The sequence below is a fragment of the Canis lupus genome, chromosome 3, assembly GCF_003254725.2.
Source record: "Canis lupus dingo isolate Sandy chromosome 3, ASM325472v2, whole genome shotgun sequence".
NCBI classification, from domain to species: Eukaryota; Metazoa; Chordata; class Mammalia; order Carnivora; family Canidae; genus Canis; species Canis lupus.
In genome coordinates this window covers 82701784-82773872 of record NC_064245.1, presented here as the reverse complement: position 1 = coordinate 82773872, position 72089 = coordinate 82701784, and the positions used below count along the sequence as shown (strand labels likewise).

The window sequence follows — 72089 nt, the reverse complement described above, 5'->3', positions numbered from 1 at the left end:
TGGGTGGCTCAGTGGTTGAGCATCTGCCTTTGGCTCAGGGTGTGATCCTGGGGTCCTGGGATCAATTCCCACATCAGGATCCCCACCAGGAGCCTCTTCTCCCTCTGCCTGTGTCTCTGCCTCTCTCTCCCTGTGTTTCTCATGAATAAATCAATGGAGTCTAAAAAAAAATTATGTTTTGAAAAACAAAATTAGTGGTTGCTCTTGAGTTTTAAATATACATTTACAACTATTCTAACTCAAAGTAGTGACTTGGAATTTTGGTTTATATAGAATCTTCAACAAAGAACAATAAATTTGTAGAGAAATGACATGAGAGTTTTAGGCTTCCAAGGGCAACAAATTATGGGAAAGTAACTATAAGGCAGAAAACTAATGGAACAAGGTGTTTGTAGTTTCCTCTGGTGCCATGTCTAGGCTGTTAAGAGCATGTCTCCACTAAAAGGAGATTTTATATCATGCCTTTAGGTAGAAAAAGGAAGTGTAGAGATAACTTTTCTTCTGTTTGTTGCTTCTTAATGGCTTTGGGCTCAAAATAATTTTATGTCAGAAAGGCATATTTTGATTTGACATAGTATGGTCTCCTCCAGTGCCTTCTCTGATGCCCTTTCTTTATGCAAATCCAAATTTATGAGCTGGATCACTTTCCTTCTCCCTGATGAACTTCTTTTAACATTTCTTGGAGAACCATTTTTCCAGTGGTGAATTTCTTTAGATGTTCTTCATCTAAGAAAGTCTTTATTTCTCCTTTACATTTTAAAAAATATTTTATTTATTTATTCATAAAACACACACACACACACACACACACACACACACACAAAGAGGCAGAGACACAGGCAGAGGGAGAAGCAGGCTCCATTCAGGGAGCCTGACGTGGGACTCAATCCCAGGACCCCAGGATCAGGCCCTGGGCCCAAGGCAGTGCTAAACCACTGAGCCCCCCGGGGCTGTCCTCTCCTTTACATTTGAAAGATAATTTCGCTGGATATAGAATTCTAGTTCGTAATTTTCTTTCATCACTCTGAATACTTCACTACACTCTATTTTCATGGTTTCTGACAAGGAGTCCAATATAATTATTATCCTGTTCCCTTATAGATAAGATGTCCTGACACCTTAGCTTGCTTCCCGATTTTCTCTGTTCTTTGGTCATCTGCAGTTTGAATAGGATATGCTTAGTTTGTTTTTGTTGTTGTTTAGAGACGGGAGTAGGGTATTTATTTTGCTTGATATTTTCTGAGCTTCCTTGATCCATGATTTGGGATCTGTCATTAGTTTTAGAATATTCTCAGTGACTATCACTTCAAATATTTCTTCTGCTTTGTTCACAATTTAGTCTCTGTCTGATATTCTAATAATGTATGCTAAAACTTTTGAAATTGTCCCATAGTTTTGGATTTTTTTTTCTTTTTTCTTTTCCTTTTGCCTTTTGGTTTAGAATATTCTATTGACTATCTTACAGCTCAGTAATTTTTCCCTCAACAATGTTCAGTCTAATAATCAAAGGTTGTCTTCATCTTTTTTTCATTTTTTTTTAATATCTAGCATTTCAGTTTGATTTTTCTTAAAGTTTCCTTCTTTTTGTCTACACTGCCCCCCTGTTGTAGTATGATACTTACTTTTTACCATTTGATCCCTTAACATATCCTAGTTGTTTTAAAATTTCTGTGTGATTACTACATTTTTTTTAACATCTCAATCTGGTTTTGATGGTTGCTTCAGACTCTTTTTTTTTGTCATATCTTACAATTTTTTTGATAAAAGGCAGATGTATTGTGTAATAGGAACTAAACTATTTTTTTTTTGAGATTTTATGTATTTATTCATGAGAGACAGAGAGAGCGGCAGAAATACAGGCAGAGGGAGGAGCAGGCTTCCTGTAGGGAACCTGATGTGGGATCATGCCCTGGGCTGCAGGCAGCACTAAACCGCTGAGCCACTGCAGGCTGCCCAGGAACTGAGTTAAATAGACCTTTTAAGTGTGAGGATTTATGTTACTTTGACTGTGAATTGGGATATTTAGTGTTTGTTGTAGCTATAGGGGTGAGATTTTTCAAATGCCTCTAGTCTTTTTGCTCTTGTCTCCTTTTTTGACTTTGGGTATCCCTACCTGCTTCTCATGGAGGTGCTCTGTTTTGTAGCTCCTGTAGCCCAAACTCACAGCATCCTGAAACTCTGCTGGTATAGTGATAAGGCATGGGGGACAGGGTATTCTATAAATAGCTTGATTAAATATCAAACATTATTGGTCTTATGTTTCAGAGTTGTTAGTTTCACAAGTGTTTCACCGATACTGTAGCTTTTTTCTCCCCCCCCCCCATATTCATGCCTGATTCTACCAATTAAATTTATGTCTCTATTGTTCACAATCCTTATTACTACTCCTGCCCCCATCCCCAGATAAAACAGAAAGGTGCTGGATTGGGAGGAAAGTTATTTCCTCTATTAGGATAAGACTCTTGCAAAATGTTTTCCTCTGTAGAGTAGGCCTTTGTTATGAAAAATGCTCTGGGTCCATTTTACAATGATGGCTCCTCCTCCTCTTGCCTTAGCCTAGAGAGATTCAGAGCTGTCTTGCTATGGGCTGCCTCCCCTCCGCCCCCACCCCTATGAGAAAAATCTCTGAGTCACTTCTCTGGGCTCTGGGTAGGGTGGTAGCCTCTGTGCTTTGGGGCTTGCCTTACCTGGTATGGAACATCTGCTCTAGGAGAGATCTGGGGTGAAGGATCAGGTGTTCTCAGCCTCCCACAACTGTGGTAGAGCCTCCCATTGAGTGTGGAGGTGAGTGGAGGAAGGGAGCCTCTCACTTCTATTGTTCTCAGTAAGTCAGCTCTTTCAATTCAGAGTTTGAGAGGATGGGAAATGCTGATGGCCTCCTTCTTGTGGTGAGATAATATAACCCTTGATTGTGAGCTGAGGGGAGATAAAGTTCAGTTTTCTTGGCTATATTGTCCTAGAGTGGAATTTCATTCAAATTGAACTGGAAGCAGAAAGAGTAGAAATAGATCATTGGTCAATGCCAAAAGTGGTATTCTTGCCATACTTTAGATTTTCTTGAATAAATTATTCCTTTACTGTATGTTCTTAGCACAATTCCCAGTCTTTAAATGATTAAAAAAATGATAATTTTCACAATTTTGCTTGTTTTGTTATGAGGTGTTTCCAGGCCCCCTCCCCCCCTCCATGCTACCATACTAGAAGCAAAACACCTGACACTTATTTTTATACCATTCAAATTGGATAGAGTAAGTACTACAGGCAGAAGACTGGTGATAATGTGCCATGGAAAGAGGAACTCTGGCCTTAAGGCTACAAACAGTGGGATGTGCTCTATAACTGATGTTTACTGCCTGAGCGGCCCCAGGGCAAATTGCTATATTAGGTCTAACTTTGCAAACAAGCAGAGACTTTTAAAAGATGTTGTCTATTAGTGTCATTTTAAAATCGTTAAATTATTGGCATCTAGATATCTCTTATTTTCATTTAAACATTTCAAAGCTTTTAATTAAAATAACTAAAATTAAAAACAAAACACTGCTCTACACCATGCTTACCACTTTATAAATTCACTGGCATATAGACTCTTCAACATGAAAATTTGCTTACTAATTAAATAGCACTTGCACACCCAGTAGATCATTTCCTGGGACATGCATTCAAAGGGTGGCTTGAGAGGAAGGAAGAGATGAAGCAGAATGGAATATGATTGCATACCTCCAGAACAGCATTTCCCCCAAACTTTTGCATGCATAACAATCATCTAGGGAGCTTATTAAATAGTAGGTTCTTTTATCCAATCACCAGAGATTTTGACTTAGTAAAGCTAAGATGGTCCCGGTAATTTGAATTTTTAATAAGTATCTCAAGTGATTTTGATGAGGTGCTATATAAGAAACACATTTTGAGAAGTCCAGAAGCATTGGGGTTCTAATCATAGTGACTGAAATGCCAGACAGGATATTGAGAAGGAGCCTGAGGGATTTCATACAAGAGCTGAAAATAGAACAGGTATATCTGGTCATGATGGTTCAGTAATACCCTGCTCAAAACATTTCTACTGCCTAAAACTCATGTTGAATGCCTCTGCCTTACAGTGGTTGTACCACATTCTGCCTTATAGTGGTTGTACCACATTCTGCATTTAGAAATTGTAATATATAATGGTTTGATTTGCTTAGTAAGAGTAGAAAAGTGGTGGAGGAAAGGGGTAGAGAATGGTTCTGCATTCACTTTCAATATCCCATGCATAAAAACAAAGATGAAATGAAGCAAAATAAAGTTCAGGGTTAGGTAGTTTTCAAAAATTCAGATATACTCTGTTTGTGATTCAGATGCATAATTTAAGTTTATTAAAGTAGTTTTGCTCTTAAAATGCGTCATTTTGAAGAACATTTTTAATCATAGTTTATTAAAACAATATTCTACTAGATATACTTGATATACTTTATTTCTGGAATTTTATATTTTAATGTGACACATATTAAGCTGTATTATAGTACCAATTATAATAAAACATTCCACATGTGGCATTTTCTTATTTCATTATGTTCTATTGCACGAGATAATTTCTTATATGCTTTATATTTAAAGCAGCATAAGCACAAAATGAATGCTACTCTAAAATTTATAAAAAAGTATGACATCTATTACCATTGATGCCTCTGGTCTCATAGTATTATCTGTGATGACAGAAAAAAGAAATTACATGACAGTTTGATGTTTCATACAATGCATGTGTCTTTAGATTTGAATTTCCCCAATGAGAAACCTCCAGAGAATTGGAATGCAAAAAATATGTTGAACTACATAATTTCCAAGTTGTAGATTCTGTTTTAGGATAAGGGAGAAAAATCAACACACATGCACACATACAGGTATCTGCGAACACACAAACACAACGTGCATACATTGTTGGTGGAACTCTTTGCAAGTCATATGTTTTGCTTTTCAAAGGATTCCTCATTACAATTTAAACACTCAAAAAACTCATCTTTTTTTGGTTGGGTGACATATCATGACAATACAGTAGAATTGGAAACTGAGTTGTGGATTAAACAAAAACAAATTATGAGGAAGGCCTGTAAGATTGAGATGCTATGCATCAATTATTATCCAAAAGGGAAACAGGAATATGGCCTTTCAGGAACAATAAACATACAAAATCTTTTTGGTCTTGCTACTAATTCCTAACTTTTGTTACCTCTGTTTTGATACTAATAATTTTAATAATAACCTTGTAAATTTAATATTTCTTTTTTTATTTTAATTTTTGAGAGAGAGCTAGTGGGTGGGAGGGACAGAAGGAGAGAGAGAGAGAGAGAGAGAGAGAGAACCACAAGTAGCCTCCATGCTCAGCAAAATTGGAACTCTGATCTCCTGACCCTGAAGATCATGACCTGAATCGAAATCAGGAGTCTGACTCTTAACTTACTGAGGCCACGCAGGCACTCCTTCATGTCCCATTTGTACTTGCAAAACATTACTACTGTTTTATATTCTCTTTTGAATTAACTCTCCTCATGGGTCTCTCTCTCATTTTCTCTCTCTCTCTCACAACACCCACACACCCACCACACACACACTATTAGCCTCAGTTGTATTACTTGTACTCATTCTCTGCACTTCAGCTTAGAGCCCTTCTTTTTAGACTGTTTCCATTTCCTGTTGAAGACTGGATGAGTTCCTTAGTGAGGACTTCAGTAGCACTATTATACCCCATCATAGCACATATGTACCTGTGGTTTGGGTTCTCCACTAGATCATTAGAAACTTGCTAGCAGAGTTCATAGCAAGTTGATTGACGTATCATGGTGCTCCATAGTTTGTTTTCATTTCATACAAGGACTATATATATAGTATAGGTTACTTAACATAATCACTGAAACTAAAACATTTTCTCAATGTCACTGAACCAGTAGGTAGTGAAAGAAAGCCCTGAAAACAGAACTGACGGTTTTAAATGATATCTTCCTCACCAGTAAATAAAGAGACTTGTCTACTATCTTTGGAGGAATTTTCAGTTCATTCTCTTTTCATTGATTGAAGATTAATTGATTTTGATTCTTATGTGTCTTTTATGCAAACCAGCTGGTTTACTTTTAAGTTTTATGGAGTTTTAATTTGGCGCGTGCAGGTACTCAGGATTGAGTTCATTATATACATTCAAATTCATGGTTCATTATAATCATTGATTCATATGATACCATTGTTCTTAATTCATGTATTTCCTTCAGTATTCTCTTTTATTTTCCCCCTCATTCCCCATAAATTTAATTAATTGTATTATTAATATGTAATCTGGTTTGTGTTAATATATTGTATATAAATAAATCGTTCATATTATAGGTCTCATGTACCATTTACTTTTTTCACTCATCAAAATGTTTCTGATCTACCCATTTAGTTCAGTATATATCAATTTTTTTCCTTCTAACTGTTGCATAAAATTCTATGGTATAATTCCATAAATTTTACAGCCATCCCCTTCTTTCGCAATTACATTTAACCATGGTTCATGTCAATGTGACATAAGCAAGTTGCCATTATTATGGCCAATAATGCTGCAATTAACACTGTTAAGCATTTATTTATTAGGATTATGTTCTTGCTGGCAGCATTTTTAGATCATAGTTGTGCACATACTAAATTTGACGAAGTAGCAGCCATATTTCTGCTGAGAATGTCTGCGCCACTTTTAATCCCAAGAATAGAGTAACTAAAAAACATGTTGCTATTTGAGAACGAAAGAATGGTAAACTGGTTTACAGAAACTCAGATACTTTGGACAGATGTTATAGAAGCCCTATCACATGGGGAAGGGGAAAGCCTAGTTACATCTTGATTCTCCCTGAAAGAAGCACCCATTCTGTTTATCTCCTGAGCCTGTTGCTTCATTTTCTGTGAAGTTTTCCATATCCACTATCCTACTTAGAGGATATCTGATTAAGGCAATATTTAGGGGCCCGAGGGTCATTTTCAGTTGTATATAGTGGGCACAACTCCTCAACTCTCACAAAATTTTTATGCATAGGGCTTTGGTTTTTTTAGTGGTATAGATCTTATAAATTTAGTTGGTTTCTCTGTATTTGATTTCTGTCAGTTCTAGTTGATTCCTGTCAGCTCTATATGCAAACATCCATATCTACAGTTATTTTCCAGACATTTTTCTTAAACTTGATATGTTCCTTATTCCTTTTTTTTTTATTACCTTCAGGTTTCTGTTTCTCCTAACCAAATCATAAATAACTAGGGCCACTTCGGTTGGAGAACAGCTGCATTCTTATTCTGCTTTTTTCTGAGCTGTTTTGTCTAGCTGGGAGTTCTAATGGATGCAAAGCTCATTAAAGGGTTTTGCTAATGGTTCTAAAATCCCTACTCTGTATTTAATATTTGCTTAAAGACCAATTAGAATTTGCTTTTGATGTGAAAGACCTATTTCATTTTATCTTTTACTGTGTGGGATAAAAAAACAGTTGCCTTTCCAATCTAAAAGATTCCTAAATTCGTGAAGTATACTTTTTTTGTTGCTTGCTGCAAAACAACCAATAGTTTTCTGAGCTCAGTTTCTAATAATACTTCCAACATACAGCCTACAATAAACATCAAATACTTCCTACAATCTGTCCTGGAATGTCTTCCCTCAAAATATAAGTTTATTAAGGTAAGAATTTTACCAAATATTTCCCCAACTTAGAATTTTCATCAGCATCGAAAACTTACAGCTCTCGTAAGTTTTCTTCCTGTCTTCTTCCTGTTCCTTAAACTAATACCAACTATTTTAGTATTTTCATGAGAGCAGTAACCTGATTTTGGTACTAATTACTGTACCAGTCAAAATAGCCTTGATTATGCCCAATAGCCTATCATCAATGGTGGGGGCTTTCAAAACAACAGATGTTTTATTTATTGATTATGTCATATATATCCATAGCAAATGTGCTAGAGGCTGTATCCTTATGTCACATCTGTATCCTTATGTCACATCTCAGATGGAGAGACCAGTCACCACCATTGCTAATGGTGATAGCAGAGGGAGAAACAGTCTGAGGTCTTGTGCCAGCAATTTAATGCTTGGCCTGCAAGTGACACTTCCCATCTGCTCACAATGTGTTGGCTAGAATGAGTTCTATGGGCCCACCTAATCAGAGCACCCGGAAGTACAATTAATCCAGGTGTCCAAAAGGGAGAAAATTATAATGAAATAATTGGTGAAGAGTCTATTACAATTACACAGTAGGTTTCATCTCAACAATGTAAACATGGTTTAGTTGTATAAAAATCCATCAGCATATCAGTCAGGACTTGGTATAGAACACAGAAGTCTTTCTGCTTTCCAAATGAAAAATGTTCTAATGCTGGAAATTGGAAGCTTGTACTGCTATTGGCAAGGCTGATAGAGTTAAGGTCAGAGAATGCTCCACCAAAAGTCACAGCCAACACTACTAGATTAGGTGGTTTTCATGAATTTACTGATGACCAACTATAGCGAATGGAAGGAACTGTTGAGAAACTCTCCCGTTTAACCTAAGATACGTTAAGTAACACTCAAGAATTGCCCCTGAAAGTTGTTTCAAACATCATATGAACATGTGTCTGTCCACAAATACCTAACAGAATAATGGTCTCTCCTCTTGTGCCTTCCAGATCTCCTATGAAATCCTTCCATCGGTGAAAAAAAAAAAAAAAAAAGAAAGAAATCCTTTCATCGTCAGCTTTTAACGCAGAGAAAGCTAGGTGAAGAGAATTCTGGGATTTAAAAGTTTCTAGTTTCTCCTTTGTGAGGCAGGAGAGATCTTAGTGAGGCAGGAGAGATCTTAGAATGGCATGATGGTGCTATGGTAACAAAAAATTCAGCATGTAAATAAAACTGTATGATCCTATCGCTAGATACAGAAAAAGTGTGGATAAATATCAATATCCATTCACAGAGTAAAAGAAAAACCCTTAGTCAATATGGAGAAGAAGAAACCTCAAAAATACAGCTATCCAAAAAAAAAAAATACAGCTATCCATCAGAATTCATAGCAGACGTTATTCTTAACAATGAAAAAGTAGAAACTCTCAAATAAGGAACAAGGAGTATTCACTGTCAAAATAATTCAGCATTTGCCCTGAGGGCTTTAAACATAAATGCCGTCGTGGACCAGTGAGCAAATCTAAATATCTGTGAATTCCAGGAGTTATTGGTCTACTCAACATTTTCACCTGGATGGTTAATGGCTATCTGGTATTTAACATGTGAAAAATAAAACTTTTAATTTTCCCCTAACCCTGTATCTCCCACCGCTCTGGTTCTCTATTTCTGTCTAACAAGTCATGCCAACACTTAGAGGCTTAAAATTACATTTATTTATTTACTTGTTTTCTGATGGCTTTGAGGATTGACTAGGTTCAGATGGATATTTTCACTCAGAAACTTTCATGTGGTTTGAGAAAGATGGTGTCTGAGTAGGAGACATTTGAAGGCTTTTTCATATGTATATTTGTGGCACCTGAGATGGAATAGTTTTCATCCTTGGGCTCTTTCCATATCTTCTCTCTATACGGCTTCCTTATATTAAAGAGGTTTCTGTATAGTGAGGCATCTTACAAGACGACTGGCAACTCCTAAGAGACTTAGGTGGAAACTGCAAGATTTCTTATGATCTCAGCTGAGAATTCCCAAGCACCACTTCCATTACACTTTAACATTCAATCAAGTCCATCAAGAGACTTTCCAAATTCAAGGGAAGGAGGCTTACAATCCATCTCTCAAGAGTAGTGATAACAAAGTATTTGTTTCATATTAAATCTATTTCACCCATCGTCTTTTCCATTTTGATATATAGTGGCTCCAGACAAATCCAGATGTCCTTTGTCATTTTATCCTCATACACTTTACTATTTTTTTTAAATTTCTAGTATCATTAACATACAGTGTTAGATTACTTTCAGGTGTATAATAATGATTCAACAATTCTATACATTGCTCAGTGTTCATCATGGTAAATCATACACTTTACTTTGAACCCACCAATTAAACCTATTGAGTTTACCTTTTTCTTTTTTAAAGATTTTATTTATTTATTCATGAGAGACACAGATAGAGAAGTAGAGACATAGGCAGAGGGGGAAGCAGGCTCCTTACAGGGAGCCGGATGTGGGACTCGATCCTGCGACCTGGGATCCCTCCCTAAGCCGAAGGCAGACACTCCACCACTGAGCTACCCAGGCGTCCCTATTGAGTTTACCTTTGAAATAGACCCATTCCGACCATTTTCAGCTCTTCTAATACCAATACCTTGGTCCTAGCAACCATATTTTGCCCAGATTATAATAGCCTAAACATAAATCATCATTATGTAATCTATGTAGTCCACCCAACAGAGTTATTCTTCCGAAATTTAATTATATCTAATACCTAAATAACTTCTATGGCTTTCCATCTTAGAGAAATGCCGAAGTTCTTAAATAGATATAACATCCCAAATTATCTAGATGCTTGATCGTTTTCTGAACTATCCACTGTTTCCCTTGCCTATGAGGCTCTACCCATATGTACTTTTTTGTATTTCCTAAAGCGCACTAACCCATTCTCAACTTAGAGCCTTTTGCACTTGTCTCTGCCCAAGAGTCTTATTCTAGATGTCTTTACAACTTTCAAGTCTCTATATATTCCTTTACTATACTTTAGTCTTCCTGACTTGTTAATTGGATAAAAAGTCTAATACATACTGAACACTGCATATGTATACACTGAAATCCTTTAATCTGAAAAAAATATTTAAAAAAATATAATAAAAAATATAATTAACTGACCCATACATTTTTTTTCCCAAAGATGTGCTTGCTGAATGACACTGATATGAATAAGACTGTTCTCTTTGTCATACTGAACTTTTAAAACTTGTATTTATACATTTACTTATTTTACAAAAAACTTGATTTCATTTTTGGAACAATAATTATTTCAGAATGTGTTTAAATTCTTATGTGTGAGTTTTAAATTCACTTAAAAATAATACATGGTTTTGGTGCATCTTTTTCCAATATTTGATATATAATATTTACATATATATACAATAGATACTGCTAAAAGTTTTATGGATGCTTGAACAGTTGTAATTTTTAAATATATAACTCAATGTAGGATATAAATATCACTTTAGATGTGCTATTAAAATCAGGATTATCTTGTTACATGATTAGATAAATTTCTGAGCTCTAAGTTTGCTGATCTTATTACAATTGTATTGGCAATTTCATCTACATTTCTAAAAGCATTGTCTTCTGTAATTATCCATAAATGAGTAATCAGTTTGTGATTTGTACTTTCTTCAATACGATAACAATAAAAATATTTCATTCCACTTTGTGCTATATTAATATCATATTTGTATTTCTCTAGTCTCAGGATGATAATTATTTTAGCTTAACATATTCAGAAAGTGAAAATGAATAGACATTTCTTTAACTTGGATTGTTTTTCCTAATAAAATTAATATAAGTTTAAGGCACAATCTGTATAAAATGCAGACATGAGCAGAGAAAGGCATCATCCATAATCACAGCACATGATAATTAAAATATTAAATTTTGGTGTATTTTTTTTCCAGGAGTATGTGCACATACATGTCTCTGTATAGATATATAATTAAAGAAAATTAGGATATGCATTTGATAGTTTCTATTACATATTTTCATTTTCATGAATTTTATACCATTTTTAATATGTAAACACTTGTGAGGAATGCATAATATTGTGTTGTATTACTGGGTTCTCTTATTTTGTAGTAATTTACTAAATTATTCCTCTCATATTAGATGGTGTGCCTGGTCTCAGGATTTTGCTACCATAAATAATGCTGCAATAAACATTCTTATGCATAATTCATTGCTCACTTCTCTGATTATTTCCTTAGGATATATTCCTAAAATGGAATAATTGGGTCAAAGAGTATGGGTGTTTTAATGATTTGGATAAATGTTGCCAAGTTGCCCTCTAGAAAGTTTCCATACATTTGTATTCCCACAAACAGCACATTAGACTACCCATTTGCATTTCTTTAATTATAAGTCATGCTGAATATTTTAATGCATTTATTAACCATTTGTAGTTGTTGAGATTATTTTCATGGGTGGAGTTGTTCAAAGTGATAATTTGCTCATTGCCTATTTTTATTTATTGAGGTAAGAATTTAATTTTCTAGGTCACATAGGTAGCAAATCGTTTTCTAGTTACAATTTGACTATTAATATTATTTATATTTTTAAGTTATATGTAACTTGTAATGTACATATACTAAAATTTTTTCATTTTTTTCTCTTTATTTTCTATGATAATAATTATTTCTATAACATGAGATTACATGTTTGCCTATGTTTTCTTTTGGTTAATTTCCATTGTTATTATTTTTATTTCATCATACTAACAACATATTTATTTTTAAAATTTTCTTTGTAACCTATTATTTATGAGTTCTAATATTTTATTTACAGGATTTATGGAGACGTTAAGAATTTTGATGTGTCTTTACCAGACTATGATATTTTTTTACATTTGTGATTGTGACTGTGGGTTAGGGAGTGAACAGGGGAGGGACAACATGTCTTAAAGAATACCCTTATTAGGTCAAGGATATAACTTACATTGTTAATTCAACAAATATTTCTTAAGTTGAGGCCTCCATTTTTTCCCAGCAAATTATTTGTTGGAAGTTAGACTGAGTATTGTTAACCATTTATAAAGTGTAACCATTCTCTCAGAAGGTGACTGATTTTTCTTGGCAGGTAAAATTGTGTATGACAACAAATGAGTATGGTGAAAATCTCCAAAACAGAAAACAAGCCTTTCAATAACTTAAGTGTAGAATGCCATGATTTTATTCCTTTGTTGGCATTCCTCGTAATGTTCCAACATCTAAATGAAATCATATTGCATTTCTTCTTTTTAAGCAACCATATATTAACCAACAGCTTCCCTTAGAATTTTTCGATGCACAGTCATATAAAAATTCTTTAAATGTGACCAATGCCTAGCAATGGGTTTAATCCACTGTAATAACATAAGATGCTATTGGACAATGAAAATCCAACATAATAGCATGGAATAAATTTTCTGAGATTTAATTGTCCAAGGACAGGTAATGGTAAACTTTAAATTGTCTAATTCAAGATTCCTGACTAGTTCAAATGTTGCCAGATCATGAAAAATGTTGTAAGAACATTTATTTTGCACCGCAGCAGTTAAGAGAGGTTGTATTAGTCATGGGTCTCCAGAGAAACAGAACTGTATATATCTATATCTAATCTATCTATCTCTATCTCTATCTATCTCTATCTATCTCTATCTCTATCATCTCTATCTATCTGTATCTATATCTATATCTATATCATCTATATCTATCTATATCTATTTATATCTATGTATATCTATATCTATCTATATTTATTTATATCAATCATCTATTATATATATATATATATATATATATATATATATATATATATATAATTGGCTACAAAAAATTGGTTTGTGAGATTACAGTGACTGGCAAGACCAAATCTGCAGTGCGGGCCGGCAAGCTCAAGAAATAATTCACTGTAAGGGGTGGAATATTGCTAAGTATGTGAGGGGATGAAGCAGAGTGTGTAGTCTTGGAGGTCTCAACATGACATACCTTGCATATAATCATCTATAGGGCAGAGAAGGATATAGAGAGGAAAGAGGGTAAAACTTTCTTCATCCTTAAAGTAGAATGAATGATTCTGAGGTAATCTTGATTTACAGAGCTTCTTAATTTATGAGTATATGAGAGTCATTGATAAACTTCTGTTTACCTCACAGATAAAATTTTTCCACATTTCACTTCTGTATAGACTGGCCTTGGTAGTCTTTAATTCAAGTGAATGTTACTCCAGAACCTTGAGCTTTAGATTTTGTTTTCATGACTGTGCATCTTCAAAACCTAGAAAAAAATTAAGATGCATTGTACTTGGCACAAACTTAAAATGTGAGCTGAGTAATAATGGCTTATATTCTACTACATAATTCCAAATGAAAGGTTGATCCTCCTTCCACGTTGATAAAGCAATCCATGTTGTAAATATCAAATTTGCCTCAGCATCTAGTGTATCACAACCTTTTGGATAGACTTTAAACATTTCCCCGCATACAGAAGTTAAATCATCATGTAAAAAATGACATAGTTTGGGGCCTCTTTTAAGATACATAATTTGAAAAATATCATCAAGGATTTCATTCCTCATCAATATGTATAATTTGGCAGATAGCTCACTAATGGGTCTTTATAGAGATTATTGTCTTCAAAGCTGCCAGTTGATTGTGCTGTTTCATTCTCAAATTCGTTGGGAATGTCTCATCATATGAAATTACCTGCCAACTTTCAGATAATTTTATCTGAAGCTGACATCTGTCTAAAGCAACCTGGAAACAAATTTCTAATATTTTATGGAGATAATACTCAAAAATTATCATGTTTATTTTTTAATAATTAGCAGAGAAAAAAATTCTGTTTGCCTCTTAGAGACATTATGGAAACAGATTAACTGTAGAAAGACATACCAATCTCAGAAGTTAATGAAACTGTGAACTTTGAAAAGTTCACAAACCTTTATTAATAAATATAAGCTTGTTTAAATCCAGTAGTTACTCTCATTTCATAGGATTTGAAAGATCTATGAATCTCTACAAAAATTTTATGCTTCCATGAGCATGCCGCAAAAATAGATATTTTATGTTGATTATGTTGAAATCTATTTTTCTTGTGGAACATGGTGTCAGAACTATAATTTCATAAACTGCAATAAAGACATCACTGGAGAATATTCATTATCAGCTTTATTGGTCTTATTTCCTCTTTAAAAATCATTAGGTAACAGAAGAGCTACTAACATATGTATTTCACCTTTTTAATGATGTATCTTACTGATTTTAATAGGCATCGCTTATCAAGGCAAATGCAAATAATCTCATGAGGAATAAAAATTGAATATACAGCCAAGAAGCCAAATGTTAGACACAAATAAACCTAGACAAAGAGAGGTTCACCCTCTCATCGAGGCCACCATTTTACTTCTTTATCTTTAAAAGCAGGGACAATAAATCTTCTGAGGAGCTGCTTTACATGAGGGTGAATAAAAATGTTAAGTTTTGATTAAGAAAGAAATGTGACAGCAGTTGGAAGACCCAGAAAAAGAGTATCTGCCTTAAAATATTCTAATGCACAATGAGCAAAATAGCATCCAAGTAAATAGGTCAAATATACACTAAAAATATATTGTGTCTCCCTGAAAAAAAAAAATACAGGCATGTAAAAGAACTTTCACCCAATTTCATGGGGTTCACAGACTCTCATTTATGATCTGCTGAATTCATGAACTCTAGCTTATTACTCTTCCTTTATGTTACTTACCCTTCTTGCATGCTGCACAAGAATTCAAGCTAAACTTAATGCTATTCTAGGGAAACGTGCTGTCTTGAAAGTTATTTTTTCACTATTACAGATTGACCAGAGTAGCAAAATGATGAAAAGAAACCAAGGAATTTGAATAAGGGACAAGAGATGATATAAAAACATAAAAATATTCTAAACAAGAGTGTAAGATCAGCAAAGATATAGACCCGTGGATCACAATAGGAAACTCAAAAACTACCTAACAACATAGGAACAATATATTTACAATGTGTAATATATTCCATATATCCCAGGCTTCCAATTCCATTCATTTCCCATTTGAATAACTATTGGCTAAAACTCTCTTCATTAAATAGTTTTTCTTTTCCTGATGATATACACACCACCTGTTATCTTTCAGATTTCTACATGTGTGTAGATATTTATTTCCCTTCCCTTGGCCAGTTACTCTATCCCTATCCTTATACCAATGTCACACTATGCTACTTTAAGAGTCAACCTGATAACGTGGTAGAGTGCATCTCTGCTTCTTTGGCCTTTTTTCAAACTATCTTAGTAGTATACATTTTAAAAAATAAAATGCATGGCACATTGTGAAACGTCACAAAAATCTCTTTTGGTGATTTTTTTGGGGGTATTTTATTGATCACTTAGGCTGTTTTATGATCACTGGGGGAAAATGATGCTGTTTTATGATCACTGGGGGAAAATGATGCATTAGGTCTTCTGAGGATGAAATATCTCTCCATTTTCTGAGGTCTTCTCTACTGTGCTTTATTACAGTTTCACTATTCATTATGAAAAATTCTTATACATTATTTGCTAAATGTCTTGCCAAATAAAATATTGCTTCTTTGCGACTGTAAATTATATCATATAACCAGTTGTTCATATAGTTGCTGCTCATGTTAAGAAATAAAGTTGGCTTTTTAAGTCATGTCCAGTGAACTTCTAATATTCCCAATTTTTTTTTAAGATTTTATTTATTTATTCATGAGAGACACAGAGAAAGAGGCAGAGACATACGCAGAGGGAGAAACAAGTGCCCTGAGGGGAGCCTGATGCAGGACTCGATCCCAGGATCCTGGGATCATGATCTGAGCCAAAGGCAGATGCTCAACCACTGAGCCACCCAGGTGCCCCTCTCAATTATTTATAATGATTTGTCCTCATATTTTTGTGTGTTTCCTTCTAAGAAAATCATTGATGATGAATAATGACAGTCTTATTTTCCTCTTTCAATTCCCTATGTATTTATATAATTTTATTTTCTTTTTGGAACATGTAAAGCCTTCAGTGCAAAACTGAATAGAAGTGGAGACAGAGGGTATTACTCTCGGTTTTAAAGAAATACTTCTAACATTTACCTATTTGTGTTCAGTAATATTTAATACTTTAAGTTGTACAGGCACTATTCATCAAATTTAAAAGTTTAACTTGTTTGTTCAACAAAAAAGTTAATTGTCTTTTATTTGTGAAGAATTGTCTGAGGTACCTGAGATACATCAATAAAGAGAAAAAGACAAATTCTCTATCTTCATGAAACTTACATTCCAGAGTTTCTAGATCACTGATAGGTTTTATTTGTTTGTGTCTCCTAAATAAGAATACATGTTAAATTTTATAAAAACCTTTTTTTGTATCATTGAGATGATTATATTTTTCTCTTTAATCTTGTAGTGGACTTCATGACATTTAAAAATATAATATTTAAACATCTTTTCATATATAAGAGAATTTCTGTATGGTTAAGTGTTGATTTCAAACTTTTAATACATTGCAAAATTCAGCTTGCTAATACAATGAAGTTAAGAAAATGACACAAGCATATCTGAACAGAGGATCACAGAGGGATCTTCCTGCATCATTTCAGTGTACTCCCAAATTCATTAATACCACATGATAGTTGTTTTGTTTTCAGGTTTAAATGTGTGTGTATTTGTGTGTGCATGTGTGATTCCTGTCATTTAAAAATGGCAAACTCTTGGATTTCCAGGACAATATCTAACACTTCCAAAATGGCCTACACCCAATATTATTGACCTAATTAAAAATCTTGAGCTGGGAAAACTCTAAGAACTAAAAAGCCTAATCTCTATGCCCCTGGTCCTCAAGGTGGGATTGTGTGCCATTTGTGTAGTAAGCCATTTCCTCTTCCTTTTTGTGAAGATAGTTTTAACTTTTTTTTTTTTTTTTTCTTTTAGGATCTTGTTTATTTATCTGAGAGAGAGAAAGAGAGAGCATGAGGCGGGGAGGGCAGAAGGAGAGGGGGAGAAACAGACTTCTTGCTGAACAAGGAAGCACATGAGGGGCTCCATGCGGAGTCTGAAGTGAGGTTCATCCCACGACCCTGGGATCACAACCAGAGCTGAAGGCAGATGCTCAACCACTGAGCCACCCAGATGCCCCTGCAATTTTTTAAATTTCATATTGTGTTGACTTATAATTTTATCTTCATTATTTTTCTTTACATTTATTTTTGGTATTTATCTTATTCATGTGATGCTTCCACTATTCTTCACTCTGTTCCATTAAACAGAAACTCGAAGTTACCTTTGATTCCTCCTCACGACCCCTCCACATGCATGCTTTTATCTAATAAACGTCCCTCAGATCTGTGCACTGCTGCCTTTCACACAAGGAACTTCATAAATGCTGCTTCTTTGTGCTGACTCTTCTCGTTCACTCTGTCAACTCCTAAAGCTCCAAACATTTAAACTATTCCTTCATAGCATTGATCACAATTTCTCATTCTTTTGTGATTTATTTGATCAGAATTTTGTCACTAGACTTACATCTCCGGGGGACAGGAACCCAGTCTGTCTTGGTCACCAAGATAATCCCAGGTCTTAGCAATTAGCAGTTATATTTTTAATTAATAAATAAAACAAAATATGGGCAAATGAACTCAGCTACTGGATAAAATTAAGAAGACTCAATTTTTGACTCTGTAAAATATATTTTAATTCAGATAAACAAAAAAATTACTGCATTTCAGATGTAGTTAATCATTTTGTTGGCAGAAATATTGCAGAGAAGATTCAAGAGCAATAAAGATTACATGGGTTGGCTTATGATTATTCCAATCTGGAAGTACTAGGATTAGCAGTACATAAAAAATAATAATAAATTATAAAAGAAAAAGAAATAGAGGCATTTATAGACTTAAGAGTAGTTCGATTCATTCCATTCAGAGCACTTGATACGGCCTGTATTTTGTCATCTTGTTGATAAAGTAATTATACCCAGTTTACATGTGTCAAATGAAATGTGTAATTCTTTAGAGCAGCCTATTTATTTTACTTTTTTTTCTGATTCAAGCACTGTAATCGTTAGGTAGATGACAAGTGATAAAGTATTGATATGGCCTGTATGGTTTGGCTGTGCATTTTGCAGAATAAAGAAGAAAAAATGCCATTAAAAATATCAAAGTGGATACAACCAGAGAACTAGACACACTCTACTTCATGAAAAGAATATAGTATATATTTATCTTTATTATTACTATTATTAAAATAATATTTATTCTTGAGTGATTTTTAGGATGATTGAAAAATAAAGAGAAAGAGTCATAGTAAAGTACATAACGAATAGTAGGAATGATGGATAACATCTAGAAAATCTCAGGACTTTTGTTTTGGTTTTATACTTTCTGCCACAGACTTCGGGAAGAGTCTTGAAGACTCTCACAGGCATCCTGTTGCAAGTGAAATAAACTCCTGTGCTTTAAAATGTTGTGAATGAAATTTTTAGTCAGGTTGCTTCTCTAAGAAAAATCAATAAACCCTTTTAATAATGTGGGTCAGGCTATTTCCACACTAGGGTTTGAAAAAAATAATGTTACCTTGAAGGCTTATTTTTTTCCTTTTTCTTTTCTCTTTTCTATTCCGAAAGAATTTGAAATAACATATGCTGGTTCTTTTTTTTTTTTTTTTTTAAACATATATTGGTTCTTCAAACATCCAAAGAGCCAAACACTTCTCCATATTAAATGTCTGTCCTTGAACTAGGAGAATTAAAATTTGCTGATATAGCACCAAAATATTTATGAAAAGAAGTGAAGAGTATATTTCAGCCAATCAGATTACATGCAAATATTCAGCCAATTGGCTCATTTAATAACCAATGACACTTTTTTTTTCTTTTTAAGCAGCAGAGAATGTGACTACATCTTGTGAACATGATACAAGTTATATTCCCCAAGTAGAACTTACTCTTTCAACAGCAGAAATTATCATTGCATTTTGGGCCCTAAGTCATGGATGAATCATGATATTTCTATAATTTCATTTAGTGAAACCATCTACTTTCTTGAAGTCCATGCCACAATTGGTAATTCCATGAAACTAATTCCATGGGCCACTGCTCCCAGAGAAAATATGACCCAGAGAGGGGGAGACATGTAAACAATTACAATAAGATTCTTTTCTGAAGAATAGGGAAGGACACTCAACAAAAGATGAATATTGTGAAGATAGAATTGGAAACTATATTGTGGAATAGCTTTGTAAGTGATTGGCTCAAGGGGATAATTAAGATGAGACAAATCTAAAGATATTCTAGATGACTTTCATAGTTTGAGCCTAAATTATATTCTTGGTCTTTTATAACTTAATCAAACTCCCTGGAAAATTATAACTAAATACCAAAAATATATACTTTAAAATGGCTTTAATATTTACTATTTTGTTGGAATGTCAGCTCAGTGGGAGAATAGATGGGGAAATTACAGTTGTTACCACATTTCTTTCACTCATATTTTAAACCAATAAATATTGAATAAAAGAATAAACCTCAAATATCAAGTTTGTTTTTATTTTATTTTATTTATTCGAGAGAGAGAGAGAGTATGGGGAGAAGGGAGCAGATAGAGAAAAAAAGCAGAGAGCCCAACTCAGAGTTTGATCCCAGGACCCTGAGATCATGACCTGAGCTGAAGGCAAGTGCTTAACTGACTAAGCCACCCAGGGGCCCCAGTATCAAATTATCAAAATTCAAACAGAAAAATTACTGATGAAAAAGCCCTAATAAACAAAAATATAAAATTGTTATGACAATTTTGAGTTTATTTCTTTATAAGTCACCCATATATTATTTTGTATATGGTGTAAATCAGCAAATCTATAAATTACAGGAATATTTTGATATCTTCTCACAAACAAAACACACAAAAACACACAAAGAACCCTAACTCAAGAATGTAGTCTTTTTTTTTTTTTTTTTTTACCCCATACATAGGTCAGGAGTTTTTTGTTTTTTTTTTTTTTTAATATTTATTTATTTATTTATTTATTTATTTATTTATTTATTTATGATAGTCACACACAGAGAGAGAGAAGTAGAGACATAGGCAGAGGGAGAAGCAGGCTCCATGCACCAGGAGCCTGACGTGGGATTCGATCTCGGGGCTCCAGGATCGCGCAAAAAGCAGGCGCTAAACCACTGCGCCACCCAGGGTTCCCAAGAATGTAGTCTTTTATAGTTGTTTCAAGAAGTCACCTCCTCTGGTATAATATTGATAAAAAAACAAATTCTATTATAATAAATGTAAATAGTAGTTTACATTTTTGGAGTATTTGTTATGTTTCTAGAATTTTATATCTATCACCCTAATTTAATACTCAAACGGTTATATGATTTGATAATATCATCATCCCCATATTACAGATGAGACAAGTGAGATACAGATGACTTAATTAAATTGTCTATAGGTACCACTATTTAGTCACTGAACTTGGACTTAAACACAGAGTGGTAGTTTCCAAAGTTTGTACTTGGCCTTATTGTGTTAGGTAACCTTTTAATTAAAGTAATGATGATAATGATGATGATCATGATGACAATAGTGATAAGTAGGTTATGTTTACTGAGCATTTGTCTTTTTGTGAGTATTTATGCAAAGTGCTGGGGTTGTCTTTTGCAATTTTAATTTTAATTTGTCAAATTAAAAACTCATAAACATCTTAAAATAGGGTTACTCTTATTATCCCTACTTTACTAATGAAGAAACTGAAATACCATGTGTTTACATTTACACATCTAGTAAATGTTAAACTCAAAAGTTTAATTTGTTATGAAATAATGCCAATGTAATTTCTATTATTAAAAATGTGCTCCTGGGACTTTATTTTTTTTGTTTAATTTTTTTTCTTTTTTTTTTTTTTTTTTTTTTGCTCCTGGGACTTTAAAAGTATTCTTAGAACTGCACAAAAATACTCTATCTTATCCTGCAACTGAGTGCTACACTGGTGAAGGTATTGCTTGGTATGAACATTAAAGTCATAACCCTTTTCAATGGAATGTAGCCAGTGCTCTCTGAGGATGAAAATTCACATTCAGCTCCCTCCTCATACCTGTACATGCACACACAAACACACACACACACACACACAGAGGCACAAACAAACCACAAATGCACACATGTACCAGCACATGCACACACACATACTCATAGGGTGATGAATGCATCTCTAGGTAACATATATATGAAATACACATTTAAAAAATTTATTCCTACTAAAAACAACAGATAGGAGGAAAAAGAAAATATATTCTATATTTTCACTAAAGTTTTGATGCAGTAAGAAAAACTCAATGACGTGCAATTGTGTGGCTCAGTTAAGAATCTACCTTCAGCTCAGGTCCTGATCCTGGGATCCTGGGATCGAACCCACATCAGGTTCCCTGCTCAGTGGAGAGCCTGTTTCTCCCTCTCCCTCCGCTGTTCCCCCTGCATGTGCACTCTCTTTCTGTCAAATAAATAAATAAAATATTTTAAAAAAAGAAAGCAACAGCTCAATGAGTAGATTAAAAAATGAAGGGACAAGACGTAAAACCAAAGAATTTTGTAATTAAGGAAGATCTTAAAAGTATTCTCCTTTTTATGCTCTGATATTTTCATCATCCTTCATCTTTCATTTTTTGCAAGTCAGTCTATTCTATTTTTAAAAGGTTGTAGTTACAAATGTCTTCCATATGATACATTTAAATCTTGATTCCTGGGCAGCCCTGGTGGCCCAGCAGTTTAGCCCTGCCTTCAGCCCAGGGTGTGATCCTGGAGACCCAGGATCGAGTCCCATGTTAGGTTCCCTACATGGAGCCTGCTTCTCCCTCTGCCTTTCTCTCTCTCTCTCTCTCTCTCTGTCACGAATATATAAATAAAATCTTTAAAAATCAGTCAATCAATCAATCAATCAATCAATCTTGATTCCTTATCTTCTGGTCTTTATTACAGTTCTTCCTTTCAGGATAATGTACAATAAGGTTATTCCCTCATATATAACTATCATCTTGAAGCTCAGATTTTCCTGTTGAATGAAACACTCCGAGTTTTTCAGCCATTTTTTTGAGCCTTCACTTTTACTTCTCCTGACTGTAGAGGTTCTATGACTTTTCTAGCCCCAGTATTTTAATTCTACACTGTGGTTACACTCCTGGTCACTAATATAGTTTCACAGGTGAATAATATGTCAAGTGTGGCACAGCTGACCAACAAGACATACCAAAGAGGATAGGGTAGGCAAAGACCCCTGAACTATACCATAAAACTATAATCCCCAGAGTGACATTGTTGAATATATAAAAAAGGTCCATAATTTATTGCAGTTCCTCCATTAAGAGTAGTCTCTTTCTCTCCTTAAGTCATCTCTCCTCTCCTTGAGTCTCCTTAAATTTAGGATGTCCTTGTGACTTGCCTGGACAGCCAAGTCAACATGGTGTGATTTCTAAGCCTGGGTTTAAATGCAAAGGCTTTGCATTTCCATTTTTCCTCTTGGTATCCCTGTCTGGAGTTCAGCTGAGCTGGAGAGAGCTGAATTGAGCTGTCAGATACAGGGCTAGTTGATTAAGACAATAAGCCAAAATGGTGATAAGAGTCCAGCTTGTGATCGCTTCCTGCATTAACATAAGGAAAAGACTAGCTAAATTGGACAAAGTATGGACTCTTCCCATTTCCTTGAAGGAAAGGAGTTTGGGCAGATTTAGCTGGATGGCAGAGATGTTTGGGATCATCTCACTGCTGAAGACCCAAACAAAAGGTCCCTGTAGTTTTTCTGGACCTACAGACAAAGAGAAGGGAAAAGAGGGATAAGCTAAGTCTAGGAAAGTGTTAAGTACTAAGTCAAAGTGGAAAAGATAGCTGCAGAGTGGCCACTTCCAGTCCTCTGGCTTAAGGTGCAGAGACCTCTGTGCATAGGCTCTGTGAAAGAGGCCTCTGAATGAAAGCACCTGGGCTAGGAACACAGCTGGGCATGAGAGCATGGTGGGCCTGCATCCTTGCCTGCAACCCTCTTCAGGTGCAATGCATGAAGTCTAGAGTGAGAAGGAAGCTTTTCCCCTTGAAGCCTGACAGGGAAAACCTTTGGGATTGCCTATGGTGGCACCTGAAAAATGATACATGGATTTTTGACCAGGAGCTGAACTCCTCAAGCCTTGTCACTGATGGTAGTTAAGGAAGTCCAAGACAGTCCAGTAACAGATGAAATAGCCTGTTGAGCATAAAAGCTGCAGACTTAATTAGTGCCTGAGGGAAGCGCAGCTGAAATCAGCAAAGTCTGACCCAAATCAGTAGAACATTACAGATCAGCCCAGCCCAAATTATCAACCCATAAAATAAGTTACATGGATGTGTGTAGTTTTAACCCATTCAGTTTTGGTTTGCATTGCTTTGTTAACATACACACAAAAAGGGACGCCTGGGTGGCTCAGTTGGTTGAGTGTCCAACTCTTGATTTTGGCTTGGGTCATGATCTCAGGGCCATAAGATTGAGTCCCACATTGCACTCCGAACTGGGGGTGAAGCCTCCTTAAGATTCTCTCTCACCCTCTGCCCAAACTCTGCTCATGCTCACTCTCTCTAAAAACAACAAAAAAAATAAAAACCATACATGGAAAAGTTAAGTGACACAGATACCAACTAAAAATCTTTAAATAAAACCCAGTAATACATATGAAACCATCTAATCATACTGTAATCCAGGGCCTTTGGTTTTATATTCCCAAAGGTTTTTTGAAATCAGTGCTACATGCCTGTCATTTAATATTCTCTTGGATTTCAATAGTCATTATTTATTTCAACGTCACTTTAGATACCCCCTTAATTTTGCTGTTGGATTCTCACATTTAATTTTGTAACTTTTCCTGCTCATCCATCACCATGCAATTTTTCTTACTATATTTTGATCTCCATTTCCCAGAGAAAGAAAGAAGCTAAATATTAAAACATCTTATACTATGTATTTCTAAAGTTATAGTGTACTGATCTAAATTTTCACAAATATATAAGTATTTTATACACTAATATGTCACATAATTTTAAAGATGAAAAACTAGCAAAAATCCTAATTCACAGGTTTCTAGAAAAAACAAGTTCTCTTTCTCAGTATGAGAAAACTGAGGTCCAAAAAGAAAAGATAAATGATAAATCCTCAAAACTAGTAAATGGAAAAACTATGACTTAAACCTTAGCTTTCTGAACATAAATCAGCCAAAAAAAGAAGGCCACAATAAATACCAAAGCATTTATTTGGGGTCTCAGTTGCAATTTGGGGACACAACAATGCAAAACTTTACCACTTCCACCATCCCAAGAACAAAAATCATGGAGTTTTAATAAGAGACTGCTTGCCTATTTTTTTTTTTAACTTTTTTTTTTTAAGATTTATTTATTTATGATAGACAGAGAGAGAGAGAGAGAGGCAGAGACACAGGAGGAGGGAGAAGCAGGCTCCATGCAGGGAGCCCGATGTGGGATTCGATCCCAGGTCTCCAGGATTGCGCCCTGGGCCAAAGGCAGGCGCTAAACCGCTGCGCCACCCAGGGATCCCCTTGCCTATGTTTTCTACGAAAAAATATTCAATGGTGTTAGTAGCAGAAAACCAATGTTAGCTGAATACACTTGGTTACTAAGTTTATTACTAAGCAGAGTCTCTTACTGTAGCAAGTTGCAGATGTTTGGGCTCAATCTTTGAATTATTTGCAGTTTGATCCAGTTCAAAAGTTCATGATTTCTCTGGGTGAGGATGTGCATAAAGCTCATCTCCTTAATGACCTCCTGGCTCCCTTTTAAAATCCCTTGACATTGTGACCCCATTTCATTTCACTTTTCACAGATATATCAGCACTCTTTCAGAATTTGTAGTCATGATGGTAGCACATTTACAATGATAAGTTGTCAGGTGTCCTGACACTGGCTATGGGAGAGCTATGATAAAATTGAGATAGGATTCAGTAGAAATGACAATATCATTTATTACTCTATTGATTACCCATTGTTCTGCATCCACTTACTATGAAAATTTGGGGTATTTATAGTATAATCTATAGAAATCTATAGATTTTCTGTGCTTAATCCAAGTTACAATACTCATTTTTAGTGTAATTTTAGTAAGTTCTTTATCTTCTTTCACTCTAGTTATTTTATCTTGTAAACTGGAAGTGAACTTAGTATGGATCTCCTAGGGTCATTGTGATGATTACCTGTGATGAATATTTAGAGAGACAGGCTGTAAGAAGTACTCAGTGTATACTCCATCCTTCCTCTCCGTGAGGAAATCTCACCCTCATGAACCATACAGTCTGGTCTTGACGTTTCTACTTGAATATCAAGTAGGGACTTCCTTTTGTTCAGTTTTAAGTCCGCAGGGCCCCTGTCAAATGTCACATGCTTCATAAATATTTGTAGAAGAAGCAAAGAAGAGAAAGAACTGGGAAGAGAAGAAGGGAAGGGGAGAAGGAAGAAAGTGAAGAAGGAAGAGTGAGAGGGAAGGAGAAAGGATAGAAAAATTGAGACCAGGAGGATTTTATGAGAAACATCAGCATGTTTATTCAAGTGCTTAAACTCTGTAAAAATATTGTAAGCCATTGATGAAATAATTGAAGAGAAAGAGAAAGAGATCCTTATATTGTAGATGCCTATAATGGTTGTAAGCCATCATTTGGAATTTCCGATGTCAGTAAAGAACAGTTGCCACCATCTTCCTAGCTCTTCAGTTTGGGCCTAAGATATAAAGCAGTGTATACCGGAGTGATTTGCTAGAGAAATGGGTGAGTCAGAGGCAGATACGGCCTTTACTCTTCACCAAATTCTTACTTTATTAACTCCGTTTACATCTCATGCTCATCACTAAAATTACTTCTGCCTAAGCAGCAACTAGCTTTCTCAGTTTTGACAGAGATTATTTTATTAATCTTTTCAAGAAATAAAACCTTGGTTTGGGATTCTATTTTTTTATGTTTATTAATTTATGTTATTTATTACTATTTTCTTCATTTTTCTTACAAGTTAATTTGCTATTCTTTTACTAGCTTCTTCCAGTAGATATTGTGACAAGTGATTTTTAGATTTCTTCTCTTTAAATATAGTTTTTTTAAGGCAAATTTTTGTGTATGTTTATGATCGTAACACCTTTCCACAGTTATAGTATATTTTTATTACCTTTCATCCCCAAATACTTACTAGTTCCAATTATGACTGAGCCTCCAATATAATTATAACCTAGTTGGCTGATGGGTTATTTAGAAAAGTATTACTTAGGGATGCCTGGGTGGCTTAGTGTTTGGGTGGCTGCCTTTGGCTCAGGTCATGATCCCAGGATCTTGATCAAGTCCCGCATCGGGCTCCTACAAAGAGCCTGCTTTCCCCTCTGCCTCTCTCTTTGTGTCTCTCATGAATAAATAAATAAATCTTTTAAAAAAAGAAAAGTATTACTTATTTTCCAAATATTTATCAAAGAATTTTCAAACTATGCATTTATTATGGATTTTTTTAGTAAAATCTTCTGGAGTTAGAGGTCATGGACTGATGGTTTCAGTTTTTTAAAAAACGTTTGAGACATTCCTTATGACTCAACATGAGTCAGTTTTTAAAATATCTATGTGCATTCTAAAATAAAACATTTTGGCAGTTATTGGGTACAGTCGTTTAATTCTCCTGCCAAATTAATGAAGGAAATATTATTATAATTATCCTGTTATTCTCATGTTGCAGGAAAGACCATGGAGACAGGCCGGTTAAATTCTGCCCAAATTCATATATAACTTGTAAGCAGTGAAGCTCCTGGGGAATTAGGTCCAGAATATGTCCTCTTAAACCTAAGCTATGTTATTTCATTTGTTATATAATAATAATACAAATATTGCATTGAAGGTTAAAGTACAAATAAAAGAAAACTTTTAGGTTAGGTTATATGAAGACTCAGTGGTAAAATTATATGTAATCATGGGAAGAAGAATTAGATTTCCCCCCTGTGTGACACCAAGCGGTATGTTAGGAGTAATAAAAGGAAGTTGCAAAGAAATAAAAAGAAATCGCACTAAAAAACATTCCAACATAGAGAGCTATCCAGAGAAAATAGAATTCTTTAAGAAACACAAAACTCCTCTAACCTAAGACTTTCAAAATCGCTGAAGGACCAGTAAGTGTAGCAAAGAGAATACGAAGAGCGATTGTGTTTATAGGCCACATGCATTTTAGCCCCTATCAGCAATATCTCCTACAGTCAGGAGATTCTATGACTATCGATACTGGCACATTAGTTAATGTTTCATGCTCTCACTGATCCCTTATATTGCCCTTGAAATATTGGTTTTTCTCAGGAAATAATATTTGAGTTGGTAGCATAATAGTAGATCATCAAACGCTGCATTTTTGTCAAATATTAAGTGCAAGAAATATTGTGTTTATGTGTTCTGCTTCTTAGTCAATATTAGAAGCTATAAAAATGATTAAACCTTAGGAAAAATAGAGTCCCTGAAGAAAGATGAGAAACAACGTATATCTAAGAAAAGACGAAGCTGAGGAAAAGCTTGACAGAAGTACTAAATATTTGCAAATAAAACAAAAACTCAGAAATACTAAAATAATTCCATATTATACCTACCGACCCTTTCCTTTAATTAATAGGTAATTCAGATTGTAACCAGATTTAGAAATAAGGGTTTGGTATCTGAAAAAGTTTGGAAAACATCTGACAAGGGCAAATTCAGGGTGAATTATATTGTACCCCAATGCTGATACTAAGAATATTTAGGGCTTGTAGGAAAACCCAATGAATTTGCCTTGGAATAATGTGAAAAATCATCTATGACAGGTCACAGGTAGCTATGGATTCTATATATAACTCTTACGTCACAGCATCCTGTCTCAAAAGAAAACAGGAAAGACTTCAATATGTTTGTGTTTTGGGACTGAGACCCAAGTTGTGACAAACCACCCTTGACGAATCACAGAGGTACAGAGCTCATCCATGTACCCTGAACCGTTTCCCCTGCTTAGTCTTCTCAGATATGGACAGATTCACCATCACAACTGACCAGGAGTTTCCTGGAATTACCGACACTGATCTCAATACCAGAGCCAGCCACAGGATCTAGTCATTGTCTTAATAAATGGGAGCAAGTGATTATCACCCGGGGGTTCCAAAGTGTACCAAAAACGTGGCTGGCTATGGATAAATCCTATGGTCCCCCACCCAGCGAGTTGTGTAGGCTTGACCTAGCCATTTAAGCCCAGATCAAAACACAAACAAACAAACAAACAAAATCAAAATTAAATCCTCACTTCAGTGACTGAAACTTTGAAGACGCCTTATCAAGTGAGCATAGAGTTGCCCTGTACTAACAGTGTCTTGAAATAGATGTCAGGGGCAGGCTTGTGTGCTTTCATGGCCTTTCCCTCTTTAAATGTACTGTTTTAAAATTTCCTACCCAGACTCCAAGAGAGAGAGAGCAATAACATGGAAAATTACATTGGTCAACAGTTGTACTTTCAGTCTTTTCATTAATATTTTGAGTTCTGGGGTCAAAGCGGTTACTTGATGCGATTCTTGTGATAGGTGAAAAAAAAAGCTAAATGATGATTTTCAATTAATGTTTATATAATTCAAGACTGTGCTAATACAACTACAAAGTGTTGCAAACCCACACTACATTATTCAGATATATTTTCTTGATATATTGAAATACGTCTCCCTAGGGATGCCTGGGTGGCTCAGGGGTTTGGCGACTCCCTTCAGCCCAGGGTGTGATCCTGGAGTCCAGAGATCGAATTCCACACCAGGCCCCCTGCACGTAGCCTGCTTCTCCCTCTGCCTGTGTCTCTGCCTCTCTCTCTCTGTATCTCTCATTAATAAAAAAAAAAAAAAAAAAAAAAAAAAAGAAATATGTCTCCCTATATTTGAGTAATCTTTTTGGTAAAGAGCACTTTATTTTACAGAAGACTTTGACAATCTTAAGAATCTCTAAGAGGTTAATCAGCAAGGGAAAGACTTAAGATACAGTGATTCATAATAAGATACAGTGGAGGAATTTAAGGGAATTTAGCTTAGGAATGTAAAGTGATTTCAAATCACTGAAGTGCCTTTGAACGGAAGAATGACCTTTGTTTTGGTCATTCCTTTGATGGGAAAAGCCTCGATTAGCTGGCAGCTTTTCTGAGGAACTGGATTTTGATTCAAAATAAGGAAGAAGAAAAAAAAAATTAAAAAAAAAAAAGACAAAATAAGGAAGAACTGACTATTAGAAGCTGAAGTTTAATGACGACTTATTAGATGCAGTTATGCTGCTGTGGGTTGTAGGTTGAATCAGTTATTCACTATCATCCTGTTTAATTAACTCCAAATTTTTCTGAGGGATGTTTCATAATGGACTGCAATTAAAGTAGCTAAATCTAATCAAAATATAACTGGGGAGTATAGAAACAGCATTTGGCTTTCCCTGAACTCAATGCACAAGTTAAAAAGAAAAACACAGCTCTGTGGTAGATATGTTAAAAATAAAAAAAGTACTGTATAAAGTCACAAGACTTGTATTTTGCTTTCATAAAATAAAAATAGTGAAATATGAATCTTTCTAAGCCTCATGGGGCTGCAGAAGTTTATAAACCATTTTTTGACAATTAAGTTAATAATGTTAGCATTTGCTCAGTTTATACAAGAGGAACGTAACACTGCATGAGGGGAAAAATCACTGATTTTGTGTGTGTGTGGCGGGGGAGCACTCAACTTGTAGCCATGGTTTTTAAAATGTAAAGGTTAAATTTGCATTTTGAGGGTCCTGTATTACCAGGTAGAGATTAGGATATATTTCTGCAGATAAAGAGATTTTGTGAAGTTACCAAATACCATGGTTGGTTATTCATCAGACATTTCGCTAACTGCACAGGACTGCTCACTTCCTGCCGCCAGGTCAGGTGAAAATAATTGTTCAGTGAGTGATCAGAGCAAATAGAGAACCCAAGGAAATTGTTTAAGGTGCAAACTAATCACAATCCTACAGGTTGTATTTGGGAAAGTTAAGTCACTTAAGTTCCATTTCTTACTTTTAAAAATGCACATGGTAGTAGTCCCTGTCTACTACAAATTATAAATGCCAAAGGAAATAATTCCAATAATCAGGCAGTGCTTATTATCATCACTACTATCAATGTAGCTGCTTTAAATTATTATTTATAAAGTAATTCAATATTGACTCTAACAAAATTTCCCCCACCCTCTTTTATTTATCTATCAGATCTACCTACCAATCATCAAATGATTCTTATTAGAACATAGATAGATTCTATAGATTCTAGATTCATTAGATTCTATAGATTCTATAGATTCTAGATTTCATAGATTCATTAGAACATAGATAAAAATGTGATTCCTGGAATAGAAAACAGCAATCCTTAAATTTACACATTATAGGTCTCTCTCTTTCTTTCTTTCTCTCTCTCTTCCTGTTTGAACCCACCAGAAACAGAACTACAGAAGTCACTTGATAAATATTTATTGAATGAACGTTCAATAAATGAATTCAGTGTTCTTTGTAGCTGTGCTTTAAATAAATAAAACATAGTCGAATCAGGCAAATAATTTGAGGGAAAAAACAACTACATTATACATTTTAAGTCAAATAACTCATTTTAGTTTTCACATAGTTTTATTGTAAACTTTTAGGCCATAACAATTTTCAATACAGTTTTATAGCGTAATCTGTGTCCTATGGCAATAAAAAGGTAAATACAAGGATTTTCTGTTCTATTTTGTTTTATTTTGTGGCTGTTGTTATCATGAGATATTCTTTTATCAACTTTTGCTTAAATAATAATGCCAAAATCTCACTGGCTTACAACAACACACATTCAATTCTCATCCCCAGACCTGTGGATCAGCAACTAAAGCTCTGCTCCAGGCTACAGGTTTGGTTGAGGTCTGTTCATACATCCTCATTTACCCACCCAGGCAGAAGAGGCAGCTTCTTCATGGAGTGTATTTGTCTTCCTGCAGGTGAGAGCGGCCAAGAGCTTAGCAATACTGAACAAGATCCCAGACTAGATATATGCCATGCTCACTTCCATTTAACTTGCTCAAAGCAAGTCACAAGGCCGGAGTACAATATCCATAGGGTGGTAAACATATTCCTCTCATGCAGGTCAGGGAACAGGTGAATATTTGCTTCCCATTAATAACCATCTAACGGAGTCACATTTTACAGGCTCTCTGTACTATCTCAATAATGTAATTGTTCACAAACCTTATGTATGTATGTATGTATTTATTTATTTTAAAGATTTTATTTATTCACGAGAGACAGAGAGAGAGAGAGAGAGAGAGACAGAGAGAGAGAGAGAGGCAGAGACACAGGCAGAGGGAGAAGCAGGCTCCATGAGGGATCTTGTTGTGGGACTCAATCCCGGGATCCCAGGATCACGCCCTGGGCCGAATCAGGCGCTCAACCACTGAGCCACCCAGGCATCCCACTCACAATTTTTAAAACGATGTTTTTAAATGATTGAGGTTGGAAAATAGTAACATCATAGAATTAGTATGTGAATATTGTAATATGATATTTAAATGTTACTTTTCATCTGGAAACCCACAACTCATTTGATGCATAAATTACAACAAAAGCTTTTAATTTTAAAACTTAATTTTTAAAATTTAGACTAAATGGTAATGAGAAATTTTGATCATTAGTTTTAATACTTGGTAGTACTTAATAATTCAGAATCAAAACGTTTTGAGCAGTTGAGTTGCATAAGGCTAAGAGTATTAACTAAGTTCACTTCCAGCTGTGTCATACCATATGCCTCCAAACCACCATGATGAATTCTAAGTGGCATTTGTGCAAAAATAACAGTTAGACTCCAAGAAATAACAGGTAGGGATATTAATTTCAAAGTATTAATAATTTTCTCAGTATTTTTAAGCTTTCAATATCTGGAAACTTATTTAAATAAATATAGAATTATTAGATTTTCAACCCATAACCTGTTTATTGATAGTATGTCCTACATGTAGAGATTTGTTATATTATGCCAGTACCATCTATAACGTTATATTTATATAATTTTAACTATACTCTCTGCTCATAAGCAAGTGATTAAAACTTTTAATAGTTTTTAAATAATTCACAAATAATATTGATTTCTTTCTAATGTTACAAGAATTTAAGTCAATGCCTTTTGGAAATATAAATATTTATGATTTATTGATGTATGAAAGATTTTAGCAATTTCAATTTCAAAGTAATTGAATAATAAAAAATAAAGATGAGAGAGAAAAGGAAATTCTATGAAATAACTTAAGTAAATATTAAAGGAATATTTCAAAATAAGCCTGTCACACTTTAAGGTTTGCTTTAGGGATGGATTTAATGACTTTTAGTATGTCCTCTAATTTAATCCTTTGTTTTAATACTTAATGTGTTGAAAGAGACGTTGGACAGGATTGGTGATATTAGGAGGTACTCATGGACAATACTGCTGTTGGTAAAACTGAATGAATCCTCCTTAAACTCTGATTGACATTTAAGAGATGAGTGTGCATTCAGGGTAATAGTTGTGCTATATAAATAAAAATAGGATTGATATACAAATGCAATTCAAGGCCATGCCTAGAAAACAAAAATAATTGTGCAACAGCTTTGAATGTGCTGCTATTTCTACCATCATAATAGTCCATTTGAATTTCTGTCAAATAATAAGGATTACTTAATAATCAAATAAAGCAATATCACAGTATAAACTATATGTGAATTGACATAACCAACAACTGGATTTGACTTAAATATTTAGGTAAGGCTCCATAACTCTTGATGGCTTGAGAGCATTTATTATGCAGGTTTTTTTCTTTCTTAATGTCAGTATTTGTTGCATGACCTTAGTCTAGATTTTGCTCCAAACTGATTTGTGTTGGCTCAAGAAGTCATTACTGTAGGCATAACTCCTTGATTATGGGCAAGTTTTGCATCACAAATTCAAGAATACCCGAGAAGCACCATTGTCAAAATTATTGTAAAGGTATATTTCACATCAGGAGAATAAGAAAGAGGAAAACATTCAAAAAATGCAATTAAGTACCAAATATAACAGTTCAACATAAGTAAATTCTTACGTTTTTGCTTCTATGTTATCCATTTTTAGATTTTAATTACCCAAAGGGTAGACATATAAGTACCCTATCAATAGTACTGTGTTTCTTATGAGAATACTAGTGTGCAATTTGCTTAGAAACTTTCTTGGTTAAGAAAACATTGTATCTGGATTAAGCTCTATTTTTCTTTCAATGCTAGTTATATTTTAAATTTTTGGGCAGACACTGATTTTCCCTGACATTTCACTACATTGAAGTAGTGACAAAAAAATATTTTCTTTGTGACTTCTCTGTGCCTTTCATAGAAAAGTGGCAATAATGGTGTCAACTAATTTTCTTAAATATTTACCTCTTCCTTCTATTATTAGATTATACTTTTCCACTCCATTGATATAAAATTTGCTCATATAATTTGTTTAGTCATAAGCTGTGAGAAAGACAGCATGTGACTCTTTTTCATGGATGTCTTTAATAGTCCTTATGCTCTCACACATTTCTTTTTTTTTCCATTGGCCATAATAAATACATGGCCCAAAGAGGGGCTGCTTTTCCAGCTTAGATCCCTGTATGAATAAGATCTGCAAAGCTAGACTTTGGCCAATTTATGTACAAGCAAAACATAAACACTTATTATAAATCAGAGAGATTCAGGGATTGTTCGTCACTACAACATAACTTAGTAAAAGAGCATTGATACAGAGGCACAACAGTTTTAGCTACTCTGAGATGTTTAAAATAATTTTAAATCCATCTTCCTCCTAGATATGAGTAGTCAGCAATTTTTAGAAAATTATCAGATTTCATGCCATTTCTAGTCTAAGATGGTGAGTTAGGAGGGCCCTGAACTCATTTATTTCAACTGATATACAGAATCTCCAGCTACACATGAAGCAATTCCCTCTAAAAGATCTCCAGAAACTAGCTGATTGACTTCTATGCACTGGGAGAATGAGAAAACATTCACATTGAAATGGGTGTTGACACAATGTCAACTACTGGGAGCCGGGAACAAAAAAGGAGGCTTGGACAACCACAAACATTTGAGAGACAGCTAAAAGATGCAGCTGAGATAGATGATAAAGTTCATTTTCAAGGCTGGCAGAGGTGGCTGTACTATCTAATGCATAGAAACCAACAACGTGTGTCAAGAAAAATAAATAGAGGAATATATTTCAGATGAAAGAATGAAATAAAACCTGAGAAAAAGATTTTAATGAAATGGAAATCAGTGATTTACTTGATAAAAAAGTGCAATATAGGGATCCCTGGGTAGCTCAGTGGTTTAGCACCTGCCCAGGGTGTGATCCTGGAGACCTGGGTTGAGTCCTGCGTTGGGCTCCCTGCATGGAGCCTGCTGCTCCCTCTGCATGTGTCTCTGCCTCTCTCTCTCTCTCTCTCTCTCTCTCATGAATAAATAAATTAAAAAAAAAAACTTAAAAAAAAAAAAACATTCAAAATAAAGGTCCTAAGGGTGCTCCTGGAAGTTAGGAAAACAAATGAACAGGGTAAGAATTTCAACAAAAAGAAAATATCAGAGTCTCCAAGAGACCTGACAGAGTGGAAAAGTACAATAATTGAACTAAAAAAGTCCAATAGAGGCTGTCAGTATCAATTAGGTCAAACAGAAGAAAAGATCTGCAATCACAAAATTGGGAGATAGGATGGTGGAATTTGCCCAATCAGAGGAGCCAAAAGAAAAAAAAAAAAATGAAAAGAGTATAGGTAGCTTAAGACACTGATCTGTCACCTCCAAGCAGACCAATATTCACATTATAGGAATCTCAGAAGTAGAGGAGAGAAACAAAGGTGCAGAAAGCTTATTCAAAGAAATAATGGCAGAAAAGCTCCCTAATCTGAAGAAAGAAACAAACATCCAGATCCAGAAGGACCAGAGGGTTCTAATAAGATGATTCCAAAGAGAACCACACTGACACACATTATAATTAATTTTCAGAACTTAAAGACAAGGAAAGAATTTAAAAGCAGCAAAAGAAAAAAAAAAAAATTGTGTGCTAGGAAACCGGGCAGCCCGGATGGCTCAGTGGTTTAGCGCCACCTTCAGCCCAGGGCCTGATCCTGGAGACCCAGGATGGAGTCCCACGTGGGGCTCCCTGCATGGAGCCTGCTTCTCCCTCTGCCTGTGTCTCTGCCTCTTTCTCTCTGTCTCTCATGAATAAATGGATAGAATCTTTAAAAACAAGAAAAAAGAAGAAAATTCCTATAAGATAGTCAACAGATTTTTCAGCAGAGACTTGTAGGACAGAAAGAAGTGGATATCTTCAAAGTTTTGAACAACAACATTAAAACAAACAAACAAAAAAACCCACCAATCAAGAATAGTCTACCTGACAAAGTCGTTCTTCAAAATTGAAGGAGAGATGAAGAGTTTTTCAAACAAAAGCTAAAGGAGGGATCCCTGGGTGGTGCGGCGGTTTAGTGCCTGCCTTTGGCCCAGGGCGCGATCCTGGAGACCCGGGATCGAGTCCCACATCGGGCTCCCGGTGCATGGAGCCTGCTTCTCCCTCTGCCTATGTCTCTGCCTCTCTCTCTCTGTGACTATCATAAATAAATAAAAATTAAAAAAAAAAAAGCTGAAGGAATTCCTGATCACTAGACCAGTCTTACAAGAAATGCTAAAGTGACTTATTCAAGATAAAATAAAAGGATGCCAGTCAGTAACAGGTAAGTATATAAAAGTATAAACCTCACCGGTGAAGGTAAATATATGGGTAAATTCAGAACACTCTGAATGTTGTAATGGTAATGGATAAATCACTTATAAATCCAGTATGAAGATTCAAAGAGAAAAATATGAAAAACAGTATACCTGCAATAATTTGCTAATAGGTACACAAGGTAAAAAGATGTAAATTGTGATATAAAAAACATAATGTGCAGAAAGAAGAGTAAAAATGTAGACATTTAGAATGTATTTAAAGTTGTAACATAGTTAAGGTAGACTGTTATGAGGCTTTTATGTGAGCTTCATGGTAACTAATAAGCAAAAACCCATAGTGGATACACAAAAGATAAAAGAATGGTATCTAAGCATACCACCATGCAAAACTATCAAATCACAAAGGGAAATTGTAAGAGAAGAAAAAAACAAATAAATTGCAAAACAGCAAGAAAACACTTAACAAAATGGTAATGCCTAGCAATAATAATTTTAAGTGTAAATGGAATATTCTCCAATCAATAGACACAGTGACTCAGTGGATAAAAAACAAAAACGAAAAAAATAAGACCGAACTTCTTGATGCCTACAGGAGACTCACGTTAGCTTTAAGGACACAGGGATAAAAAGTGAAGAGATTAAGAAAGTCTTTAAAATAAAAAAATGGGCATTTTACAAAATATAAATATAGCCACACAAAATCTCTAAACAAAAATAAGCAGGAAAAATAGACTATTGATATATCAGGATATATATGAAAAAAATATGGTATTAATACATAAAATGATTTAATCAATAGGGAACATAGTAGATTAATAGATCATATAAATTCAAAGCACTTGAATAGACATGAAAAATGAGAAAAAATTAACATATAAAAATATCAATTTCATCAATGACATATGTAAGTATATAATACATATCGAAAATGGCAGCATTTACCTGTCCAATCGATGTCCAATTATTAAAATAACAATACACACATATTTGGAGTCCAGTAAATTGGGCAATTTTATTAAGACATGTTAGGAATATATGAAGATCCTAATTGTAGGAGAGTGATTGAAGATTATGTAGATAAAGCCTTGAAATTATTCACAGTAGTATCTTTTTTTCTTGATTTCATTTCTTGAAGCAGTTTTAAGTTCACAGAAAAATTGAGCACAAAATATAGAGATTTCCCATATGTCTTCCCCCCCAAATTCATAATGTCCCCAATCTTCAGTATGACTTACCAGAGTCTTACCAGAGTGGTGCATTTGTTACAGATGATGAACCTACGTTGACATTCACCCAAAATGGTTCGCATCATAGTTCACTCCTGCAACCACACATTCTATGTATTGGGACCTAAATGTATAATAGCGTGTATCCATCAGAAGTTTCATTACCCTAAACTTCCTCTGTGCTCCATCTATTTATTCCTCCCTCCTAACCCCCAACTCTGGACAACCACTGATCATTTTACTCTATAATTTTGCCTTTTCCAGATGTCATATAGTTGGAATCATATGGCATATAAAGTCTCAGTTGGCTATTTTCACTTAGTAATATGTATGATGGTTTTCTCCAGGTCTTTCTATGGCTTGATAACTCATTTCTTTTTAGTGATGAATAATATTCTATTGTCTGTACCACAAATAATTTACCCACTCCACTACACAATTATTCATAATTGCCCAAACTTGGAAGCAATCAAGAAATCAAACAGTTATAAATGTTCCTGTGCAGGTAATTGTGTAGACGAAAGTTTCCAGCACCTTTGGGCAAATACCAAGGAGCACAATTGCTGGATTATGTGGTAAGAGTATGCATAATTTTATGAGAAACCACCAAACTGCCTTCCGAAGTGGCTGTACCATTTTGCATTCCCATCCACAATAAATGGGAGCTCCTGTTGTTCCACCCACTTGCTGGTAATTGATGTTGTTGATGACCTGGAGTTTGACCTTTCTAATAAATGTGTTGTAATATCTCATTGTTTTAGTTTGCCTTTACTGGGTAGCATTGTTGTTAAGCATCTTTTTTTTTTTTTTATGCTTTTTTACCATCTGTATATCTTGTTTGGTGAGGTGTTTGTGAAAGACGTTGGCTCATTATTTAATTGGGTTATTATTGTTAAACTTTAAGTGCTCTTTATATATTTTGCATAGACATCCTTAATCAGAGTTATCTTACAAATATTTTTGCCCAGTCTGAGGCTTTCCTTCTTATTTTTTTTCACAAAGTAGAAAATTTAAATTTAAGAAAATCCAGTTTATCAATCATAGAATGTACTTGGGTGTTTTATTTCAAAAGTTATCTCCATACCCAAGACCATTTCGGACTTGTCCTGTGTTATTTTCTAGGAATTTTGTAGTTTTACCTTTTGCATTTAGGCCCTCTAATCCATTTTCAATTAATTTTTGTTCAAGGTATAAGATCTGTGAATAGAGTTTGTTTTTTTTTTCCAAGTAGATGTCCAGTTGTTCCAGCACCATTTGTTGAAGAGATATCTTTACTTCACTGCATTGCCTTTGCTCTTTAAGTTCTTTTAGGTGTCCATTTATATTTATTAAGGTCTATTTCTTTGCTTTCTATTCTATCAGTCTATTTGTGTATTTTTTCATCAATACCACATTGTCTTGATTACTATAGCTTTGTAGTAATCCTTGAAGTTGGGTAGTGTCGGTCCTCCAACTTTGGTCTTGTCCTTAAGTATTGTGTTGGATATTCTGAGTCTTTGGCCTCTCCATATAAAATTTAAAATCATTTTTTTGACATCCACAGAGTAACTTGCTGTGATTTTGATTAGAACTGCATTGGACTAATAGATCATTTTGGGAAGAAATGAAAATATTTGAAAATATTGAATACACATTTTTATAAATAGAGAATTTCCATTTATGTAGTTCTTCCTTAATTACATTCATCAAAGTTTCATAGTTTCCCATCCCCTTATAGAGATTTCACATATTTTGTTAGATTTGACCCAAGTATTTCATTTTGGAGGGGGGTGCAAATGTAAAGGGTATTTTGCTTTATATTTAATATTCCACTTCTTCACTGTGGGAAATAGGAAAGCAAATGACTTTTGCATATTAATCTTATATTCTGTAACCATGCTATAACTGCTTATTATAGGAGATATTTTGTCATTTCTTTAGAATTTTCTACATATATGATCATATCATCTGCAAACAGACAGGTTTCTTCCTTCCAAATCTGTATGCCTTTTTTTCATGTCTTATTGTGCTAACACGTCCTTCCAGATTTTTGTATACTTTTTATATAGCTATATGATTTTAGAATTTGAAGACATATGAAATAAGTTGGATCAGTATTTATATCTAAATAAACTAAGCCACAGAGTTGTTAATAGGTTTAACTAAAAGTATCCAGGTGCATCTTACATGTTGGTATGGAACAAATGCATATGAGAATTTTTTTCTAATATATTACTTATATTTTCCTAGAGAGAGGATTAACTATTGTTAGATTTTGATTATGACGATCTTTTCATAAATTCAGACAAAATTCCTATCTTTATGTATTCATAGATTTTATATTGTTATATTTTACTTTCTTCAAGTTTTTATTTAAAAAAAACTCAGAAATTTGATAAATCCATATAATTGCCAAACAAATAGCTCAACTTTAGAAAGTTCCATTATAGTGAAATCAAATCTAGAAAGAGAGATAGTGCAAAGATACAAAATATTATTCTTTGTATTTTTGTTTGTTTTCACCTTTTTTTCCTCTTTTGTAATACAAAACATTAATTCTAGCTTACTGATGCACATAGATGTAATCACAAAGAAGTTACACTCTTTTCTTATTTTGTTTCCATTCTTGAATTTTTCTTCGTAGACAACATAATGTATATATCATAATTTTACACAAACAGGGATATTCATGATTACTGCATTTTCTTCTCTCCTATCTATCACAAAATTGCCTCCTGACATAAAGTTCAATTAAAATAATTTTGTTTTGGGGGTTTGTTGAGAAACCTGAGTTTAATTCCAGCTGTATAACTTTGGAACAGAAAATTAACTTCTGAAATTGTGTTTCCTCATGTATACAAAAACATTATAGTGTTTGTCATATCTTCCTCAAATGTTCAGAGTAAATAAAAGGACTTTAAAAATGTAAGATTGTTAGTACAAACATGTTCAGAATCCAATATTCCAATTGCTAGACATTTTCTAGGAAATAAAATTAATAACTTCTCTCACTCCTTAACAACAGAAAACATATCCAAGGTTATCCCAGGAGCATATTAAAAGCAACATTATCTGAAGTATTTGCCTGGCTTTGCCATGGTTATTAGTTGTATGCAGTAAGCTACTTATGTTAAAGGGTGGATAAGTGCTTTTAAATGAGAATGAAGTAAATGAGACAACAGGGAATTAAAAAAGAAAATCATATCATGATTCGGTTTAAAACATTAAGTAACTAATGGAAGTTAGAGAGATATGTAAATCTCCCAGTTAGTTTCTAGGTAGGTAATGTATAAGAAAGAAACCTCCATGAGATGACAGCAAATAGGTGAGAACCCTTCTTCACAATCTTCTAATCTCCAGTGGTCCCATTTCAATTCTGTTTGTTATATCACTTGTTTAATAGCATTTTTTTTTATTTTTTTAAGTTTGTTTATTTATTTATTTATTTATTTATTTATTTATTTATTTATTCATGAGAAACACAGAAGGAGAGAGAGGCAGAGACACAGGCAGAGGGAGAAACAGGTTCCCTGCAGGGAGCCTGATATGGGACTCGATTCTTGGTCTCCAGGATCATGCCCTGGGCGGAAGGTGGCGCTAAACCACTGAGGGGCTGCCTTAATAGCATATTTAACATGTTTTAAATACAAGACTTTGTATATGCAGAAACCTAAATACAGAAGTACAGACTTAACTTTGATCACTTGAACACCATGTAGCCTGACATACATCGTCCTTCTGGATGAATATCACCACTTCACTTGATCATGCCCTCTAAACTTAGTCCCAGCTGTCTTGTTATTTGTCTTCATATCACTAATTATTAACTTCAATGGCTTATTGTTATATTTACTTGTCTAATATTCAATTTTCTCAATATGTTGTAAATGCTGCAACTAAAGAGCCATGTTGGTTTTCTGTATTATCTTCAGTCCATTGTGTAGGACAATATCTGGAACAAGCAGGCACCAAATAAATATATGTGGAATAATAATTAAAAAAAAAAGAATGGTCTTACAATCCTACTGTTTTGGATATTTTTAGACACTATTCACTCATTCATTTATTAAAGCAAATTTTACTGAACACATATGAGGCAATTGGAATGCATCAATAAATAAGGCAGATAAAAAGCACTGCCTCTTTGTATTTGCATTGCCTAAGGGGAAAGAGACCATAATAATAAGCAATAAATAAATAATTTTATAGTCTGTTAGAAAGCGATAAGTGATTATGGGAAAGAAAGGAAATATAGACTAGCATAGTGTGAATTAGAAATTTTGGACTAGGGCCCAGGGAAGGTTACTGTATTAAAAGATAGAAATGCCAGGTTCATTCCTGGGCTTTGCTACTGACTAGCTTCATGACTTCATTTTTCTAAGGTACTTCTGCATAATTAGATATTCAAAGATCTACTCTGAGGTACTTGCAACTATGATATTCTGTCCAAGCTAAGCAACTTTCCTAAAGAGGATAAATCAATTACATTAATGATTATTACAACCTAAAAATATAAATGGGGGCATCAGATTAAATTTAAAAACAAATTGGCTTTGATAATATACTTATAAAACACATTAACTATTGTTTATGATTCAGTACTCATTTTATTCATTACCCAGAATCTCTGCATATGAAAATGTAAGTTAACTGTGTCATAGAATTTCTGCAGTAATTAAAAATAATACAGTGATAAACACGAAGGAAATCATTTCACCATAGAACATGAACAAAGTAACATTTTATATAACCTTGTTATATTTATGACGTTATATAACGCAGGTTTGCTCGGTTTTTTGGAATACAAAATTGTGACGTAAAAAACGTTAGATATTCATAGTCTCGGTTTAATGTGCTGGATGTACTGCCTGTCTACACTTCTCCAGGTGGTTCTTCAAACTAAAGCTTAACTACTTAAAAAATTTCAAATATGACAAATAGCTCTTTGAAGTTGACTTTTGTGCGTGTGTCAGAGAAACACAAGACGGAACATAAATAAAAACAACTCATAGAAACAAGGTTTAAGATCTGACATTTCTAAGCAGCAGGTTTCTTCTGTCCTCAGGGAGATAAACAAAACTATTGAAAACCCCATTAGGTATATTTATAGCTCAGGTTTAATGTCTGGGATGTAAACTAAGATGCCAGACTGCCAGCTACCAACTTGGGATGGAAGAGACAGCTTCTCAGAGTGAACATTTTCATCCTTTTCTCATCAATATTCCAAAGACATGGCACCTTAATCTTTTATACAGTGCAGGGGGAGCCTTCTTTTAGATTACTTCCCATGAAAAATTTTATTTTTTATAAAACGTTGTCTGGGGAAAATTCACTAACCAATTTTCTGTTATACTTACTTATTCTTGGATATGGGGAGAGAGGGCTGAGAATGCAGTGTTCAGATCTTTTCATGGCTCCTCAAATGGAAAAGAAACCTGTGAATCAATAACTAATCCTGAAGGAAATGTACCAATCAGCTGTTCTTGGAAGAACAATTACAGCTACTGGGAGATAGGTGAAAGCCAAAGATGATCTGATAAGATGTTTCCAATAATTGTCGGGAAAGAGTCTCTGAAACAGACTTTTCATATAGTGTCAAGAGGTCAAGCTGGGATGAGTTACCAACTGAATGTTTGTTCCCTGGGAATTCATATGCTAAAACTCCAATCATAGGTGTGGATACATTTGTAGTAATTGAGGTGAGATGAGGTAATAAGATGGCGCCCTGATCTGATGGGATTAGTGTCTTTGTAAAAGGCACCAGAGAGCTCCCTCTCTCCCTGTCTCCATGCAGGTGAAGAAGAGGTCAAGTGAGCACACAGTGAGACGGCAGTCACCTATAAATCAAGAGGCCTGAGAGTGAAAGCTACTTTGCCAGCACCTTGTGGCTTTTCAGCCTCTAGAAATGTGGGAACTAAATTGTTTAAGTGACCGAGTCTGTTGTGTCTTTGTGACAGCAGAAGCAGACAAAGACAGTATATGAGTTACAGGGAGAACAACGTCATTGCTATAGAAGCAAACTCTCTATGTTATATTCTAGGGTGGAATTGACTGCTTTGAGAGAAATGCTGAGTTCACTGTCATTAGAGGTCAAGAAAAAAACTGAGCTCCTTGGGTGGGTTTTTGGTATGGATGGGAATCTGGCTCAACTACATAATTGGATTAAATTGTAGAGTTTTATTCTTTATTTTTTAAAAATTCCATTTATTTCTTTGAAAAAGAGAGTGTGCTTCGACGTGGATAGAACTGGATGGTAATATGCTGAGTGAAATAAGTCAATCGGAGGACAAACATATGGTCTCATTCATTTGGGGAATGTAAAAAATAGTGAAAAGGAATAAAGGGGAAAGGAGAAAAAATAAGTGGGAAATATCAGAGAGGGTGATAGAACATGAGAGACTCCTAACTCTGGGAAACGAACTAGGGGTGGTAGAAAGGGAGGTGGGCGGGGGGTGGGGGTGACTGGGTGACGGGCACTGAGGGGGGCACTTGATGGGATGAGCACTGGGTGTTATTCTATATGTTGGCAAATTGAACACCAATAAAAAATAAATTTAAATAAATAAATAAATAAATAAATAAATAAATAAATAAATCATCAAAAAAAGAAAAAGAGAGTGTGATCGAGAGGGGAGGGGCAGGGAGGAGAAACAGACTCCCCACTTAGTAGGAAGCCTGACCTGGGGCTCCATCCCAGGACGCAGGAATCATCACTTGAGCTGAAGGACTGAGGCACCCAGGTGCCCGTAGAGTTCTATTCCAAAGTTGAATAAAATTCTTGAGTACTGTGAACTGAACTGGCAATGTGGACCAGGGAATATATTTATAAGACAAGTGTTAGTCACTACAATTGTGTAAATTTAAAATGTAAGAAAAAAAAAAGCAGTAAAAGAGACTAAGGAAAAGCAGTGAGTTCCAACGTTGGTGGAAGAGATGGCATTGAAAAAGAGTAAGAAATGACACTGATGAAAAAAAACCCACAAAAATTGTAATATATTTAGTGATAGAGGCAGGATTGTCTGGATTTCTTTGAGTTGATTAACAACTGGCCATAGTAATGGGTGGGGGGAAAAAGATTACTATTATTTTGCTGTCTCATATAAACCTTAATGTTTTTCTGTTTCCCTTCACTTTTTTTTTTTTTTTTTTTTTTTTTTTTTTTTTTTTTAGGTGAGGGTTCCATGTATCTATTTAAAGGCATCCTTTGAGGGGCACCTCGGTGGTACAGTCAGTTAAGGGACTGACTCTTGGGTTTGCCCCCCACAAAAAAAATAAATAAATCTTTAAAAATGTCCTTTGAGAAGGTGATCAAGTCCCATGGATATAGGCAGATTAAAAGACACTGATCCCAAATTAGAGGGGTTTTTAATATTTCTAGTAACCACTGAAGCAGAAGAGATTCACTTAAAAATATTTGGTCACTTTTAAACACTATGTAAGTAATAGCCTTAAACATACCTGAGCAATAATACACTTTTTTTTTTCTGTTTTCCAAATACACTAGAAATTTAACAATTTTTTTTCTCTTCCATTCAAATTTCTTTTCTTTTTAATGCACTCCTTGTAATCATTATCTTTATGCTGAATTAGTATTTGTCTCAGGAACACTTTTAATATAACAAGAAAAATAGCCTAGAGAATTCTACTACCCTGTGGATTAAACTAACAGTCCAAGAATCTTGATAAGTAAGCAAAATTCACATTCAGACACAATTTACATATTTATTAGCCTTTGTATAAGCAGATACCTTTAAGTCTTAACTTCTTATGCACAAGTTGCCAGCTACTTAAAATTCTTTGCAGCTGTTATGTGACAACTAAGAAATAAAATATTTGACCTTTTGTTTAGAAAGCTGTGAATAAGAATACAGCATTACAAGACATTTTTCAGCTGCGATGTTTAACAGGCAAAATTTGGTTCAAAGGAATGTTTGGCAAAGGTTTTTACATTCTGTCTTTACATTGGCAAAGGCAGAAATCAGAGGACTGGTTTCTACAGATTCTATACGCCAAGCCCTCAGCAAGTGAATGTGAAATCTGGTGTAGAAGACTATCAAGTGTACTTTCCCATTTAAAAGAACGAAGTATTTTTTTTTTTCTTTTTATTACTACATTTGTCTGCAAACAAGGCTAATTAGATATTTGAAAGTTTAGGTTTTTCCTCTTTGGTATTCTTACAATCAGACTCATCAGGACTTTTTCAATCATCATCTGCAATTTCTGTTTGCGATTTTACATTCTTCTAATGCAGCTTTCACCTTGCTGCCATGGAAATCTTTCAAAAACACAAGTTTAATTGTTTTATTGCCAATTTCAAACAATTCAATATCAGCCATGGGAAAAAGCCCACACTTCAGCCCATCCTATAACTGTGCGTGTTTGTATATGTTAAACTTGGTTCATGACTATTTCTTCACTCTCTCTCTCTTTTTTTTTAATTTTTTAATTTTTTAATTTAATTTTATTTATTTATTCATGAGAGAGACAGAGAGAGGCAGAAGGAGAAGCAAGCTTCATGCAGGGAGCCGAACGTGGGATTCAATCCCGGGTCTTCAGGATCACACCCTGGGCCAAAGTTGGCACCAAACCGCTGAGCACCTGGGCTGCCCCTCTTCACTCTCTTTAGTCTGCTTTCTACTCAGGGTAGCCCAAGATCAGGTTATGATCTTGAGGTTCTGAGATCAAGCCTCACATGGGGTTCCCTGCTCAGTGGGGAGCCTGCTTCTCCCTCTGCCCTCCCCCTCAACTCATGCTCCCTTGCTTACTCGCTTTCTTTCTCTCTCTGTCTCATAGTTCTTAGAAAGCACCACATTGTTTCACATTACTTTTTGCCTCAGACAGCATAGCTCCTGCTTCCTAAACCCCTTCCCTTACTGCACCATGAATGGCCTCGAAAATAGGCTAGGATATTCTAATTACCTTTCAAATTTTATTTCAAAGGCCCATTTATTTATTTCAGGTATGTTGAACACCTTTCTTCTGCGAGGTAAAATTATTCAAACCAACACAGGACCCTCCTGAACTTTGTAAAATTTTCTGCTATAATACCTCTATCTAGCATTTTATTAGACTGATTTATTTTCACTGTCTAGGTGCCTCTTTAAAACGGGTGACTCTCAAGAGTTGAGGGTTATATAAGAAAATTTTTATTAGTGACAGATGATAGACATGGGGAAGGGGCATCAAATTCAGAGGTTTAATTATCTTTACTAATACATATGCCCCTTATGTGAAACCAATGTGAGCCAAGGAAAGGGTCTTTTTTGTCTCTTTATAACCAGTACTCAGCAAAATGCCTAGAAATTATAAGCTGCACAAAAATACTTTCTGCATAAGTGAATGGATGCTTTCTCATGAGAAGGGAACAAAAATATCCTGAGTGTGTGCATTTTATTTTTTTCTTCTTCCCTTTTCCTTAAATTTTAAGTCCTAAGAGGGAGAGTAATCTTTACATTAATTTGCATAAACATGGAGGAAAGGCTTCTGTGTGATTATAACTATAATTGTATATAACTTAATTTTATATATGTGCGTGTTTGTCTAATGTATATTCATAGACCTAGTAGAGTCTGAGCTCCTTTACTCCTAAAAGTAAACATGTCTGTTTTACTTATCTTTGTATTTTCCAATTTTTAGCAGAATATCAAATAGGTGCTCAACAAATGCTCATCGATTAAATGAATGCATTTGTGGATATGGATGAGAAAGAACTAATATTTTAAGAGCTGCCTCTATTTTCATCAGTTGCTCTAGGAGTGAAGACAATGTTCATCTTTGGAAAGACAGCTTCCTTTATTAAAGAAATGAAAGAGCACACACACATGTATAAACACACATAAACACATGTACACCCTCAAATGTGCCTTTGGGGTATGCAGAGGCAAAGTCCAGGCTAGGTTTTGTGGTCTAGAGAGAAGGATAAATTGCTCTGCACATTAAAATACCATGATTGTTGTTGTTTCACCATTAAGACTGAGTTCAAGGGCTTTTTGCTCATCTTTATTTAAATAAGCCTGACTATAATTTTTGGCATTTGATGCTTGCTCCATAAATTCTTGTTATCTTGAACTAAATTTATTGACCTAAACTGATTTACAGTCCAACAAACAGCAATATCAATCCTTTGTATATTTCTAAATTTACATTTGCATTATCATACAACTACAAAAACCAAGAAACCTCTTGAGACATCAAACAGTAAAGGCTTACACAATACCAGAAGTGTTAACTTAAACCCAAAAGATTATTTTCGTATCTGGATCGAAAATGCTCAGAAAGCCACATTACAATAACTTCCTGTCATATTACTATGTGCCAAATGTGGTCTTAAAAATAGTTTATAAACATCATCACATTTTATCTTAGAGGCCAATGTTATTCCCGTTTTACAGACAAGGAAATTGAGGCTCATAAAGTTTAAGAGTCTATCACAAGATGGCACCTCTAGCAGATTTGCCCAATTCTATACCATACTGCCTTTCCCCTAGGTTGGTAATATCTTGCAGCGCTGGGTTGAAAATAAAACCACAAATTTAGTGCCTTGACATTAATGAAGACTCTCTCTCCTCTGCTCCTGAAAATATATATTGCCTGTTCGAATTTGGAGGCGAAGGGGGAAATGGAAGAGCAGACAGGATTTTAAAACCATTTGTGTGCATTTAATTTTTTGTTTGATATTTGTATTGAATTTTGAGTAATAATTTTTTTAAATTTATTTATGATAGTCACAGAGAGAGAGACAGAGACAGGCAGAGGGAGAAGCAGGCTCCATGCACTGGGAGCCCGACATGGGATTCGATACCTGGTCTCCAGGATCGCGCCCTGGGCCAAAGGCAGGCACTAAACTTCTGCGCCACCCAGGAATCCCTGAATTTTGAGTAATAAATTTAAAAAAAATTGTGCTTTAGATGTATTTTACATTTATATAGGGTAATTGCTTCTTCATCTTAAATATGTAGACATTTCAGAAAATTTGATCACTATTCTTTCTCCAGTTAGTCATGCCCCAACAGATGTTTTTAAATGATAAAACTGGCTTCATCAACCTCATTAACATTAGTATTTGAGAAATCAGTGCCTTTAATATATCTAAGGCTAAACCACAGCTAATTGTTGTATTATGCAAAATTGCTAGGCACTCCAAAATTCCCAACAGCTTTAGGAAAATAGTGAGCAGTATGCCCAGAACTCTTTCCAGGCATTTTTAAGGCAAAATTTACTCCTTTTTTTTTGCAATGTTTAATATGAAGTACATATCTTTTCTCCTCAAATAACTAAATAACTTTATTCTTAAGTTACCTTTCTTTCTTTTCCTTCCTCTCTATCCTTACATCTTCATAGGGAATTTAGTTACTAGTGAATAAATGCATAGGATCTGTTATGTCTTATCTATTTGCACACCTTAATCCTAAAAGTTACACTTAGCAAACTTAGTCTGGCTGGCTGAAATTAGAGCTCTATGTTATGTCTTAATGAATGATAATAGTAATTCTAATAAGATCTTAATCAACGTATTAGGCATATTAATGTTAGGGGTTTTAGTTTCCTTTTGCTGAACACAACTTTGTAAGCAAGATAATGTCTGCTGAACAATGTATAATCTCTGATTGGACAGTGTACCTAATCAATAATATCATATACGATTATGTCAGTTCCATCTGTTGACATTCATTCAATCAATTCATTGTAGACATACTGTTGAACACAATCAACCAGCCATTGTTCTAGGTTTGGGACATAGAGCAAAGAAGGGAACAGATGAAGCCTCTGCCCTGGAGTTTACATGGTCCTGTTTGATGATAACATGAATAGGAACAAACTCCATTTTATCCCTTGCTTCTATCAGTTATCCTTATCCCCCAGCTGTTTTTCTCACAGAATTAAAACAGACCTCAGCAGACATTCTTGATATTTCAATCATCGTAAATTAGACATTAGCAGGCAGACCGGGTCACTCAGCAGTTTAGTACTGCCTTCAGCTCAGGGCGTGATCCTGGGGTCCCAGGATCAAGTCCCACCTCGGGTTCCCTGCATGGAGCCTGCTTCTCCCTCTGCCTCTCTTTCTCTGTGTCTCTCATGAACAAATAAATAAAATCTTAAAAAAAAAAAATTGGACATTAGCTTACCAAGGAAGTTTTAACATGGCTGAAGCCAAAATGAATGTCACAAAAGAGTCAATTTACATCTCAGTAGGCCACATGTATGTGTAGAAATGTGAAGGGCATGCATCTCATGTATCTATAAGTATCTCCTGTCAAACTAAATATTTTGAAGCAAAACTGCTCTGGTAGTAAGTATTGAGTCTATAGCTTTTGAAACAGGATCATACAACAGAAGGCTTTTTCATGGTCTGCTCTCAAGCAATCAAAGTATCAGCAGATAGATTAGCTAGAAACTTATGCTCCACACTGAATAAAGTGCAACTAATTTAAACATCTCCACATGTGTCATCTGTTTGTTTGTTTGTTTGCTGCAATTATCTAACTAAAAGAGAAGGATTTGGCCTGAATTATCCTGATGATTAAATCAGTTATATTGTTAATCCTTATATCTGGATAAATGGTTCTTAAGTGGGGCTGTTTTGCTTCCAGGGGAAAGTAGGCAACATCTGTAGACATTTTCCGGATTATCAAAACTGGGTGGATGCTAGTGGCATCTAGTGGGTGGAAACCAGGAATACTGCTACTTATTCTACGATGCATAGGATAGCACCCCCCAAACAAGAATTATCTGGCCAAAAATCTCAACAGCTCTGAGGCTGAGATACCATACTACCACTATAGATAGGGTGAAGAGAAAGTAAAGTTTTATCTTTCGGACATAATGTCATTCATTTGTGGGTAGGTTTGACAGATTTAGAAAATAAAAATACAGGATGGCAGTTAAATTTTTATTTCAAAAAAGTCACTTTCTTTGAATAGTATAAATGTGCCACATGCACTGTTTGGAATGCAATTATACCAAAATAGTACTAGTTGTTTATGTGAAATTGAAATGTAACTGTGTATCCTGTATTTAATCTTGCACCCTATTTGTGGAGCAGCCAATAATTACAGACAATGGCTTTTGTATGCATAGTATAGACCTTGCCATTTTACTTGTCTATCAATGCTGCATTGAACACATCTCAGCCATATATATGCCTCACTTAGACATAATACAACCTGAGATATAGTTTTGGATCAGAAAGTAATTGGTGACAAAGAAGATGGCCGATTGGAGTTAGCAAAATTAGAGAAAATTAATAAAATCAGCATTTTTTTTCAGGAAAAAGGAGTGTCTCTCAAATATTCAGGTAATTTTCATCAGAAATAAGTGGTAGGTCCCTGAATTATGATGAATCTCATTATAAGAGGGTTTATGGGAGTTTGAGATATGCATGGTTTTACTAAATGTATATGGTCTTGACAAATGATATCACAGTGGAATAGTCCCTCTCTCAAGAATTATTATATAAAAGTGAGATAGATGATAAATATTAGTTGAAACTTCCAGACTACATTAGAATCCTAGAGGAGCTCTTCCCAGCACTTGCTCTGTGAAACAAATATTCATGCCTTCCTTGTTCCTGGGGCTTTACTTGTCTCTGTTAAGAGATACTCTTTTATCCTTTCATGACTGAAACCGAATTCTTTGGGTTTGGGGGAGTGTTGGATCTGGATGGTTCTAAGCTAAATTCCTCTTGGAAAACTGTCTTGAAGAGATGTGGCCCAATTTCAGTGATTCGTCCCAGAGGCATCCAATGATGGTTGATTATATTGTGTGAAGTCTGGTCCTCTTTTCTCTGTGGAACAATCCGGAAGAGCCGTTGCAAGCTCTAAGACCCTGGAGAATCAGCAAAATACTCCTTCACGGTGACATTGCAATCCAACACTTGCTTCTATTCGTTCTGACTTCCTTTCCTTCCCTACACAGTTGATCCCAAGGGACTTCTCAATAAACCTCCTGGTTGCAAATACCCATCTCAGACTTTGTTTCCCTGGTGGCCAAATCAGGGGTCAGATAGGTTGTTTTTGCCAAGGGCCTGACTAGTAAAATATAGAGATTTGCATATTTTTGCTGTGTTTTAGTAATTTGTGTCTGTGTGCCTACATACACAGATACACGGACACATACACAGATATACGTTTTTGTTTGCATATCAGAGAATGAGACACTTCCCTGTTTTTATTGTGGGCCTAGAAAAAAGGTTTGAGCAGGTCTTTGTCCTGTCTGTATAATAGGTGATAGAATATTTTAACTTTCTTTTGATTTCCTAGTGAATCAAACCATTCTTATTGTGCATTAACCACATGCTTAATGTACTTTACCAGGCACTGTGTAAAATCCAAGCTATGCATCACCCAAATAATAATTGAGAGAAAAATTTTTTATTTTATATTTAGTTTTATTTGTAATAATATATTTATTGTGTATTATGGTTAACAGGTGCTTTCCCATGCTTTTTTCTCACTGTATTCTAATAAAATAGTGTGAGCTGGACAGCATTAACCATTTTTCTTTGCAAAGGAATAAACTGAGACTTGGTAGGATTGATCATCTTGCCCAAGATCACACAGGTGAAATGTCTTAGAATCAGGGACCTCTGGACTCCTGGGATTTCTACTGTATATCTGACACAAGAATAGGCCACTTTAGAACCAAATCTGCTCTGCTCATTTCAGCAGCACATAAACTAGACCCAAATCTGCTGCCCATCTTGGGATTTTAGACCTGAATCGGCTTCTGGATTGTGGAACATTTTTGTTCAGGGAGTGATGAGGATAAGATATCATGAGATACCATGAGATGGGTGCCAAAAAGGGAAAATTAAACAGGGAAACTTTGAAAGGGCTTAATTCTATGGCCAAACTTAGCAGTTAAAATGTTCTAGGACTGCTAGGACCTGACATGTAGTGTCTCAGCACAAGAATCACAACTGAGAAAGCTTGAAGCATAGAATATGACATAGCTAGAGATTATCTATGGGGCTAATACCTAACAGAACTAAATAACTATTTATAGAAATAAACAATGAATATATTTAAGGTAGATGTACAGATCCAGCCTGATCTGATCATTTGGTGAAGTCCCGTGTCCTTCAGTTTCTGGAAGAAATCAGGCTTGTGGTTGGCCCTATTATTACACAATAAAGTGTTTCCCAGCATTGATGACTTGAGTCTCCTGGTAATGTTCTCACTTGAGTCTCAAATACACAGGGGGTATGCTGAAGAGTTGGGTGCAAAGAAGTGTGATGTTGGCACTAGATTTATAATATTAGGGGTAGTGTTGGGAAACGCGCTTAAGGGCTCACATGTCCAACACCCTGCCTGAGAATGGACCTTGTGACTGCTACAATACAGCCACTCCTAGACACAAGGCTTTGTCTTACCATCACCTCCGTTCCACAGAATTCCTCCAGCAGAAAAAAATCTAAGTATTAGTTGACTCACTGATTTATTCTTTTGATCTGCTCTGACTTAACTATAAGATTCTTGAAGGCAACTATGTATCTTGAAGAAAATATTTAAGTATGCTGTCCCTTCCTTACAGTAGTCAGTTTATAAATCTGGTTAAAAAGGCCTACTGACACAGAACGAGGTCTTAAATAATTGGAAAAATTCAGATAGGAGAGACCACTGGAATAGGTGTTTGTGATGACCAAATGCACAAGTAGGTTTGACCTATACTAAAAATGAGACGGGAAATAATCTGATTAGAAATCATGCAGACAGTAGATTTAAGGGAGGCAAAAATTAATTAGGAAACATGTGACCATATTATTCAGGGTTTTGATGTCATAAAGAGGGTTTCTTTCTTTTTTTTTTTAAGATTTTATTTATTTATTCATGAGGGACACAGAGGGAAGGCAGAGAAATAGGCAGAGGGAGAACAGACTCCTCACAGGGAACTTGAAGTGGAACTTGATCCTGGAACTCCAGGATCACGCCCCCAGCTGAAGGCAGACGCTCAACCCCTGAGCCACCCAGGCATCCCTAGATTAATTCTTTTTTTTTTTTTTTTCCTCAGAAAGAGGGTTTAATGTCGTTGGACAAGAGAGCCAAAATAGTTACTGGATAGAGAAGTGACCATATTAATTAGGAAGCATGTGACCATGCAAGGGAGCTTAAGTAAAAACCATCATTTGTTTTTAAGTAAAATCAAAAAAGATTCAAGAAATATCAGCATAGAACATTCAAATACTATGGAAGCCATTTGTTATTTATGAAGAGTTCATATTATAACATTTAAAAGACACAAATATCTTTCTGTTCTTTAGCATTAAATTCTAAATTTCACATCACTTTTTTTGGAAAACTACAATTTAATTCTATGAGATTGACTACAATTTTATAAAGTATGTAAAATCTGCAAAAAAAAAAAAAAAGGAATATACCTCTGACTAATGCATCTTTAGAGACAAATCAGAAGATGTGGAACATAGTTTTTTAAGGTCCTGAAATGCCTCCAAGTTCCTTAAATTGTCAAGTATGCAGCTATCCAATATTTTCTGATTTATGCTCAATTTTTCAAAAAGATGTATTTTTGCCTGATGGTTAAGAAAAGATAAATGACTATGCATTTTACAATGATGCCTATTAAAACGAGGCTTCAATGATGTCAGATAAAAGTCTTCTTTCATTTTTAGCAGAAAAAATACAGATCTGAGATAAAGAGTTCATCCAGTTTATGTTTCAAGGCAATCACATAACTGTTGATTTTGGTTGGTATAATATTTTGTTGACAATTAAGTGTTATCAGTTTATACCTTCGCCATATAATTTACATTTTTTTCTCTCCAAATGGGCACTCGTGGTTATTTGATGTGTCTTCTCCCATATATATCTGTCTATAACTATTTGATCAGAATACTTCTCTCTCCCATTCAGGTACTAATCAGGCCTGACCATGCTTAGCCTGTGAGATCAGATGAGATGGGGCATGTTTAGTGTGATATGGCCATAGATGATGAGCAGTGAGCAATATATGGAACCGTGGCATTACTATACTGTACACTTGAAACTAATATAATACCATATATTAACTACAGTGGAATTAAAAAAAAATCTCATGGTTTATACTGTGTTCTTTGCTCAATATATCCTATGAAATTTTGTGGATGGATGACATGGTGGTGAATTATCTGAATACAATCTCAAATCTCTGAAATTTTCACTTGAGTCGAACCATTGAAGAATGTCTTACACATCCTCTGCCCTTCTTGTCCACATTTATATCATTTCAATGCCATTATCAAATACTAGACTCAAGACATGCTCCCCATATCACTTTCATCAGAATAAATTTTTCGTTTATATCAACTTCACTCCTATAGCACTTTGTCTGAATATTTATGGAACTATTTATGCACACCTGCCTTATATTATTAGCAATTTATAAATAATTACTTAATCTATTAACTTATGGATCCTTGTGATATTAGAGAAGTGGAGATAACGGATTGATTTTTAATTTATCACAATGTCTTAGACATCTAACTTGAACATCCTAAGCTATCAATAAATCTTTACTGAATTGAATAAAATGTCTTAAAGCCAATCTTGATAATTTTGTTTTGAGGAGAAGTATTGACTTTGACAGGAGAAATCCTATCATAGATGTGATTTCAAGAAAAATTGTATATGGTGGACAGCAACAGATCAAAATATAATTTCTGTCACTTGATTTGTAACCCTGGCAAAATTACCTAGGGGACACAAAACACACCAGATTCAGCATATTTTTATTTTCCATCATGGAAATATGTGATGTTTAAAAATGACCACTCATGGATGTTAGTTTTGCCATTGAAAAAATTAGAAAAATCATAATATCTAATTTTTTTCTTCACGGATCAATGTGAATACCAGCCAAGGTAAAATGAGTGTAACCACAGGTATTGTAATATTTGAAGATATTATTAGAACTGTTTCCTATTTCATGATCTATTGTGTTGGATTTAATACACCTTGCCTTATGTAACTTTTAAGATTAACGTAACAATGGTCTTTGAGTGCTTTGTAGATTTTATTTTAAAATCGATTTTATTTTTAAATAAATTTAAAATCTTATCGTGTGTGTGTGTGTGTGTGTGTGTGTGTGTGTGTGATTTGTGTTTCCTCCCTTTTGTCCTGAAAAGTTTATATGGTGGCTTCTTTTAAGTTTACTTTTTTTTTCCCCATGATCTTTAAACATGATACAAATCGTATGTAATCATAACATGTGAAGAGAAAATACTTATCACATGACTGCTACTTCAAACGAAAAGAAATAGAATAAATATGAGTCAGCATCTCAACATAATAGTCACTGGTCACCATCATATTTTGGATATTATCATTGAGAAACAACTACTGGACATCTCTTGTGTTTGAGCAACTAGATGTCCTCACATAAATGAAATAACACAATACTGCTCTTGAATATTTTCAGAAAGCTGCACATTTATATAAGCATATCTTACTAAAAATGTTAATCTTGTTCAAAACTGAAGAATAGTTGAAAACCTTCAGGCTTATTTCATATGGAATAAACTCAGTAGGAATTCTTCTGTTATCCCATATGACATTGCAATGGTCTTAGACAAAACTTTTCAAACAGCCCAAATGATGTTCTTTATTTAGCAAAACTGATCATTCATTGCATAAAACCCTTAATTTCTGAAATACTTCATTTTTTTTCCAACTGGCAAATCAATTTTTAAAATTCTCATTCTCTGGCTTTTAGGTTCATAACAAACATAAGCCTTGTCTTCTATCTTTATTGCAATGGTCTTTCTCACACTGTCATTCCCAACCGAGAAATATTTGTTCCAAATGGCCCTGTCTTCAAAACTTTCTCTCTGTTTAATTTTGTCTGGCTTTATTTTTTATCTATTCTTATGGTTTAATTTGTATTCTCTATGTATCTTATCAAATTTTATAATCTCCGCCAAAAAAAAACTCTCTTTAAGGTTAGATTTGAAATTTCAACTATTTGACATCACCTCAAATTTGACCCAATGGAACCTTTATCCAGGTGGAATAAACAATTATTTCCACCTCAAAACTGCCACTGCCTTTTCCATCTTCTTGCTTTCTCTTAATTATATGAGCGTTACCCTACATATCTTCAACATTTCTGATAAATTCTTGATATCAACATTTAATTTTTCCCCAGTGGTGGGAAAACTGATCTAATTATATAGATTCTGCCTCTGTACTATATCATGCATTTATTTCTTTCATGAATTTTTTGATCCATTCATCCATCTAAAAAATATTTATTTTTTCCTTTCTTTCCCATTAAATAAATTTCATTTGCAGTATGCTGAGACAGTCTTAGAGCCAGTCTCTATTTCTGCTTTTGATCATTATTTGAAAGCATCCTAAACTCAATAAACAAAAGTCAGTAAATAATAATGTCTTACAAATAACAGTATAAAACAATAATATCAGATACCTGGGTGCCTCAGTGGTTGAGTGTCTGCCTTTGGCTCAGGTCATGATCCTGGGGTCCTGGGATCAAGTCTCACATTGGGCTCCTGCGAGGAGCCTGCTTCTCCCTCTGCCTGTTCTCTGCCTCTCTCTCTGTGTCTTTCATGAATAAATAAATAAAATCTTAAAAAAAAAATTCTACAACATAAAATAGTTCACACCACTCTCAGCAATGTCTGATATTGGTCACTCAGGCAGCATGACTGAGATGTAGGAGGCTAGCCAGTCCAATATCATCTTCTAGGAGCCCATCTAAGGGCCAGTGTCAGCATGATACTGAAGAGGACAGTGACCCCAGCAAGCCCAATGACATCTCCCAGAAGCCACCACCTTCACCTTCAGCCACCAACATTCCCAGTTTGGCTCTCTCATTGCCTCATTTTCACATGCCATGCTGTGTCTGGTCCATCGTGCTATAGTTGTATCTGCAGTACCATCATTCCCTGGACCCCAGTGGCTCTCATGGTGCTGTCCGATTCAGTGATTGCCCCCATGCTGCTCATCATCCACTCCCTCAAGATCAACATGGTGCCCATGCCTCCCTCAACCCCTCCTACTATGGTACCTAGCCCTCCCCAATGACTGTGTCAACAGCCTTTTTGCCCGCTTCACCTTTGGCACTGATCTTAGCTCCAGCCCCAAAGCCCACTGCTAATCTCTGCCTCCCATGGGAGGGGTGCCTACTTCCAAGATATTGAAGAGAAAGAAGAGTCTCATGCTGGAGGTGGAGTTCATACCCAAAAACAAGGCTGCTGTCTTCAAAATCCAGGTGCCTAACACGCAGGGTAAGACAGGATGGAAACTGAAAGGACAGGTGCCAGTCTTCACCCTCCAGCTCTCAGATCAGTCCTCTGCCATCATGGAGAAGGTTTCTGAAGCCACAGGCGTGCCTGCAGGGAAAGAGGAGCCGTCCTAGGAGGGCAACTTCACCAAGGATTCCAACCTGCTGGCTTACTTCAACATGACCAATGACCCAGTCATCTATTGCTCCTCAGGGAGAAAGGCAAGCAAAAGAAGTAGGTGAGAGAAAGCTGCCATCCAGTCCCAGTTGTTTTGCTTCTCTTGTCCCCCATGCCCTCCCCCAGACCCAGGAGACCCTGCCTGCGCATTTATTTCCCTCTTACTAAGTTTGGAAATTCAAATCATCCTGCAGGGTTTCCTCCCCACTCCCTCCTGACATTAATAAGAGAGCAGACTTTCTAAGCACTCTGCTCCCCGTGGTCTCTGGAATGCCTTTGCATTCGGGTTTTAATTTGAGGGGATTCATTTCTAAGCCCTTGAGGAAATGTGAGCCCAAGGATGTCCTGCAGGATTGTGTCATTGTGCCAAGGGGCACCTGGATGATGAAATATGATTGTTACGGTCGTTGTTTTGTATCTTGCCATGGGCTGTCTTATAAACCTCTTGAACCCTTCTTGTGAAAACAAAACAAAACAAAGTCATATCATTCTCTAATTGACAAACTTAATGATTTCCTGTTACTTTTCAGCTTAATATAAAAGCCTTATATTGACAACTCATGGTCCATAACATTGAGTTAATTTATCTGACCAAATTTGTTTCCTAGTGCACTAGTATATATAATCTATGTTCCTACAAAACTAGAGGATTCCGTGGTCCTGAACACCGCTTGCAAGTCTGTGGTCATAACAATGTTTTCTCTAATTCATCACCACTACCCATCTGCATCTGTCAAAGCTTATCTCAAATGCCATCCTGTTTAAAGATTGCTTTTGCACTTCCCTTAACTCAATGGTATCTCTCTTCTTAGATAGCCCTATAAATCTTTATTTTTATATTTCTCTCTGAATTTATCATAATCTAGGATTTTCAAACTGAAATTTTGGGAGCTGCGGGTTCCCTCAGACGTGCTTCAGGCATTGTGTAGGAGGACCAGGGAGAGGAGTAGGTGGGTAAAGGTTCAAATTTTTAAAACCCAAGCTTGAATCAAAGGCTTATGTTTATTTTTAATATCGTATTTTTCTGCATGACACATATTTTGGAAGGCAATGTTTCTATTTCTCGAAAAGAAAAGACCTTGTTTCATTTTAGTTATTTTGGATACTCATCTAGCAGGAATGCACTTATATTGCAAATTTGTTAAGAGAAGGAGTTCTATTGCATTCCCTTTGCTTTCTGCTCCCTCCCCAGCCCCTAGAGGAGTAAAATAATGGAATGTTATATAATCTGGCTGTTTTTCCATGAGTATGATGAGAAGAAGACACGTATTTCTAAATATGGACCATGATTCATCTAGGAAAGCTGAGTTGAATCAAAAGGCTTTTGTTATTCACAGGGAGGTCGTTCAACATAGCAGTGGTTCCAGCATGGTCTCCAGAGACAACGTGTTTTCAGATCGTAGCCACCAGCCACCAGCTAAGTGATCATAGAAATTCCACGTTATCTCTCTGGGCCTCAATCTCTTCACTGGAAAACAGGGGGTGATAATATAAGTATCTACATCACACATAGCTGATACAAAGAATAAGTGAGCTAAAATACTTAAAGCTCTTAGAACAGTGTCTTATACTGTACATGGTGTGTTAGTTATCATCATGTGTAGCGTATATTTCCATTTACATAAATGTAGCATATACTTACGTGGTATATTTATTTTCGTTTATTAGTGTGTACTTGTCATCTCTATCCTATCATCATCTGAATCCTTTTCCTATGCTTGATGAACTCCCACCTGTTAAAGACCAAAAGCTGACTTATAATATAAGAGAGTGAAAGGCTTTGTGTTTATACATTCTGCTTGGGCAGGTGTGTAATGTAAGCTTCAACAATCAAGACGAGTCACTCAGTGGTTTGAAATGGGAGCTAATGATGTAAACAAGGAAAGTGGAGAATCTCTTTGGATCGTGGTGCCAATGACAGAAGTCCTGGTATATGATATCCAAGGGCACCTGGTAGTGGCAGAGGAAGATTGTTGTAGCCAGGCATTAAGAGCCTCAAATTTATGAATTCATTTCAGCTTGATTCCCATAGCCTGGCCATTTCCTCTTCCTGAATGTTTTCAGAGCCCATTTCTCTAGCCATCCCAGTGGTAAGGGAGAAACACCAACTATGTAGACATAAATAATATTTACATATCAGCTTTATTGAGATATTATTCACATACCATGCACTTCACTACCTTCGAGCATATAATTCAATGATGTTTAGTATATTCACAGAATTGTGCAATAGCTACCACATTAATTTTAGAATATGTTTCATCGCCTCCAAAGGAAATCCTGTACCTAACAGCAGTCACCACTGCCACTTCCCCTCAACCCTAACACCTCCATCCCTACGCATCCACAAAAAATACTTTCTGTCTATACATTTGGCTATCCTCGATATTTCATGTACACGGAAGCACATAATATTCCCTATTTTGTGACTTGCTTCTTTCGCTTAACATAATGTTTTGAAAGTTCATCCATGTTATAGTTACTTTGCTTCTTTTTATTGCAAAATAACATGCGGTTTTGAGAATATACACTTTATTTTCTATTTCTCAGTTAGTGGATATTTGGGTTCTTCCCCCTTTTGGGAGATCATTTTGAGAACATTCTTTGAGATTTGTCCAGACTCCAAGTGGGCTCTTCTTAGCTGTTTTTCCCCTTCTGTTTTCCTTGGCAAACTAGCTAGCTTACAGCTCAGTTTGCTACACTGATAGAGCTACCAAACTAATTAGACTATAACTCAAAGTAAAAATAAATATCCATGAGCCTATATTAATATAGGAATAACTGAATGGATAAATAAGGAGGAAGGAAACATCTCCCATGCAGAATAATTTTTGTAAAAACATATATAGGCGTTCTACCTTCAAAGAGATGAAGCATAATTCTCCACTTTTTAAGTGTAAGCTGTGCATGGTGATTTACTTCCAAAAAGTATGGTAAGGAAAAGAAGGAGCACCTGGGTGGCTCAGTGGTTGAACGTCTGCCTTGGGCTCAGGTTGTGATACCGGGGTCCTGGGATCGAGTCCTACATCGGGCTCCCTGCTGGGAGCTTGCTTCTCCCTATGTCTCTGCCTTTCTCTCTGTGTCCCTCATGAATAAATAATTAAATAAAATATTTTTTAAAGAATGCCAGGTTTTTCTAAAGAGAACATTGAGAACAAGGTATTTGGGAAATGTTTTCTTATTGAACAAAATTGTGAGAAGATTTTGAATAGTTTGTATTTTCTTCTGGTAAAATTATCTTGCGATCTGAACCCACACTCATTCTGAACAAAGATCTGGGTAGACTGTGGCTGTAAAGGGCAGATGCATGTCAGTGTCCATTGTAGCTGGACACAGGCAGCCACTTGTCAGAGGTCTCAATCACCACCCATTCCTCATGCTTAAGTGATAGTGTGATAGAATGAAGAGTCACCAGGCTGAACTCCCACATCTTAGACTGGTGTATTCGAATTATCTCTGTACCCGCACTTTTCCCACTAATAAGATATAGGCTCTTTGTGGGAAGAGACCATATCTTATTTGATTTCTTGCCCTTTAGTAGGCATCGTATGATTTTTTTCCCCAGATTTTTTATTATGGTAAAATGAAAATAAGATAAAATTTACCATCTTAACCATTTTAAGTGTATAGTTTGGTAGTATTTAATACATTCATGTTATACAGCCATCATCAGCATCCATCCCTATAACTCTTTCATCTTGTAAAACTGAAACCCTATATCCATTAAGCAATAACTCCCCTTGCTTACCTCCCCCTAGCTCCTGGTGACCACCATTCTACTTTTGTCTCCATGATTTTGACTACACTGAATACTCATATAAGGGGACTTGTACAGTATCTGTTTTGTTTGTTTGTTTGTTTGTTTTTTGTGACTGGCTTATTTCACTGAGCATAATATCTCAAAGTTCATCTGTCTTGTAGCATGTGTCAGAATTCCCTTTCTTTTTACTTATCCATTCACTTGTTGATGAGTTGTTTCTGCATTTTAGCTACTGTGAATAATGAATACTGCTATAATACGGATATGCAAGTATCTCTTTGAGACCTTGCTTTCAATCCTTTTGGCTATATACCCAGAAGTGAAATTGCTGGGTTATACAGTAGTTCTCTATTTAATCTTTTGAGAAACTACCATACTGTTTCACACAGCAGCTGTACCATTTTGTATTCCCACCAATGGTATATAAGGGATTCAATTTCTCCACATCCAGAACAAAACATGCTATTTTCTGGTTGATTGTTTGTTTTTATTTTTTATTTAGTTTTATTTTCTTTTGATAAAAGCCATCGTTAGAGGTGTGAGGTGGTATCTTACTGTGGTTTTGGTTTGCATTTCTCTAAAATGATTAATTATGATAAACATCTTTTCATGTCCTTATTGGCCATTTGCCCATCTTTTTTTTTTTGAGATATGTCTATTCTAAAATTATAGAATCCTATATGTGTATAATAACTCTCTACAAGTGAATAAATGACTCATTAAAATTCTAGTCCTAATTTTCTGAACAATAGAGTTGTAGACAAATTTTCCATTGATAGTCTTTACATGGCAAGAGCAGAAGAAAAAGGCAATATTCAATATAGAAGTTTAACACGTAACTCATGTTGTTTACAATCTGGGAAATTAGAAGAAACATTGGGAGGCAGAGACGGGGGACCTAGTTTTCTTTTCATACTCATATTTTGAATATGTCAATCTTCTTTAAGTTTCAACTTCATCATTTGCAAACTTAAATTATTCACTTTCAGTTTTTTTCAGACAAATTAACTAATTCTGCCTTTTTAATATTTCAGTTACAGTAGTTACTTTTAAATCAACCAGTTCTTAGTAATAAAGAATATTATGTAATAAAGAAGACATATGTAGTAAATAACATATGTACATATGTAGCATATATATTTATATACATGTATAATTGATATATCAATATTGATGTAGTAAATATATATCCTAGCCTTCTCATGTTTTTATGTGTATATTGAATCTATCTACTACCTATATGAGAAAGAACTGCATTTCTTAATCATTTGATCACCGTTTTGAGAAGTTAAGCCTGATACAGATTGCTAATAAAGAAAAACTCAACTTTAAATAAATGCTTCTAAATTTACCAGCCTTTTCTAGAAGGCTGTGGATTTTTGCCAGGACATTCTTCTATGACTCCCTGATGATCTGAGAATGCCTCATGCCACTAATCAATTCACAAAATAGCATTTTGTATGAATATATCTCCTTTGTATTTTTTGCACTGTTATAAAAAAGATATTTCTATAATAAATGTATTTCAGTTATTTAATGAATCCATGCAAATTTGTTAGATTTTTCTTTTTACAAAAAAATAAGCCAAAATTATTTGACCATCACTTATCATATCAATATTTCATGTAAGTTATTGCCCAAAAATGTCTCAATATGAAGACTTTATTAATATTACAAAGCAGTTTTAAAGGAATTACTTTATTTGCTTAAAACATCCTGTTTAGATCATAAATTGTGCAATGTGCCATGAATTTTATACATTTAAATACACAGCTAATTTTCGCGTTGATTATAGTCCTGTAATGTTCTTTACTTCCTGGTCTTTTTACAAAGTCTGTTAATGTAGAAAGATGGTTTTTAAATAATTATCATACAGAGCATGTTCCATTAGCAGGATCAAGGTGTTCTGCTGCTGTAATTGAATAATGAGTCTTTCCCCAATTTGTAGAAAAAAAAATACTTAATGGAGACATTTTTTAAGTGCTATGTTTTTCTACCAAATAGATTGTCTTAGAACATTGACTCTTGTATCTTATTGATCTTATATGTATATAAATGATATCGGGTACGCCACAAATTTGTGTATGTGGAATTTAAAATGTCTTATATTCATTATTTCAGTATTTTAATGGTGTTCCACAAATAGCACTGTGACTTTCAGCTGCTAGGTCAATTGAATAATTCTGAGAACCACTGATAGAAGTCCAAGTACTTAAGGAAAACAGAGGAAAATTATAAATGTGAAAAAATGAAATTAACATTCCTGGCTAATAAACTTCTTTGAGTGCCGTAAGATGTGCTAACCTATTTAGTATAATAGATCATTCACTGAGCACCCTGAAACATTTTCCAGTATGAGGTGTTTGTTTGTTTTTATTTTTTTAGAAATTACCAGCCAAACAGAGTGAATATTAAAGCTTAGTCTCTTCTTACTTGGATGAAAATGCTCCTCACGAAGAACCTTAAAACATTTATAAATGCTCATTTACCAAAAGTAATGGCAATTTAAATACTGAAGCAAATTTTATTTGAATACTTACAAAAAGGGCATTGTTTCTATACCCATAATGCTGCAGAGGAAGAGACAGAAACTTGCCTTCAGTGCTAAGGATAAGGATCTCTGTTTCCAGATCACAGAGTTACAATTGAAAGAGAGAGAGAGAGAGAAAGAGAGAGAGAGAGAGAGAGAGATAAAGAGAGGGAAGGAAGGATGGAAGGAAAAAAGGCAGGAAGGAAGGGAAAGAGAATCAAGTGTATAGAATAACATGGGATGGGAGTTCTAGAATATCACTCATTATTATCCATATTACAAAATGATGTCATATTTTTCACAATTTTTAAAGATTTTATGCATTTTTTTCTTTATTAGCTTGATTTTGACCCAATATTGAGAAGATGTTAAGAAGATAATGTCATTATTTGCATGATCAAGAAATAGAATATTCTTTCTTCACCATGCATGCCAAAGACATATAATTTGAAAAGTACAGACATCTATAAAAATTTCCTTACAATAGGGAATGCCAATAATATTAAATATATTTCTGTATTTGTTTGACATCTAAAGTAAAGGCTTCTTTTCAAATCTGGCATATGGATTTTTTATAAATTCACTGTTACTATTTAATGATTAATTTTATTATTAATTAGTAATTTTACAGTTAATCAATTCTACCACTTATTTTATCATATTTTTAAACATTATTTTACTTGAAATTGTTCACTTCTTATGAACAGTTTATGTATATATTTCTTAGATTTTACCTGAGCGTGGTCAAGAATACCTATTCTTGCTTTCCATATGACACAATTTCTCTAGGACTGGGAAATCTACAAAATTAATTACCCAAATTTACAAACTCTCAAAGGTAAAATAAGCCACTGCACGAGCTCCAGGTCAATATTAGAGGAGACTATGGTGTTAAACTAACTTCCATGCTCAGAGACCTTCCTCCTTACACTGTCCAATCTCCCTTTACTATATAGTACTACATGCAGCTATAAAATGAGAGAAAGCATTGCTGTCTTGCTAAGATGTATTGTTTCCGGTCATGGAGCAACAAGAGCAATCTGGAAGAGATTAAAATCTGCTTCAGGAAAAATGATGCTAGAGTCCAAAGAAAACCGTCCATGAAGCTATTTGACAATTCAGGGTTGGAAGGACCAAAATCAGTCATTACCCACGTAATTTTTTACCAAAAGATTTTCTGCGCTAAAATCCTAAGAAGGATCCATTAGTTAAATGAGAAACATTATAAAGTATGACATGCATATCTAAAGTGCTCAAACAATATCCAATAAGGTAAATACATTTTTTACAACACTTAAAAAGAGTATTACACTGTCTGGTAAAAATGGAAATTCCTTTAAAAGATTTTTACTTGGTCTCCAAAATATTAATACAGTTATTAACAAGTTGTCGTATGCAGGGCCATGTTCTCCCTGACAATTACTTTTCCCATCTGCCTTGCTTACTTTTGTACAGTTTTCTTCAATATTTTCTCCACTGTTTTGCCATTTATTGTACTGTAATAGACAAAATAAAGACCAAATATAAAATTGCAGTAAAATCATGCTCAGGTGAGAACAATATGGTAGAGAAACCTGGTGTAATTTGATAGAATGCTTATAACTTGCAAAACACTTTACAACTGTTGGAAATCCACAGGTTTTTCAAAATTTCTATATGTAAGTATAACATTCTACCAATTATACTTAAAATGTAAATCAAGAGTTTCCAATAATTTTTATAAAAATGCAGTTTTAGAGGTAATACATATTGGTGAAGCAAATATAAATATTCCTATTTAAGCATTGTCTGAGTACCATTGTATTGAGACATGTACCTAAGAGAAAATTTAGAGTTAAAAAAAAAAACCCAGATATGCTTTATAGGGAAAATGTTTATCTATAGAGTCTGCAGAGGTCTGTCCAAATTCATATTTGGGAAACAGAAAATTAGTTGAATCTTTTCAGCTTACATGCAGTAGACCCCTTATAAAATCCTAAGTTTTCTCTGCAACGTGAAGGACATGAAAATATTCATTTTGTAATTGAAACAGGCAGGGATACAATCCTAAAATATTTGTTCTAGATTTCCGAATTCCAAGATATATTTTCTGAACATATATATTTATGTTGTAGTTGCTTAAACTTACTACCCATCCTTTACATAATTGATAAAAGAAATAATGGATATCATTGCTTCAAATTTTTAATCGATGTTCTGCCACATCACCCATTTTGACTACACTAAGAGCAGAAACTTCTCTATTCTAGGTTTTTAGCCTTGTTCCATGATTAATTATCATGCCACAGAAACACAATAGCAGTTTAGTTTAATAAGCTATATGGTTTTACAGACAGCTGAATCAAGACCTTCATTTTTCTGCCTGGGATTTATGCCCTTACAGAGGCAAGGTTTTTCCAGACAAAAATATTTCTGGCCATCCCAAGAAAAAGAACATCTAGCCAAGTAGGAACATAAAATATTCATAAAACATTTAATAATTTAATCTTAAAATCTTCAAATGATGATTGAATGAATGATAGAACTGTGTTAACCTTAATTAATGAAGACATTAACTGAATTATAATTTGAGCAAAAGAGTTAAGCTGGCTGTATTAGGCATAGCCATTATCTATATTTAGGGATGTTTGAGAGAGGAAAGAAAACACAGGTATTTCAATATGCTTTTGGAAATAGTTATCTACTGAGTAACTTTATTGGTGACCCTTTATTGCATCATGTATATAATTACCAAAATAATGCACAAATTATTCTCAATTCCACAAGTTATTATAATATATGAGTAGTGACCAAATGATAATATAAAAACAAACTAATGCTTACAGATATAACATATAGATTATTTATAACTATATATATGCGCATTATACCCCCACACATATATATGATCTCTGTATGTTATACTATGTATATAATCTATAAATGTTCTGATTTAAAAACATTAGATTAAGCTTTTATATCATAATTTCATAATGAATCAGTGCTTCTGAAACTTATAAGTTGAGGATTACTTTGAAAAAAATGATGACTTGGGGCACCTGGGTGCCTCAGTCGGTTAAGCATCTGCCTTCGGCTCAGGCCAGGATTTCAGGGGGCTGGGATCGAGCCCTGCAGGTGAGCCTGCTTCTCTCTTTCCCTCAGCTGCTCCCCCTGTTAGTGTTTTCCCCTCTCTTAAATAAACAAAATCTTAAAAAAAAAAAAGAAAAAAAAATGATGGCAGCAGCAGATCCTGTTCTTCTTCAGTCTGTTTATGGTTTTAAGTTATTCATAAATCTTCAACCTCCCCATATCCAAAGCACATCCCACAGAAACTCCAGATTAATAACTGCCTTGTTGAATCACTTGGGAGGCAAGATGCAGAGTTTGTGATGAGTCAGGAGTAGAGGTGCTGGAGATGGCATCGTGCTTCTCAGCATTGAGGTTTGTCACTCTGTTTCTCTGAAGTGTGTCCCACAAGGAATTGATGTTGGTCTCTAATGCCACCTTCCAAAAATCCATTGGCAAAATCGGTGCTTATCTTATGCAAACTTAAAAGTGCATCAAATAAAAAACTCCTCCTATATGCTCCGTTCAAGATTTATAATGAATTCCTTTTATTTTTTTTTCAAACCAGAAATCCTTCCATTCTTTTGTGTAACATTGCTAACCAAGGTCACTCTGGCTTTCCTTGCTTGCTCAATTAATATTATTTCCCTGGTTATTATAGAGAACAAGTTTAAGTCAATTTGTACTCTTAGATAACTTAAAAATCAGGATATGGGCAGTTTTCTCATGTTTTGTCCCTGCAGCTGATCTTTGTCTTGCTCTAAAACGCATTGTTTTATCCTTTCCAACATATTCACTTTCCCCCTTGTCGGTTATTTGCATGGATTTAGAGCATTTCAGCCTCTTGCCAAATCTCTTTTTATCTTAGTTTTTCTCAACCTTAATCTATTTTCCTGTACTAAGTCTCCACATTCTTTTATTCCCCATGAACTTATCTCTAATCACAGGCATTTTTTTTTCCTGCATAAAACCTGCAATACCCCGTGTTACTATTCATTCTGTGTGGTTCTCACAGATTCAGTAGATCAGCATTTATATTAGCATTCTGGGCCACACAGACCCATTTTCCCAGCTAGCAGTTCTTCCTACAGGTTTCTCAGCCAAATAAGAGAGAGTGTCTGTACGGAAGTTTGCCACTATTAATAGGATCTTCTTTTAGTCATTTACAGAAAATATCATTTGCCACAGGAATGATTTAAAAAAAAAAAAAGAACAAATTGGACTAGATTGCAAGGATTTGCTACCTTTCTACCCAAGCCACGTGATTCTAGGTTTTGTGGTTTAGAGAAACACATAAACAACAATCTGAACACATCAGTTACCTATTGGTCCAACTCTGGCTTTGTTTCCCCATTCTGACTTTACTGGAGTCAGATTTACCCGCTTGACCAAATTCTCATAGTAGCAACATGTACAATATCCTTTTTTCTCCCCCCTAGGACTCTGGGTTTCATCTCATTGCCTAACCTCTCTCCTTTCTGCATTAAGGAGCAGAATCCCGATGACAAAACCCAGCATGTTAAAATTAGGACCATATATCCTAATGGCAGGGTTTCTTATAAGATAATTCCTAGCTCTTACATTTGCCAGAACTCTGCTGTAGGACCTGTGGGGAGACACTGCGGTGCTGAATTGACCTTCCAGATGCCACTGCTATGCTACTCGAGCTCGCCTTGCCTCTTCCCCCAGCCACCTAAGAGTACACGTGTGGACTGCTTATGTCACTTCTCACACTTCCTCTGGCTGTTTCTCTGGAGCCTTTGCAGTTATAGGGAGGTGGATAAATCCCAAGCAGTCCTACTCATCCCCTGGCATATTGAATTTAACTGACACTTGACTGTAAATATGGACATTTGGACACTGACTGTATTTCCATTTTTCCTGCCTTACATCGTCGGTATGCGTGACACTCATGCCTTCCTTAGTCAGTTATCTCCCCTTTTCTTATTCTCTCTGTTGGCTTTAGCATCTCAGTGGCTTTCTATTTCATTTTTCTTCTCATCTGACCTAAGCTTTGATGAGTCATTCATTCACTTCTTCATGCACTCATTCGTTCAGTACAAGTTTACCATACACACCTGCCTACAGTGTGTGGCTATGCTGGGGATGCAAAGGTTAATAAAACAGACTGCTCTTACTAGTAGAACAGAATATAAAAGCAAATAGGGAAAAATGGCAGTAATTTATTATTGCAACAGGTGCCAAGAGCGAAATAAAACGGCACGATGTGATGATGCATAGAGATGATAGAGTGGGGAAGGGAGCCACCTTAGAGTATATGGTCAGGACCAGGCTCCCTACAGAAGTCTTTAAATAAAAAACTTGATGAAGTATATATTCAAATATATAGGAGATCAGTGTTCCAGAAAAGGTAAGAGAGAGCAATGGCCCTGTGGTAGAAAGAAGTGAGTTGTTAGAAGAACAAGGAAACCTGTGTGGCAAAGCAGAGTGATAGCATAGAAGCCTGGAGACACAATGAGTTTGCAGATGTTATAAAGGTGTTACAAAGACCTTATGAGACATAAACCTGTATTGTATTTTATTTTTAATGCTGTTGGGAATCAAAAGAGAGTTTTATTATTTTTAAAATTGTTTAAAAATATTTTATTTATTTATTCATGGAAGACACAGAGAGAGAGAGAGAGAGCGAGAGGCAGAGACACAGGCAGAGGGAGAAGCAGGCTCCATGCAAGGAGCCCGACATGGGACTCGATCCCGGGACTCCAGGATCACGCCCTGGGCCAAAGGCAGACACTCAACTGCTGAGGCACCCACGCATCCCCAAAAGAGAGTTTTAAACTGGAAGTTCAGCTGGCTGGCTTATGTTTTAATGATTCCAGACAGTGAGGTAGTCCAAGGGAGAAATGATAATGTCTTGGACCTGAGTAGTACTAACAACATTAATAAAAATAGACAGATATTTGGGTATATTTGTAGGTTTAGCTGACATATCATCCTATGGTTCTTTGGGAATTATCACTCATTTCTCAATGTTGCTTTATACTTTTTACATCTTCATAAGATAGCCAAAGGTTTTACTTTACCCAAAGGTTTTACTTTACTTTAACCCATGCATGTGTGAATGAGTTGGGGGAGCAACAGGGTGAAAGAAAGGAAGAAGACTCCTCGCAGACCAGGGAGCCTAATGTAGGGCTTGATCCCGGGACCCTGAGAGCACGACCTGAGCCGAAGGCAGATGCTTTACCGATGGAGGAAATCCATTTTAAATATTGTCTTCTTCAACCAAAATAAAGAAAATTCCCTCATGACTCCTTGTGGCTTGTAGTATATAGTACGTAAAAGTTGTACAGAGCGTTCAAAGGTCTTCAGAATCTACCCTGTTCCCCTTTAATGGTTGTTATTCCTAACACATGGCTATACTTTTGACATTATTTGATTTTTAAATTATTCTTTCAATTCTCTCTCTTTTAATATTTTATTTATTTATTCATGAGAGACACACACAGAGAGAGGCAGAGACCCAGGCAAAGGGAGAAGCAGGCTTCATTCAGGGAGCCCGACGTGGAACTTGATCCTGGGTCTCCAGGATCAGGCCCTGGGCTGCAGGTGGCGCTAAACTGCTGCACCACCAGGGCTGCCCTCTCTCTCTCTCTCTCTCTCTCTCTCTCTTTTTTTTTTTTGTAAAATATTTATCCTTGCTATTTTCCCTCCCTTGAATGTTTTCCTCTTGTTTATCCAACATTAAAATTACTATGTCAAATATGTACTCCTACAAATATAACCTCTGGGGGACAACTACCCTGAGGCTGCTGACGACTTTTCCCCCTACAATCTCAGAGCACTTATATACATGCTTAGTTTAGCAGAATCTAATTTTTATACAGGTAGGTGTATATCTCTTTCTCTTCTACTCTTTAGAAGTTGCTCCTTGAAACCACTGATACTCACTTATTTATCCTTTGCACACGACTGCACAGAGCAGGAGGCTACCAATAAGTATGTGGGGAATTGACTAAAATCCTCCTTCACCTAACCATAATCCAACCACAAACCACAACAACTAAACCGATGTACCATTTGGACTGAAATCAGGAACCATTGGGTTCTAATGTTCCTGGGGTGACCCATCTAGGCAGGCTCCATTTGTCACTCCACAGGGCCCCCAGGTATGTGTCCGTGACATGCTGACGTGCTCTGGGTCTTACAAGACGGTGGGGCACACGCTTTAGCAATGTTATCATCACAGCGGCCTAGCCCCAGGTCTGTGACTCCGCTGGTGGTTCTCCTGCATCACCTAAGTCCATTCCACAACATGGGTTTAGGTAGGGGGTAGCTAATTCCAGGTTGGAGAGAGAAAGGGGTTAAGCAGCCTGCCTAAGTTCTTATGGCAGGGAAATCTAATTCCAGATGTGTCTGACCCCAGAGTGCCCCCCCTTTCCTCTGCAATTCCACCGACCAGGAGAAGCACAACAGCATCTTAGGAAGGGGGTGGACATGCATCTTCAGTGTCTGTCGCCTGCGCTGAGAAACAGAGAGGAAGGCCTAGGAAACAGAGAGGAAGGCCTGCAGGCTCTACTGACCTAAAACCTGCGATGTTTGTAGGTGTGAAAAGGTTTGCTGTTGGCCAACCACTAAGGGGCAGTGATACACAGCGATCGGCTCTCGGTGGCTCAGAGCAGTGAGTCATGGCAGCTGCGGGTCCATCGCAAGGCAAAGAATTGAATCC

General features: G+C 35.3%; 1 long non-coding RNA gene across 1 annotated transcript; it reads right to left on the bottom strand.

Annotated features, from left to right (window-relative positions):
* Positions 1 to 13807: 13807 nt before the first annotated feature.
* On the bottom strand, positions 13808 to 64564 carry LOC118354358 (uncharacterized). Its single transcript, XR_007409657.1, has 5 exons — positions 64368 to 64564; positions 59710 to 59800; positions 57846 to 57998; positions 57074 to 57207; positions 13808 to 13949 (listed from the first exon to the last, which is right to left on the bottom strand). It is a non-coding gene; the product is annotated as an uncharacterized LOC118354358 (long non-coding RNA).
* Positions 64565 to 72089: the final 7525 nt, after the last annotated feature.